Source organism: Lactuca sativa, chromosome 8 (genome assembly GCF_002870075.4).
Source record: "Lactuca sativa cultivar Salinas chromosome 8, Lsat_Salinas_v11, whole genome shotgun sequence".
Taxonomy (NCBI): Eukaryota; Viridiplantae; Streptophyta; class Magnoliopsida; order Asterales; family Asteraceae; genus Lactuca; species Lactuca sativa.
Window position 1 is genome coordinate 274,252,184 of NC_056630.2, and position 72,089 is coordinate 274,324,272.

Consider the following 72,089-nt stretch of genomic DNA (forward strand, 5'->3'; position numbering starts at 1 on the left):
TAGAATCGTTAGTTGATTTGGGAGATTGAGCCTTCGGAACCCATTTGTAGTTGGGTTTAACCCATTTCTTTTTCGATCCGATGGGTGGCTCAGCACTTGATTTGAAACTTGAAGCCGTCTGCCTAGATGACTTTGAGCTAACCGGTCTTGGCTTCACAGGAGCATCTCTTGAACTGGGCTTCTTGGCCGGCATTCCCTTCTTGCCCTTGGGATTCAAATTCTTTGCCTTGTGGGCTGGATGCCTTGCCTTGGGAGTTGAATTCTTGGCATTCCAGTCGTCAATGTCTGATCGTGATCTCGAGGGGTATCTTTTGGAGTGTCTCCCTCTTGACGTGTTCTGCCAGCCTTGTGCGTAGTAGGGAACATACGCGCGATTAGGACAATTTCTGGCAATGTGTCCAGGTGTTCCACAGTGAAAGCATGTCCTTTTCTTCACTGTGGAGTTGTCTCTTCCTGCCCCTGGTGGCATATCCTTGCCTTGTCTCTTGCTTTTCCCATATGTACACTTACAACAGGCACTTTGTTGCGCTGGAATTGGAGGCCTATATTTCTCAACGGCAGGTTGAGCAGAAGCAGCAGATTTAGAGTTCAAGAGGTCGTTGGTTTGTTCAGAAGAACTCCCCTTGTTCTCATCCTCTGCTACTTTACCTACACATGTAACAGAAACATCAATATTTTCAACATTAATAACTCCTGCTGACACAAATCCAGCTGGTTTTCCGTATTTAAGATGTGCCTCCCTGTCAATTTCTTCTTGTTTCATAGGGATGAATGTGTAGTTATGATTGTAAGGAGGAGGTACACTATCATACCCTAGACCCTTGTGTTGATTCCTTTTAAACTGCATGCTTTGGTCTATCATATTTGCAACCACCTCACTTGAGAAATCATATTTTCTAACATCAAGTTTGGCAGTTTCAAACTTTCCTTTCAAAGATTCAACTTCAGCCACTAGCTCAGCATTTTGTTTGACTACATAATCATAGTTTTCACATTTGTTACTGTAGTCTTCCTGAAGTTTCCTAAAGTCCTTGGTTTTTGCTTCTAACTCGGCCTTCAGGGGTTTCTGTCCTTTCCTGAGTTGATATCCTTTATATCTCAGGTCCTCAACTTCCCCTTTTAATAAATCAATTTGTTCCCAAAGAAGTTTAATCGTATCTTCACATGACTGAGAACATGAAACTTCACATGAATGAGAACACGACACTTCATTGACCGGAAGGTTTGCTAAACTCATTGTTTTTCGACAATTCAAAGCGTTAAGTTCTTCAATTATATCAGCCAGATCCGTTTGATGGTGCGGAATCCCGATCAAACGGATGATGCAAAATAAAATAGAAGAGAAGAAGAAGAAGAATATGATGAATCTTGATTGAATTAATGATATGAATAAAATTCCTTACACAAGATTCACACACAAATAAAACTCCCGTTTCTCTCTGGCCGTAAACTACTAGTGTTTATCAATCATCAATCTTTACTCCTCACCCTAACACCTCTATTTATACATGTTGGATATGGGCTGCAAACATATGGGCCGTAAATGAGTTTACGGCTGTAAGGTGTTTACGGCCGTAAACTCGGCCGTAAACTAGACCGAAAATTCCACAATTATTACACAAAAATACAATGCCCAGAAAAGTAAAGTATAAACCATATTTTGACCCAACAGAGACAGCGGCCACTGCAGCCGCAGTAGCTGTGGCAGCGGCAGGGGGAGGAGCTAGTCGAAGCTTTCAGTATCGGGATTTCGACAATACGAAGCCCCCTACTTTCGATGGAGTTCAAGATCCGATCGTTACTATGAGATGGTTGTCAGACGTGGAGGGTTGTATCTTCACATGTTCATGCCCTGCGGATCAGAGGGTGAGGTGTGGTCTGAACCTTTTGAGTCTCGGGGCGAAGGATTGGTGAAGGTTGACTACAGGATCTTATTCTGATGCGCAGCAGGCTACAATTTTGTGGGATCAGTTCCGGGAAATGTCCAGTACTCGTTATGTTCCTCAGGTTGAGAGAGAGAGGTCGGCTCAGGAGTTCCTGGAACTGATACAGGGTTTAGAGTCGGTGACGGAGATCACCAAGATGTTCACTGATAGGGCGATGTTTTGCCCGGAGTTTGCTTCGGAGCAGGCTCGGATGTCTCGATATTTAAGTATGCTCAAGAGGGACATCAGGCAGTTTATGTCCACGTAGAGGTGTAGTACCTTGTTGGAGTTGCAGGAGGCCGCTAGGCGACGAGAGTTAGAGATTGAGCTACAGTTGAGAGAGCAGAGGCAGGCCCCGGTTCAGTCGCAACCTACACCAAAGCGGATGAGGGCCGCTGATTATAGGCAGGGAGGTCCGAGAATTCACACTTGCGGGAGGTGCGGCAAGGTGCATGAGGGAAGTTGTCATTCTTCTTCGGGGTGCCACATAGCCAGGAATTGCAGGCAGTCGACTCCAACGGCAGGAATCCGACTTTGTTATCATTGTGATCAGGTGGGCCATATGAAGGCCCAGTGTCGTCTGCTGGTTGCCAGGTCAGTGCAGGCCCCAGCGCCAGCCACATTCACACTTACTGACGGGAGTCAGGGTTGAGCAGAGCCTCCGAAGGCTCCAGGGCGTGCTTATCAGCTTGTGACCGAGGAGATCAGGTTAGCGCCAGAGGTTTCAGCCGATATGTTTTCTGCCTTATCTTGTTTATGTGGTGTGTATGAGGTGTTGTTTCATTCATGAGATATAAAGTGTTGTATGTGTTAGAGATGAGTTAGTATTGAGGGTTTTTAGAGTATTCGTATCTGGTGAAGCATTCAAGAGAAAGAAAGGTCATGATTCGGGAAATTGGAACTTTCAGCAGGAACTCGGGTTCCTTAAAGTGTGGTGTAATTGTTTGGTTCGATCAGCGTGCCAGTTTCGCAGCCAATGGATAGTAGTTGGCGCTCTAAGTGGGGGATAATTGGAAATTCTCAAATAAGCCGTTGTTTGAAGGATGATTGCCTGATGCGGGTTGGATGAGGTCTTTAGAGTGGTGCAATGAGGCGGTTCAGTTATAGTAAGGACTTTGCATGTGTCGTGGATCTTTGAACCAGTAGTGAGGATGCTGCTATGTGATAGCGGCTAGTGGGGTTGTCCCCGAATGGTGAAGATGTCGAGGAAATGCGGCAGGCTAGGTATGGATTGTTGGTTATGCGATCAGTCTCGGAGTACGTATGCATGTTTTGAGTTTGCGGTGTGCACCGCTAAGGAGTGATGTATAGTGAGGTACTGTCTCTGTGGAAATGTTGAATGATTCGTAGGCATGTTTTCGATCTCCTTGGAAGAGGAGGGGGATAGTGGTTCCAGATTGGAGATTTGGACAGAGGGAAGTGAGATAGTAGGTTAACAGACTCGGGAGTAGTCTAGACCATTGATCAGGACTTTATAAGGATATTACAGTCGAAGGTCGAGGACCTAGAGATCGTGATGAGGAGGTGTGAGTGGGTTACACTCTGTTGTGTTGAACCGAAGGGTTCGAAGGGGACGCAAGGACAAGGTCCCTGGTTCCGAGTATGTTTGTAGGCTTGAGTTATGTATGTGGAGGTATTCCAATCTGGGGTATTCCATCATGAGGATGACCGGACCCTATGATTAATTGGACCTGGTATGTTTGGTATTCCAACCCGAGGGTTGATTGGGCCAAACATACATGAGGATGAAAGGGTATACCATCCTAGGGATGGCTGGACCCATTATAGTCATGCCTGGTATTCCAGCATGTGGCTGATTGGGCCAGGTACGAGTGGTTACGCGATATGGTTGGTTGATGGGTTATGGGAGCTGAAGGATGCAATATCCTGTCAGCGCAAGCATAGAATAGAATCAGAGGGGGAAATCAGGATTCATTCCAGGTTGCAAGTTATCAGGGTTATCGCCAATTTTTAGGTGTAGGAAGATGGATTAGTGTCTTGGCAGAGCTCAGTGGGTGTTTGGGGAATCTAGCGTTCGCAAGGCAAGGAAGTGTGTCCCTGATATGAAGGGTTAGTATTATCGGGTGATTCATGGTTGATAGGTTGTGCTATTGAGTTGAAAGGCCAATGGTCGGATTGGGGTAGTGGCAAGGATGCCAAGTGAGAATAAGCCATTTTAAGAGAGATGTAGAAGTAGGGTTTGTAAGAGCATGAGTTGATCAAGAGGCTTCTTGCAAAGGAGTGGTGTAGATCCGGGATCTACTTCAGTTGGAGCATATATTGGAGGTAATAATCTGTTGCTTGGGGTCTTTGGGGCATTTTTGGTATGATTGAGAGCTATTTCGAGTTAGAGGCTTAGATCTGAGATTGCAACTTCAGATCTAGGCTTGTGACGGTCCAAAATTTCATAAAGCTTCTGTCTAAGAGTTGTTGGTGAAACCCCTTTGTCATAATCCCTAGCCCTAGAGTGTTTTGGGCCTATATCTTCTTGGTTTCACGTAAATTTTCCCACTTTATGTGAGGGTTAGACTGTAGAAGAGTGGATCTATGGATTGGATCCCCTGCATAACTCGAAAAGCCACTGTATGGATTGAGAACTGCAGAGACTCGGCGAGTCACATGGGTGTACTCGAAGAGTTGTATGAACATGAGCATGGACTCGATGAGTTGGAAGAACAACTCGGCGAGTTTGTTCTTGGACTCGGCGAGTCTGGTCGCGGAACCCTAACCTCTTCTGGTTAAAGCCACGAATCAGTGAGTCGAGGGGTGACTCTGTGAGTTGAGCAAGATGGGACTCGGAGATCATTGAACTCGATGAGTCTTGGATTGACTCAGCGAGTTGAGTCGTGTTCTAATAGTTTTCAGAGTATAAGGACTCGACGAGTCAACGGGTTGACTCGGCGAGTAGAGTCAGTCAGGAAGTTTGACTTTGGCCTGGGCTTTCACCTTGACCTTCAAGGGTGTTATGGTATTTGGTTATTTATGTCAATGGTCCATTGATGGCAATAGGTGTTGGAGTTTGGAGTAGTGCATCAGGTGTGTGCTTCCGTGGTTCGGTTCTTCATTTCAGGTGAGTTATCCTCACTTTACTCAAGGGTCTAAGGCGCCAAGGCCGGCCCTTTGAATTGTTGTTTAGAGCTTGTTATGTTATGTGATGATATGCTTGCTAGTGTGACAACCAAAAATTTCCATTCTAAACAAACCATATCAAGTCAATAGAAGTTAGAACAGTTACAGTGAAATTCCAGACTTTTGGGTATAAGTTTGAGTATTTCAGGATTTACACTTAAGGAGATATCAGGAGAGTGGATGCACTAGGGTTTTGTGCAACTCTTTTATTCCAAAACTCTATGATATTAGTGTTCATTTCGTGAATAAAATATTTTAGGCCAAAAATCTTAGGACTATATATAGAATTCTGAACTATAGCTATTCATTAGTTACATTTCCAACTAGAGAAAAGCCGAATTCTCTCTCACGGATCTTCGGACTTTCTTCCCAGAACGTGAGTACTTCTATCTAGTTGTATTATATAGCTTAGATTGTGTTTAACAACATCAAAATTATATCAAAACAACATGATTTGGGAGTTTACCGCCCAAGAACACCTTGGGGAGTAAACTCTTTTATAAGGGTCAAATGGTGCCTAGTCCCTTCCTTAAGCAATTAAACTAGTTTGGACTTGTAACCTAATGTGTTTAAGGCTAGAAAACAACCTTAGAACACCAAGAGTAAGGTGTTCATGGCCCAAGAAGTTCCAGGGCCGTGAACTCCATTTTAGGTTGCCAAAATGCCCTAAATGCCTTCATTAAGCCAAGAGACTAGCATAGCACTTTACCTTGATATGTCTAGGACCCAAAACAATCAAAATACCAACACCTATAAGTGTTCACGGCCGCAAACACATGACCAAATGGTCCATGGGCCGTAAACTCAAGTTAGGGGTGTTTTGATGCCACAAACACTTCCTAAGGCTTAGGCTTGAATTTAGAATGCTTCCTTATGACCTTTAGGACCCTCATAAACATAAACGGCCATGAGTTTATGGCAGTAAACTCATAAGGGCCGGAACTCCTCAAAAACTCCAAAGATGGTGTGCTTTTTCATCCTAGGTTAGAGCTAATGTCCCTAAATCATTCCTTAGCCTTCAAACTTGCATTCTTACATGAGTAGCCATGAGTTTACGGCCGTAAACTCTCTAGGGCCGTGAACTCATGGTAGTAAACTCATGTGAGTGCCTTTATACCTTCCTATGTTGAATCACATGTGATTCCAACACTTGGTCAAGGTGTTTCCTAGTCCCGGAAAGTGTTTCCTTTCATATAGATGTTATAAACACTATATTCATGTCAATATGTATCCTTATATGTCATTTAGGACTTATTGTGTCTCGGGACTTCATTCGTGGAACTTCTCATCCCTACACGCTTACCCGTTAGAACCACTCATAACAGGTGAGTTCATACCCCTTAATCAATGTTTTAAATGATTTTAAATGCTTTAATGGGGGGAATACAAGTAGGAAACTTCATGTTATTAAATCACTCATATGTTTTTATAACTGTGTTTTCATCCAGTAAATTTCACATACTTCAAAATGTGATGCATGAAATGGTTTTCTGTCTTAAAAATACCTTGTTATCAAAAGTATTACGTTTGAAATGTTTATTAAGATGACATCAAGTCATTGTTATTTATTGTTTAAAACTCATAGATGTCATACAAAACCATTTCTTTTACCTTCTTGAACAAAACTATATCTGTACACTTATGTTCTTATATATGTGTTGATATTATAGTTTTCATTCCTTCATTCAGTTTTTCCCACACTCTTGTGTAGCAAGGGTGTATAAGCCTGCTTGAACAATCAATTACCTTCCAGTTAACTATTATAGGGATAGTTAGGAGATACAAAACATTATTCCTATTACAAGGAATCACACAAGAGTCATTTCATTCATGAGTCTATACCAGTACAGTACATTACATGATACACGAGTAAGTTTACATAGAAACGCGTACATGAGTACGTTTACATAGACACGCGTACATGAGTACGTTTACATAGATACGCTTACATGAGTACATTTACATATGCTTACATGATACATGAATACGTTTACATAGAGACGCTTACATGAGTACCTTTACATAGATACATTTACCTGTATACGCTTACATGGATACTTGTTCCTAGATTAACGAGGATGATTTATTAGTACCTTATGTGTAAATTGTCCTGCCTATCCCAGTTCGACGGCGTATCTAAACGGGACTAACCCTTCCGGAACCCACCTGTTAGCAACAGTGGTAGATGAACATCTACGGAGGCCTATGGTTATTACTTATATTAGGGGTACCTTTACGGGACTAACCATTCCTTTGGCCTACTGTTCGCTACAGAGGTAAATAACCATCTACGGATGCCTACGGTTAATACTTATACTAGGAGTACCTTTACGGGACTAACCCTTCCTTAAACCTGCTGTAGCTACAGAGGAAAATTGAACAATCTACGGGTGTTCAAAGGTTATACATGTCACTATTCGCGATGTCGTGTTAATCCTAATACAAAAGGATAACACTTACATGGTTATATTTTTCCTATTACCTTATTTTGTGATACATTCACATAAACGATGAATTAGACTAAGTACTGTTAGTAATAGTCAAAAAGAAGGAAAACCATCTTTGTACTTACAAAACACATGAGTCTTGGTAGAAGACTACTTATAAAACACACGAGTCTTGGTGGAAGAATACTTACAAAACACACGAATCTTGGTAGAAGAATACTTACAAAACACACGAGTCTTGGTAGAAGAATACTTACAAAACACACGAGTCTTGGTAGAAGACTACCTTCAAAACATTTAGGTCTTGGTAGAAGGCTACTCGTTATACTAATAGAAATCATAGGGATTTGCTAGAGTATTCAAACGCTTTCAACTGCTTTTCAAACAATCCACACTTATACAGTCTTTTTCCAAAGGTTTACAAGTCATTACTTTACAGTTTTACAAATCAAAGACACATTAATACTTATGAATTCACCAGCTTTACACTGATACTCGCTTTCAAAATAACTTGTATTCTCAGGTCACCAGTTAGACAGGTACGATGGCCAGGTTTCGAGAAGACGGAGCATAGACAACACTCGTCTTTTATTTTGATTACGTATTTTGATGTCTTATTACAATGAAAGAACACACGTGTATTAAAACTTAACTTTTAATGCAATGGATGATGTTTTTGCTTGTTTACTACTTTACACTGTTGTGATACTGTACATGACGTCCTCCGCCCCTGAACATTTCCGCCGTTCTCGGTTTTGGGGTGTGACAGATTCGTATCAGAGCACTGTTTATAGTGAATTAAGTATATAAACCCATAAAAGATATACTAAGTATAAATACATTAAGATTAAACCCCTCTGTCTAAGAGTTAATACTTTTAAATAATAAAATATTTAACAAAGTATACGTGCATGCATTCATACTAAAATCCGTGTCACAATGACAAGAACAAAAGTATTACGATTATAGAATATCACAGGTAAGCTCGGGGATGAATGGTCAGTCTTGGGAGTAGCATAGCCTGATCAACTATGCTGTTGCGAGGAGTGATTAGTACATGCCAAAGAATGGTTGTGATAAGGCAACAAGTCTAAAAACTTACCAACATTACCACAATGAGAACATTATAACACAACCTAAGTCTAAAATACCATGGGGGTGTTTTGTGTTACTATAAGTACTTTGTACTTGAGAACTAAAACGGGATCTTCATTACTAAGTTGATAGTTGCTAAGTGGATACACGAAATTTATATGTAACTAGGTTGTTGTAGACTTAGAATCGGTGAAATTTTGCTTTACCCCTATTCCTTGTGAATTTGGAGTTGAGGTCACTTATTCGAAGGCCTATCCTGTGTTGATTACATATAACTGGTATGCACTTTACAAATAGCGATATAACTAATGAAGATTTTCTAATAATTATCTAGATAGTTCGTCTAATAATTATTTCCTTACCCAAATTCTCTCGTAGATAACATGGCTGGACTCCATCCCCACGGCAACCCGTACCTTCCGAACGAGGTCATTGCTGGATGGTTTGGAGAAGAACCGGAGAATGATCATCCTATCCTTTTGAATGATCACCATGACGAAGACCTTTCAGACGGTGCTAACTCTGAACCCGAGGTTGAGAACCTACCCCATGCAACTCCCTTTTCCAATTCCTAACCCTCGTCCGGCTTTTCATGGCCCAACGCCTGAGTGGGTGGAATGCTTGGAAACATGGAGCCAAGGACAAGATCAACCCATGCCATTTAATGGTGACTGAAGCTTCTATGACCTGAGCAATGGGGGCTCAGCAGACAGAATCTTGCCAATCTTGGTCCACAGAGTGGCCCGAAATGAGATTCAAGGTAGGACAACCCTACATCAGATGACTGAAGTAGTCACCGATGCGAGAATGCATACCCTCCACACCATTCGTCTAGAAGATGCTCGTGAGAGATCTGAGAGAAAACATGAAACCCTGCTGCAAGCACTGGCTGAATCACGAGCCAAAGTCATAGAACTCCGTGTATGCCAGAGGGTGTACGAAAGACACCTGCTTGATGTGGAACACCAACTGGCTGATCTGAGAGTTCACCAGAGAGATGATCATCACCAGTAGGAGATACTTTAATTTCCTTCTTGTTTTAAAAGAACTGTGTTCATGTCTATGTCCTATGTGGCATTTTCTATGGAACTGCCTTGTACTGTAGGTACTTGTAGTTAGGCCTTTATACGGCCAAAACTTTGGATACTCCAGATATGATGTAAGACCTGCTTCAAGGTTAAATTTTCCCTGAACTTATTTCATCTTAAAATATCGTTGATGTTGACAGTTGGCTAAAATCCATGTCATGTTTCTGTTCAAATACTCTCATCATACTTTCATTGGAGTCTATCTGAATCATGCTTTAGTCAAGTCATTGGACTATAGTAATTTAAATCCAGAGACATTTCCAAGTCTCTCTCAGTGGTTAGATCATATTATCCACCAACCCATAGTACCACGGCACGAACGACAAATGTCTTGAGACCATTGTATGAGCTTACTTCCACTTTTTCTAGGACTGCATCATAGGGATGTAGGTCAAACCTTTGTGAACATACTTCCCTTTCCGTACTAGGACTGCATCATAGGGATGTGGGTCAAACCTTAGAGAACACACTTCTATTCTTTACATGAGAGGTCTAACTACGTCTAAGTTCAACCATTCTCGCTCACAAATTCATTTTTCCTTCCGTGTGACAGAATCATGTCGCCAAAGAAAAACGATCAGCCCATCAACCAAACACCAACTCTTTAGATTGATCCAGCTACCTTTCAAGCTGCAGTCTCGGCTGCCATGTCAGCTATTCTGACCCACCTAAACGCTAACAACGCAAATGTTGGCGGGATTGTTAACCCATATTCCAATCCGAGTAACAATCAAACACCTCCACGAGCAGCAAACTACCACGACACCCCGAGTCCCAAGACCAAGAGTAACAAACGGAAGTCTTGGGCTAAATCTAAGGACAAATCGCTTCGAAGGGCGAACAGGAAACAACCACTAGTAACAACCTTCACAGCCACGACATCAGTACCTCCTACTACCACCCTTTGTGCATCCCAATTGTCCCTAACCCAGCCAGACAATATGCTGGAAATCTCCCAAAATGTATCAAATGCAGTTATCACCACCATGGACCTTGTCGGGAGATGCAGTGCTCAAACTGCAACAGAAAGGGGCACACCATACGTTACTGCAAGAGCCTAACAAGGCCGATCAACCAAGTGCCCAACACCGGTGTGACCAGGCTTGCTACGGTTGTGGCAAGGTAGGTCACTACAAAAGGAACTGCCCAGAGGCAGCAAATGCTGGCACATGCAGAAGTATGCTACCGACCACCACCGTGGGAGAGACTACTCCGGACCCATGTTAATGTAATTTAGGCGTTTCGTTGTAACAAAATTATAAACTATCCAAAACTAGTGCAACCAGAGTCGTACCTTTTGTGAGATCCTGTCCGTTAAGGGATGCTCGTGCTGCGTATACTTGTCTTTTGTAGTATACCTTGTTCGCAGCAATAGTCTTGTAGTAAATCTTAAGTACAGTAACTCTGTTAAAGGTTGCACTATTGTGTTTTGTCTGTAACGCCTTATATTCAAATCTAATGTCTTTAGTTTCCATATGATTCCGACTTTATCATACGGCTCGAGTAAATTCGATCCTCGCAATACCAGCTTCATACGTACATCTCTTTCTCAGTAATCGTCATTTAGTGAAGCCGTCATATCAGAACACCGAAGTACTCACGCATGGAATACCTTATAGTTCTTTTCCTTTCCGAAGCCCATAGTATCACTCGTACAGTACGTCAAGTTCAATCCAAAGATTCATACGGTCGATCTATCACTGAAGAATGTATACATGAGAGTATTATATAATCAAGGTTCTACAAGTTTAGAATTGATGATTCCACTTTAACTTCTTTTCCCTCAATGGGATGTGAGCTTAAAGAGGAATAAGTTATTCGACTACCTTTTCAATCTTAATTATATACGACTCGTATACACGAGATTGTGATCGTTGAACCATGTATGAATTCTAATATGAACTTCAGGACAGAGACTGCCCAAGACTACGAGTAATTGCATTGGCATGTGAACAAACTTAGAACCCAGTAGGACTCCTATAACCAGATCGCCTTACAGTCTAAACACCTACGGAGATACAAGAACAACCCGGACAACTCAGCGAACTACTCAGCAATAGAATTGGAAGACTAGGCTTCTCACCCTTGAGAACTCCGGTCTTATTCTTCCAGAAGTCGACAGAGTGCATCATATGTACCTCGACGATCGGGGACTCCATTAAGATTTCCTTTAGGAATCGTTATCTCTGCCTCGCATAGATGAGTTGATTGAGCAAATGCAGGGAAAGAGTTACTTTCAGAAATAGACCTGAGATCCGAATATCACTAGTTCGAGTGTTAGTGAAGGATGTCCTGAAGACTACCCTCTGAACTCGATGTGCACACTTCGATTCCGTAGTGATACCCCTCGGATAGGACCAATACGCCCATAGTATTCATGAGCTAACTGAGTAGGGTACGTCTTTCTTACTTGGATCAGTTCGTCATTTCTCCATGTAAGGACTTACTTATCTACCCTCGTAGTAAGAAAGAACCCATGAAAACTTTACCTTCAGAGGAACTTTCGTGAAGTTCTCTAAACACGAGTTTTGAAATTGAAGAGTCAGATTCCTAAGATACACTGTTAGTGATGTGGGAATTTTTTAGTACTCTTTCAATTTGTCAAAACCGTTGAGAATTAGTCGATACCTGAGACGCCGACAGAAATTCGCCAAATTCTAGGTCTTACAAACCTACTATTGTAGTCCATTCAGAACTCCTCACAAATTATAGAAACCCTTTCGACTTTGACCTAGCAAGGGGTGGCCCTTGACTGGGAAGTTAAGCAAGAGAAAGAACCTTTGGAATTCCAAGTGAGAGACCAAATTCTTTAGGAAACCTCACTCTGGGAATGGCTTAATACGCTTCGTAAAGCGTGGAAAGCTAAATCCAATATAGTTAGGACCTTCGAGATTCTTACCAGAATCGGTCCTGTATCTCACAAACTAGACCTACTCCGCAAACTCAGTAACGTACATGTTACCCTTCGCGTCTCGATTTTTTTTAAACCGTACCTTTCCGTTAGGAATCTCGTAAGCCACTCGACGAGATCGAGATTAACGAGATCCTCGCCTTCGTATTAGAACCGTAGTGACCCTCGACCGAGAGGTCAAGCGGACGAAGCAACGCTGTCGCCCGTTAGTGAAGGTTCGTTGGAATGCCAACTGAGGACCCGGTTTCACTTATGAGCGTGAGGACCAATCGATTAGGAAGTTTCCACCTCACGACTCGATCACTTCTACCTACTTCTTTACATAGATTATAATTTCGGGACGAAATTCCCTCTAACAGGGGGATGATGTCACAACCCGAAATTTCCATTATGAACAAACCATATCAATTCAATAGAAGTTAGAACAGTTACAGTGAAATTCCAGACTTTTGGGTATAAGTTTGAGTATTTCAGGATTTACACTTAAGGAGATATCAGGAGAGTGGATGCACTAGGGTTTTGTGCATCTCTGTTATTCCAAAACTCTATGATATTAGAGTTCATTTCGTGAATAAAATATTTTCTGCCAAAAATCCCAGGACTATATATAGAATTCTTAACCATATTTATTCATTAGTGACATTTCCAACTAGAGAAAAGCCGAATTCTCTCTCACGGATCTATGGACTTTCGTCCCAGAACGTGAGTACTTCTATCTAGTTGTATTATATAGCTTAGATTGTGCTTAATAACATCAAAATCATATCAAAACAGCATGATTTGGGAGTTTACCGCCCAAGAACACCTTGGGGAGTAAACTCTTTTATAAGGGTCAAATGGTGCCTAGTCCCATCCTTAAGAAATGAAACTAGTTTGTACTTGTGCCCTAATGTGTTTAAGGCTAGAAAACAACCTTAGAACACCAAGAGTAAGGTGTTCACGGCCCAAGAAGTTCCAGGGTCGTTAACTCCATTTTAGGTTGCCAAAATGCCCTAAATGCCTTCATTAAGCCAAGAGACTAGCATAGCACTTTACCTTGATGTGTCTAGGACACAAAACAATCAAAATACCAACACCCATAAGTGTTCACAGCCGCAAACACATGACCAAATGGTCCATGGGCCATAAACTCAAGTTAGGGGTATTTTGATGCCACAAACACTTCCTAAGGCTTAGGCTTGAATTTAGAATGCTTCCTTATGACCTTTAGGACCCTCATAAACATAAATGGCCATGATTTTATGGTAGTAAAGTTATAAGGGCTATGAACTCCTCAAAAACTCAAAAGATGGTGGTCTTTTTCATCCTAGGTTAGAGCTAATGTCCCTAAATCATTCCCTAGCCTTCAAACTTGCATTACCACATGAGTAGCCATGAGTTTACGACCGTAAACTCCCTTGGGCCATGAACTCATGGTAGTAAACTCATGTGAGTGACTTTATACCTTCCTATGTTGAATCACATGTGATTCCAACACTTGGTCAATGTGTTTCCTAGTCCCGGAAAGTGTTTCCTTTCATATAGATGTTATAAACACTATATTCATGTCATAATGTATCCTTATATGTCATTTAGGACTTATTGTGTCTCGGGACTTCATTCGTGGAACTTCTCATCCCTACACACATACCCGTTAGAACCACTCACAACAGGTGAGTTCATACCCCTTAATCAATGTTTTAAATGATTTTAAGTGATTTAAGGAAGGGGGAATACAAGTAGGAAACAACATGTTATTAAATCACTCATGTTTTTATAACTGTGTTTTCATCCAGTAGATTTCACATACTTCAAAATGTGATGCATGAAATGGTTTTCTGTCTTAAAAATACCTTGTTATCAAAAGTATTACGTTTGAAATGTTTATTAAGATGACATCAAGTCATTGTTATTTATTGTTCAAAACTCATAGATGTCATACAAAACCATTTCTTTTACCTTCTTGAACAAAACTATATCTATACACTTATGTTCTTATATATGTATTGATATTATAGTTTTCATTCCTTCGTTCAGTTTTTCCCACACTCTTGTGTAGCAAGGGTGTATAAGCCTGCTTGAACAATCAATTACCTTCCAGTTAACTATTATAAGGATAGTTAGGAGATACAAAACATTATTCCTATTACAAGGAATCACACAAGAGTCAGTTCATTCATGAGTCTATACCAGTACATTACATCATACATGAGTAAGTTTACATAGACACGCGTACATGAATACGTTTACATAGACACGCGTACATGAGTACGTTTACATAGATAAGCTTACATGAGTACGTTTACATATGCTTACATGATACATGAATACGTTTACATAGAGACGCTTACATGAGTACCTTTACATAGATACATTTACCTGTATATGCTTACATGGATACTTGTACCTAGATTCACGAGGATGATTTATTAGTACCTTATGTGTAAATTGTCCTGCCTATCCCAGTTCAAAGGGATATCTAGACGGGACTAACCCTTCCGGAACCCACCTGTTAGCAACAGTGGTAGATGAACATCTACGGATGCCTACAGTTATTACTTATATTAGGAGTACCTTTACGGGACTAACCATTCCTTTGGCCTACTATTCGCTACAGAGGTAAATAACCATCTACGGATGCCTACGGTTAATACTTATACTAGGAGTACCTTTACGGGACTAACCCTTCCTTAAACCTGCTGTAGCCACAGAGGAAAATTGAACAATCTACGGGTGTTCAAATGTTATACATGTCGCTATTCGCGATGTCGTGTTAATCCTAATACAAAAGGATAACACTTACATGGTTATATTTTTCCTATTACCTTATTTTGTGATACATTCACATAAACGATGAAATAGACTAAGTACTGTTAGTAATAGTCAAAAAGAAGGAAACCCATCTTTGTACTTACAAAACACATGAGTCTTGGTAGAAGACTACTTACAAAACACACGAGTCTTGGTGGAAGAATACTTACAAAACACACGAATCTTGGTAGAAGAATACTTACAAAACACACGAGTCTTGGTAGAAGAATACTTACAAAACACACGAGTCTTGGTAGAAGACTACCTTCAAAACATTTAGGTCTTGGTAGAAGGCTACTCGTTATACTAATAGAAATCATAGGGATTTGCTAGAGTATTCAAACGCTTTCAACTGCTTTTCAAACAATCCACACTTATATAGTCTTTTTCCAAAGGTTTACAAGTCATTACTTTACAGTTTTACAAATCAAAGACACATTAATACTTATGAATTCACCAGCTTTACACTGATACTCGCTTTCAAAATAACTTGTATTCTCAGGTCACCAGTTAGACAGGTACGATGGCCAGGTTTCGAGAAGACGGAGCACAGACAACACTCGTCTTTTATTTTGATTACATATTTTTATTTCTTATTACAATGAAAGAACACACGTGTATTAAAACTTTACTTTTAATGCAATGGATGATGTTTTTGCTTGTTTACTACTTTACACTGTTGTGATACTGTACATGACGTCCTCCGCCCCTGAACGTTTCCGCCGTTCTCGGTTTTGGGGTGTCACAGATAGTATCCTGGTAGATAGGATAATGATATGAGGATATGCCTTGTTAGCTTAGTATCCTATAGGAATGGATAGTTATGTGATGGCTAGTTTTGTTGGATCAGCGCCCGGGTAGTTAGGTAGTGGCTATTTATAGACCTGTAGTTGGTCATGCCTTATGTACGCTGGTAGGAGGTTACCTACGGGTTATGTATGTTGAGCCGTAGCAGAGGGTATTCCTTCCCGGTAGGATGATAAGGACCTAGTATGTTGGTTTTGTAGAGTGTTATGTGGTTGGCTGTTATGTGTGCATGTTTTCTAGTATAGATTGGCATTCCAACCCGATGGTCGTGGGCCAGGAGTATTCCATCTAGATAGGAAGATTGGACTCATAGTAGTTTGGCATTCCAACCCGATGGTTGAGGGGCCTAGGGTATTCCATCGTAAGGGATGATTGGACCCATAGTAGTAGTAGTAGTTACTGTATGTATAGGAAGTGGGGCATTCCAACCCGATGGTTGTGGGCCAGGAGTATTCCATCCCGGTAGGATGATTGGACTCATAGTATGTTGGCATTCCAACCCGATGGTTGAGGGCCTGGGGTATTCCATCCTGAGGGATGGTTGGACCCATAGTAGTTATTTTTGTACGTATAGGTGTATGGGCATTCCAACCCGATGGTTGTGGGCCGAAAGTATCCTATCCCGGTAGGATGATTGGTCTCGTAGTACATAGGCATTCCAACCCGATGGTTGAGGGCCAGGGGTATTCCAACCGGAAGGTTGATTGGACTCGTAGTATGTTGTTCTTTGATGTATGCGTATGTTTATGTGTGTATGGGTACTTTTGGGGGAACTCACTAAGCTTTCAGGCTTACAGTTGTGGTTTATTGTTTTAGGTGCTTCAAGAGATCGTGGCAAGGAGAAGGCGTGATCGTACCACTCCTCATGTTTTATGATTTATGTGATAAGGTTCTGGGGGATACTCTGATGTTTAAACTATTTTGAAAACTAGATGTATGAACTTAAAGGTTTTTTAATGAAATAAAATGTTTTAAATTGGTTGAAAATTTTGGTCGTTACAAGTTGGTATCAGAGCCTTGGTTTGAGTGAATTGGAGGAACATTCGTGTGAATCCAGTCTCAAATCAAGGAGAGATTTTCAAAAAATAAGTTTTCAAATTGTTTTCAAAATAAGTAAAGGGGGACATAGAGGGTACGCTCAGCCGGAGCCAGTAAGTTACCCCAAAATACCATAAAAGTTATTTGTTTTTGTGATATGTTAGAACAGCATGTTAGTACAAGGCTAGGGATCTTCAGGGATTGCATGATAGAATTGCTTGATTTGTGATGCCTGCTAGCTTAGGGTTTTCTTTATATGAGATATTCAGTATTCCTCTAGGGTTGAGGATGGAGTGCTTGTTATGTATGTTTATGCTTAGGGCGTTCTGGTGATACTGGAGACAAATATGGGTAGGTGTGGAAGGTAGTATGGGCCCGTACTACTGAAAGCACATAACCCATACGCGTGTCAAGGAAGTCACAACCCCTAGCTTTGTGGTTATGCGAGGTATCTGAGGTTCTTATGTTTCATTTCAGTATGGTGGATGCGAGACGTTTCGAGACAGGATCCGGTTCGGGATTGGGATCAGGAGAGGGTGGTCAGGATGGATCAGCACCACCCGAAGTCATTGGTCAGATGAGTACGGATGACTTGGATGCTAGGATTCGTGAGATCCTTCATTATGAGGTTACTGCTATGTTCCAGGCTGAGTTGCCCGATATGTTTGGGTCGATCAAGACAACCATGGTTGAGTACTTTGATGAGTGCTATGCAGCTCTTGCAGAGACAACGGCCACGGCAGCCACAGTAGCTGTGGCAGCGGTAGGGGGAGGAGCCAGTCGGGGCTTTCAGTACGGGGATTTCGATAATACGAAGCCCCCTACTTTCGATAGAGTTCAGGATCCGATCATTGCTATGAGATGGTTGTCAGATGTGGAGGGTTGTTTCTTCATGTGTTCACGCCCTGTGGATCAGAGGGTGAGGTGTGGTCTGAACCTTTTGAGGCTCGGGGCGAAGGATTAGTGGAGGTTGACTACGGGATCTTATTCTGATGCGCAGCGGGCTATGGTTTCGTGGGATCAGTTCCGGGAAATGTTCAGTACTCGTTATGTTCCTCGGGTTGAGAGAGAGAGAGAGAGGTTGGCTCAGGAGTTCCTGGAACTGATGCAGGTTTCAGATTCGGTGACGGAGATCACCAGGATGTTCACTGAGAGGGAGATGTTTTGCCTAAAGTTTGCTTCGGAGCAGGCTCATATGTCTCGATATCTACGTATGCTCAAGAGGGACATCAGCCAGTTTGTGTCCATGTAGAGGTGTAGTACCTTGTTGGAGTTGCAGGAGGCCGCTAGGCGCCGCGTGTTGGAGACTGAGCTCCAGTTGAGAGAGCAGAGGCAGGCCCCGGTGCAGTCGCGGCCTGCACCAAAGCGGATGAGGGTCGCTGATTATAGGCAGGGAGGTCCGATAATTCACACTTGTGGGAGGTGCGGCAAGGTGAACGAGGGAAGTTGTCATTCTTCTTCGGGGTGCCACATAGCCAGGGATTGCAGGCAGTCAACTCCAGCGGCAGGAGTCCGACTTTGTTATCATTGTGATCAGGTGGGCCATATGAAGGCCCGGTGTCCTCTGTTGGCTGCCAGGTCAGTGCAGGCCCCAGCGCCAGCCACTTTCAGACTTACTGACGGGAGTCAGGGTCGAGTAGAGCCTCCGAAGGCTCCAGGGCGTGCTTATCAGCTTGTGACCGAGGAGATCAGGTCAGCGCCAGAGGTTTCAGCCGATATGTTTTCTGCCTTATCTTGTTTATGTGGTGTGTATGAGGTGTTGTTTCTTTCATGAAATATAAAGTGTTGTATGTGTTAGAGAAGAGTTAGTATGTAGGGTTTTTAGAGTATTAGTATCTGGTGAAGCATTCAAGAGAAAGAAAGGTCATGCTTCGGGAAATTGGAACTTTCAGCAGGAACTCAGGTTCCTTAAAGTGCGGTGTAATTGTTTGGTTCGATCAGCGTGCCAGTTTCGCAGCCAATGGGTAGTAGTTGGCGCTCTAAGCGGGGATGATTGGAAATTCTCGAATGAGCCGTTGTTTGAAGGATGATTGCCTAATGCGGGTTGGATGAGGTCTTTGGAGTGGTGCAATGAGGAGGTTCAGTTATAGTAAGGACATTGCATGTGTCGTGGATCTTTGAACCAGTAGTGAGGATGTTGTTATGTGATAGCGGCTAGTGGGGTTGTCCCCGAATGGTGGAGATGTCGAGGAAATGCGGCAGGCTAGGTATAGATTAATGGTTATGCGATCAGTCTCGGAGTACGTATGCGATCAGTCTCGGAGTACGTATGCATGTTTTGAGTTAGCGGTGTGCGCCACTAAGGTGTGATGTATAGTGAGGTCCTGTCTCTGTGGCAATGTTGGATGATTCGTAGGCATGTTTTCGGTCTCCTTTGAAGAGGAGGGGGATAGTGGTTCCAGATTGGAGATTTGGAGAGAGGAAAGTAAGATAGTAGGTTAACAGACTCAGGAGCAGTCTAAACCGGTGATGAGGACTGTATAAGGATATTACAGTCGGACGTCGAAGACCTAGAGATCATGATGAGGAGGTGTGAGTGGGTTACACTCCATTGTGTCAAACCGAAGGGTTCGAGGGTGACGCAAGGACAAGGTCCCTGGTTCCGAGTATGGTTGTAGGCTTGAGTTATGTATGTGGAGGTATTCCAATCTAGGGTATTCCACCATGAGGATGACCGGACCCTATGATTGATTGGACCTGGTGTGTTTGGTATTCCAACCCGAGGGTTGATTGGGCTAAACATACATGAGGATGCGAGGGTATACCATCCTAGGGATGACAGGACCTGTTACAGGCGTGCCTGGTATTCCAGCCCGAGGCTGATTAGGCCAGGTATGAGTGGTTACGCGATATGGTTGGTTGATGGGTTATGGGAGCTGAAGGATGCGGTATCCTGTCAGCGCAAGCATAGTATAGAATCAGAGGGGGAAATCAGGATTCGTTCCAGGTTGCAAGTTATAAGTGTTATCGCCAATTTTTGGGCATAGGAAGATGGATTAGTGTCTTGGAAGAGCTTAGTGGGTGTTTGGGGAATCTAGCGTTCGCGGGGCACAGAAGTGTGTCCCTGATATGAAGGGTTAGTATTATCGGGTGATTCGTGGTTGATAGGTGGTGTTATTGAGTTGAAAGGCCGATGGTCGGCTTGGGGTAGTGGCAAGGATGACATGTGAGAATAAGCCATTTTAAGAGAGATGCAAAAGTAGGGTTAGTAAGAGCATGAGTTGATTGAGAAATCGGAATCTATAGTGTAAGGGGTTTGTTCTGAAGCGTATACTGCAGTAGGCTTCGAGGACGAAGCCTAATTTAATTGGGGGAGAGTTGTAACACCCCAAATTCCAGAGGTACCATTGAAGGACTTAAAGTATAAATTAAGGAAAGGGACTCGACGAGTAAGCATGCTTACTCGCTGAGTCGGAGCGAGATTAGGTCGCAGACGAAGTGGCCAACTCGCCGAGTCGGCGACTTGGACTCGACGAGTTGGTGTTGAAGAGAGAAAACCCTAATCCCGAGGGTTGTTCCCTATTAAAGCACATTATAACCCACCCTCATCCTCTTTACTACCCTTTTGAGATCCAAAAACCCTAGAATCGAGTGAGCCTCCATTAATAGAGAGAATAGAGCTTTGGAGGAGAAAATCTTGGAAAGGGGCTTTAAGATCAAGAGGCTTGCTACAAAGTAGTGGTGTAGATCCGGAATCTACTAAAGTTGGAGCATATATTGGATGTAATAATCTGTTGCTTGGGCTATTTTGCATCTAGATATATTATCATTTGAGATTTGGGGAATTTTTGGTATGATTGAGAGCTATTTCGAGTTAGAGGCTTAGATCTGAGGTTGCTACTTTAGATCTAGGCTTGTGATGGTCCAAAATGTCATAAAGCTTTTGTCTAAGAGTTGTTGGTGAAACCCCTTTATCATAATCCCTAGCCCTAGAGTGTTTTGGACCTATATCTCCTTGGTTTCACGTAAAGTTTGCCACTTTATGTGAGGGTTAGACTGTAGAAGAGTGGATCTATGGATTAGAGCCCTTACATGGCTCGAAAAGCCACTATATGGATTGAGAACTGGAGAGACTCGGTGAGTCACATGGGTGTACTCGAAGAGTTGTATGAACATGAGCATGGACTCGGCGAGTTGAAAGAACAACTCGACGAGTCTGTTGAAGATTGCCTTACACTCGGCGAGTCTGTTCTTGGACTCGGTGAGTCTGGTCGCGAAACCCTAACCTATTTTGTTTAAAGCCTCGAATCAGTGAGTCGAGGGGTGACTCTGTGAGTTGATCAGGATGGGACTCGGAGATCGTTGGACTCAACGAGTCTTGGGGTGACTCGGCGAGTTGAGTCATGTTCTAATATTTTTCAGAGTATAAGGACTAAACGAGTCAATGGGTTGACTTGGCTAGTAGAGTCAGTCAGGAAGTTTGACTTTGGCCTGGACTTTGACCTTGACCTTCAAGGGTGTTATGGTATTTGGTTATTTATGTCAATGGTCCATTGATGGCAATAGGTGTTGGAGTTTGGATTAGTGTTTCGGGTGTGTGCTTCCGTGGTTCGGTTCTTCATTTCAGGTGAGTTATCCTCATTGTACTCAAGGGTCTAAGGCACCAAGGTCGGCCCTTTGAATTGTTGTTTAGAGCTTGTTATGTTATGTGATGATATGCTTGCTAGTATCCTGGTAGATAGGATAATGATATGAGGATATGCCTTGTTAGCTTAGTATCCTAGAGGAATGGATAGTTAAGTGATCGCTAGTTTTGTTGGATCAGCGCCCTGGTAGTTGGGTAGTGGTTATTTATAGACCTGTAGTTGGTCATGCCTTATGTACGCTGGTAGGAGGTTACCTGCGGGTTATGTATGTTGAGCAGTAGCAGAGGGTATTCCATCCCGGTAGGATGATAGGGACCTAGTATGTTGGTTTTGTAGAGTGTTATGTGGTTGCCTGTTATGTGTGCATGTTTTCTAGTATAGATTGGCATTCCAACCCGATGGTTGTGGGCCAGGGGTATTCCATCTAGATAGGATGATTGGACTCATAGTAGTTTGGCATTCCAACCCGATGGTTGAGGGGCCTGGGGTATTCCATCGTGAGGGATGATTGGACCCATAGTAGTAGTAGTTACTATATGTATAGGAAGTGGAGCATTCCAACCCGATGGTTGTGGGCCAGGAGTATTCCATCCCGGTAGGGTGATTGGACTCATAGTATGTTGGCATTCCAACCCGATGGTTAAGGGGCCTGGGGTATTCCATCATGAGGGATGGTTGGACCCATAGTAGTTATTGTTGTACGTATAAGTGTATGGGCATTCCAACCCGATGGTTGTGGGCCGAGAGTATCCCATCCCGGTAGGATGATTTGGCTCGTAGTACATAGGCATTCCAACCCGATGGTTGAGGGCCAAGGGTATTCCAACCGGAAGGTTGATTGGACCCGTGGTATGTTGTTCTTTGCTGTATGCGTATGTTTATGTGTGTATGGGTACTTTTGGGGGAACTCACAAAGCTTTCGGGCTTACAGTTGTGGTTTATTGTTTCAGGTGCTTCAGGAGATCATGGCAAGGCGAAGGCGTGATCATACCGCTCCTCATGTTTTATGATTTATGTGATATGGTTATGGGGGATACTTTGATGTTTAAACTATTTTGAAATTAAGATGTATGAACTTAATGGTTTTTGAATCAAATAAAATGTTTTAAATTGGTTGAAATTTTTGGTTGTTACAACAACATTAAGTCTAATGTTGCTGGCTACTAACATATTATGTTCACTAATAGAATTTTAACATTTATCGGTCAAAATTATATATTCATCCCTATATATTAAAAGTTATCTTTCTATTGAATAAATTTTCGCTTTGGTCTTTGTGTCGTAATCTAATTATGTTCAACTCATTGTGAATCTCCTCTCCATCATATAGGGCAGACTCATAAACCTTTAGGTTGCTGCTAAATCCAGTTCAATTTTAGTTACGTATGGTTCGTAAAGAGACATATCAACAATTTCTTTAGAGATCATGAAACGTACCTACTGAATATTATTGCGACCAGGAAAATCGTTGGATGCCATGTAGTAGTACTTGTACTCCACAAGGTTGTCAGCATCATCATCATCATCATCATCTGAACCCGAGGACCAATATCTGGAATCATATTCAACACTAGCTCTTTCTATAAGGCACATATTTCTTTCACCACCACTCCTCATCACCAAAAGATCAATACCCATCAACATTCTTGATATTGTTGCAATAATTTTTTTTTCACTCTCAGCTAACCCATTTGGCCTTTGTGCATAGTAAGATAAGTCTTGTATATTTGGTTTTACTTGCATCTCGGATAGATAGTCACTAGCAAATTGGTTTCTTATGCCATATTTCTGATAGATAAGCTCAAGTTGAGTTGTTGGTGGTGTCAACTAGTTTTAGGGAACGAAAGACAGATTTTTCAGAAGGTTGGGTCGGTAAGGTGCATGGTTTTGATGAGTCCTAGATGGTTTAGGATAAAGTTGAAGGTTTGACTGATGAGGTAATGGGTGACTTCGGTTGTTGGCTATTCATCTGATATCGGTTTTAGTAAGGTTTCAGATTCTAGGAATTCAACAAAGGATAAGGACATCAGTTTTATTTCATGGTGAGCATGGTAAAATCATGATGGAAGGCTTGTTCATCTAGTCATCTTCTAGGTAAAGAGGTTCTACGAGATTCGAAACAAATGACTTCGAACAGGTGGTTCCATCGGAACATTACCCGGTGGAATATAACTTGTTAAAGTGACATGAGCCAAGGGTCCACCATAGTTTTCTCCAAAATTTTGTGTAACATTTGATTCATATCCATGAAGTTTAAAAAGTTAAAAAAAATGGTCAACTCCTTTAATGAACCATTGCTTTGCAAGAAATATTTGGCATTACCCCAACCTTTACCAGACTGTTAATGAACCTAAGGTTATGTTGAATAGGACTCTCGAAACACCATGAGCTATGATAGTATTAACCAAAATAAGAAATTTCTTAGAAGTAGGCAAAACAAATACTCTAGATGGGCTTAAAAATGTCCTGATTGTTAACGATATAGTTTAATATCTTGTATTTGACATTTTTGGATCCTTCCAACAAATCTTTAAGATTATCCCAGATTTCAATGAATCTTCTCGATGTCAAGATTTTTAAGAGGACCTTCCCAAATTTCTCACTGACCAAGAAGTTGAGCAACCGCATATCTAACCATGGTTCTATGGGAGCATGGGAACCTTCAGTTACATATGTTCAGATTTATTTTCCATTTTCTTTTGAGATAAAAAAAATGTTCCATTTTGATCTTCCAGTGATGATATTCCTTAACCACAATATTACGACCCAAGTAGGGAAACTCACATTTTTTTATATATGCATTGAATATGATTGTTGACAAGGATTAGTCGTTATTATGTTAGAAAATAAGAGTGATGGCAGTATATATGAAGAACTTTTATCCTATAGATCCATAAATACAAGAGAAAAAAGAAGTGTATTCTCAGGCAATGATAATTTAGTCAAATGTATTCAAAGAACAATCACTTAGGCTTTGATACCAAATGAAAGAGTAAGATAATTAACTCAACAATGATCATGTTCTAATTAAAAGACTAAAGAGATCCTATCTACATACTTGAAGCAATTCAAGAAGTATTTAATGCAATAACTAAGAGAAATTAAAATATAATGTATGATGGAGAAATCTGAAGGATGTTCTATTTAATAGTTCATTAGAAGGTGTATTACAAACCATAGTTGACCTACCCTTTAAGCAATACAAAAGTATGATAATGACAGAGGGAACACAAGGTACAACTAAAAAAGGTTGGTCAACAGGTATAGTACATCTAACAAAAATATCATGTTGATCTTATTTCCTATCTTTACTACATACTTAAGAAAAACTACATTATCATCGGATGACCAACTACTTCGAATAATAACTTCACCAGATGGGGGGGGGGGGGGGCAAGATTGGATATTTCACCTCATCAGATAGCTTGGTCACCTTCTTTGTACTATCAGTATACTTGTATTAGATATACAATGTTACCCAATATTTGTGGTAACTTCGATAAGGATTCCAAATAACCACATACAAGCTTTTATACACAACAACATCCAGTTCTTTGTATAACCAACCCTCAATGATATCTCAATGTTACACCCAATCCTTTCAATAAATTTTCTATGGAATAAAAACCCAAATTAAAAAGACTTAACACCCAAGGTTAAGATTGACAAAAGCTATATACTTCAACATCCCTGATGTCACTACGATTCGGGATCTTCTTTTTTGGATGGATTCAGGACAATTGTCTTTTACAAAGAAGAATGTGATGGATGCTATTTTTTGTGCTATATGGTGGTCTATTTAGAGGTTTAGAAATGAGGTTCGTTTAAATGCATGAAAGCGTTGAAATGATATGATGTGAGATGGTATTATTGGGTGTATTTATAATTGAGTGGGGAAAAGAAAACTTAATCCTTTTATTTGCTGGTTTCTTTGTCTTCAATACTCAATTATAAACACATTTTGTAATTATTATTTATATTACAAGTTACTTGTTAGTATTTTTTATGAGAATTCAACACTTAATTTTTTTTTTAAACCAACTAAAACTAACGGAACATGTTTTAAAATTCATTAATAATTTCTTTTATAAAAATTATTATTATCTTATCATAATAGATTTGTAATCGTATTTGATACGTTAATTAATTTATTAAATCATGAACCAAATTCAAAAGCAAGATTTACATAGACGTTGCGGGTAACCGAGCTACAAGTTGTGTCGCAACCCCTTGTTGGATGGAAAAACTAATTCTTTTAAAAACAACATCTATAGATCTTGGAGTCATAACATTACTACACATGACCCGTTGGACTCTATTGAGTAGCTTCACAGCTTATGGCACAAGGAAACCGAAAGTATCAAATACAAAGGGTATAAACGTGTGTTGATTTTCTGTGCACGCTTTCTCATGTTTTTCCACTTTACTTGATGTAGCTTTTAAAGCAACTTTCCCCATAGTGAAAACTCCACTCCCCAAACCCAAAAGAGGGGAATACCCTGTTAGATCCACACATGCATGTTTTCCTCCATCCCATCCAAATACTAAGACATCAGTTGGTCTAAGTGTTGATCTTCCTTCCAATGAGTCAGTCAAAAAGTCCATAGGGGCCTCTTTCTTGGCAGAAATCTCAGCGCCCCTAAATATGTCGAAAAGAACATCCCTAACCAGATTGTGTCGTTACTTGAAACTTGGGAGCTTTTTATAATGAACTGCATGCTCCCCAAAGGAGTTCAAGCATGCCTTGCGACAAACATGGCAAGTCCCGTCAGCTGGAAATAAAGGGATCATAAGGCAATACTTGAGGATGACATGATACTCCACTGGCGACATATGCTTGCCTAGACTGTCAATAGGAATAGTTATAAGAAAATCCTAAGCATGTGGGGCCCTTAGACACTCAAAAATTGCTTTCTGCCTAATCATCATGTCGAAGTGAACTTCCATGTCTTGGACAATTTTACTAAAAAGAGCACTTGCCAATTTTACGTTAATTATTTATAAAATAAAATAAAAGAACCAAAAAAATCATATTTGATACGTTAATTACCACCACTTAGTTCCATGATCCACACTCTACACATTACACACATTTTTTTCTTCATCTTTTAGCCTTTTCGAACTTGGTCATAAAGCCCAAGAATGAAGGGTTTGACCACAAAAACACAATATATTGTCAATTGCTAAACTAAAATTTTAAATTTTATAACATTAGTAGATAACATCTATTGATATTTGTTTTAGTTATAACATTAGTAGATAACATCTATTGATATTTGTTTTAGGGAACCAGAACATTATATGAAAAAGCTAACAAAAACTAAAAGAAGAAATATACTAAAAATTGGTAATCAAGTGTTAGTTTGAGAAAATCTATTCTAATAAATGAAGATTTTTTTTGTCACTTGTCATACTCTCATTCAATTTGTCAAATGTCATTTTATGGTTATTTTGAATTATTTTTTTCCACATTTCATTTTATGAGTTTTTCTATTTTATTAAATCCACATAATATTTTAATCTAATAATTACAATAAATATAGTAATAACTAATATGAATTTCATTAATCAATTTACCTTTTAATTTCAAAATTCCCAAAATTGAAGTTCATTATTTTCTTTTGTTTATTTATTTAAATTATTTGTTTAAATTTAAAAGATAAAAAAACATTTTCATTATAATAATTCATTATTTTTTTTTTTAAATTCAAAGTTCTCAAATATTTTGACATTTATATTATTTTTTTAAAATTAACCCATATAATACATGGGTTTCACAACTAGTCTGTTTTAATAAATGAAAAATCTTTCTGTGTCATATGTTACACTTTCATTGATTTTCCCACATGTCATTTTATGGTTATTTTTAATTAATTTTTTTCACATGACATTTTGTGGTTGTTTTATTTTTATTAAATTTCATATAATATTTAATTACATGTATTAATTGCAATAAATATAATAATAAATTCATTTAATTTTCATTAATTGACTTTGCTTTTAATTTCAAATTTTATAAATTCAAACTTCTCAAATGTTTAGAATTTCATATTTATTTTTTTTAAATGAACTCATATAATATATGGGTCTTACACCTAATATTAAATGAATCATGAACTACAAATATCGGTTTTGAAAAGATTACGATGAAATAATGTATAACTAATATGCTTTTTGAAATATATATAAAATAAAAAAAAGAATCGTTGAAATATATATATATATATATATATATATATATATATATATATATATATATATATATATATATATATATATATATATATATATATATATATATATATATATTAGTTTATAATCCGTGAAAACCACGGTTACAAAATTAATTAAATTTTAATAGTAAAAACTAAATATTATTAATCATTTATTTTAAATAAATTATTAAATAACAATTTTTTTTAGTTATATAAAATTGTAATTATTGATTTAAATAAATATATAAAATTATATCACTTTATAATTTGTATTAATTTTATTAAAATTTGTATTCTAATATTATTAATTTAATATAATTAGAGTGAGAAATTTCAAATTTAAAATTTGAAATGGAAAATCAATAGGTTGACAAGTGACAAACATTAATTAGGAGACATAATAGAATGACATATGGCAAAAGAAAAATAAAATAAACATTAATTATAAGGCTTAATATGGTGACACATATTAAAAAGGAAAATTAAGAATAGAGATATATAATAAAGTAGTAAACTGAAAAAGAAAACAAGGTATGGTGGGAAATTGATAGGCAATTGCTTCTTGATTTACTTTACTACAAATAATTTAAAGCCGACAAAAATTGGTTAGTGGAGAATTTTGTTGATGTTATAGTTGTATGTGCTTTATGCTCCAAGGGAACCGATTACGGAATTCTTTTTTGAATAAACGATTATGAGATAATCCCACAGCTAAAAGGCATATATTCTTGGTTGAGAATACTTTTTTACCATTATTTATATCCAAAACTCGATAGCTAAAAATATTCAGGCCTGCCCAAAAGAAGTCTAAAGTGTGCCTTTGTGTAGGGCCCATAAAAATTAAGGGCCAATTTTTAGCTACATAAATAGTTATAGTGTATATTTTTATAAATATTAGTTACCAAAAGTCGAAAACAAATCAAACTTGAAAGTTGAAATATAGCTTAGCGGCAACGATGTGATTTTATAATATAGAGATGGGGTCTATTGGTTTCTAAGGCTTAACGGTGTGGTTGTAAAAATACGCCGGTAAGCTTAGGCGGCAACATTTACAGGCGGTAATCCCTCCATCAACCAAATTTATTGCCGGCAGTACTTTCCATTGGTGAACCGTGTCACAATGTGTTTTACTGCTTTAAGAAAATACATAATAGTGGTAGTTCTTAATAGCCGATAAAAAATTGAGAATTAAACGTAATAGTTTCATTTAACATTTTTTTTATTTGTATACACAAAAGTTTTACGATTGGCAAATAAACCACAAACCACCATACCTCCGTCATAGACAAATTGTAGTAAAAATTGTAAAAGCTTATGAACGTCTACATGACATATTTTTTACCGGAAGAAAAAAAAATTAAAAAAAAAAAGTTTGCATCATTAAAATTGATTCATGATTCAATTTTAATTTTTTATTTTGCATCATTATTATCCAGGATTCAATTTTAATGATTAAATTTTTTTTCCAATTTTTTTTCTCCCGGACATAGATCTATGCTCAATTTTATGATTTTTATATTTTTTTAGATTTTTTTTCAATTTTTTAAGGTGTCTTCACGATTCCTCACTTTAAAATGAATAATCGCCCGATCATGTATATATATATATATATATATATATATATATATATATATATATATATATATATATATATATATATATATATATATATATATATATATATATATATATATTGGTTAGTTTGGTTGGGAACTCATAGATTCCTGACAACTAAAAGTGAGCGTTAGATCAAAACTAATTCATTAATGAAATTGTCGTAATCTTATCAATCTCATTTAATGGTTTAATTTTTTGTGTTATCGAAAATATTAATAGCAATGTCTAAAAATGTACATAATAAATCAAATTTTTGGATTTTTTTTAAAATAGTATTTATCAATTATTTTTTAAAAAGTGAAGATTTTTTAATTTTTTTATAGAAAAAATATGAATGTTTGAAAAAAAATTGAAAATTTTATATATTTTTTAAACTGCAATTTTTTTAAAAACACAATATATATATATATATATATATATATATATATATATATATATATATATATATATATATATATATATATATATATATATATATATATATATATATATATATATATATATATATATATATAAACTACTATAATTTTTTAACCAAAAAATCAACATTTTAGATACATATATGCATACTTTTACAAATACATATATACATATTCCATATACTATAATATTTGTAAGGAAATCATAAGAAAACTTATTTTATTTTCTAATCTATAAACACAATAGAATAAGTATTTTATTCGATATAAAATAAAATATAAAAACAATAAAAGTGCAACAAAATTTAAAAGCGTTTTCATGTTTTCGTGTCAACATTTCTATATTTTCTTCAATTTATCAGTTTTCACCTCATCAATATTCACCACAATTTCTTCCAAATCTACAAGAAAAACAAAAAAAAATTGATTGACGCAAAAACACTCACAAAAATACATATGTGATTAACATATGAACCACAGTCGATTCACATATAAATTAAATGTGATTCATATGTAAATTACAGGTGATTTACATGTGAATCACATGTAATTCATATGTGATTTACATGTGAATCACATGTAATTCATATGTAAATTACATGTGATTTACATGTGAATTACATGTAATTTATATGTGAATTACATGTATTTATTTTTTGTGTGATAATAAGGATAAAATAGCCTTGGAAATTCTAAGAATTGTGATTTCACTATCAAATCAAAGTATTGGATGGTACTCCCTAATCTTTGATTGGATAAGACTCAGAAGAGAAAAGAACAGAGAATGAGTATATGAATTTTCGTAAGTACCAGAAAAAACTGACCAAAATCGGTTAAATACTTTCTTTGTCTGAAAACTGTCATAAAACAGTTTGGCAACAGTCAACAAACTGTCATAAATCCGGGTTTTCTATAAGAATTAATACCAAGTCAAAAACTGCCCCTTGGACCCCGCCAGGGGCTACCGCCCCTTGAACCCCGCTTCCAGGGGCGCTGTCCCCGGACCCCCGTTCGTTCAGGGGCTTCGACCCTAAATGACAGTCTACTTTTAATCTTGAGTAAACTTAAACAAGTGTGCACTCCACACCTTCCTTACTTGTTTAATATTTATCAAGATCACTTTTGGTCAACAAAAGTAATCCCATTACACTTAAATCACAATAGTGAAACAAATCACCAACAAACCTCCCCCATTTAAGTGTAATCTTGATTAATTTAAAACAATAAACATAACAACAAACTAATTCATAAATGAAATATCGTGACGATTGAATTTCACATTAGTATATTATACATTCCAAATATTCGAATATCAGGGTGTCACTAAGGATTGAACCCTTTCTATTCTAAGTGAATACATGAAGATAATATACACAACAATTTACATTCTCTAAGTTCTAGCTTGACACTATATTTTACTAGCTTGTGTCCCATCCTTCAATAAGCATATCAAAGTCAAGTCCCAACTTCTTGAAGCAGCTAAACTTCTTGCTTATATAGGTAGTTCTTTTGTATGCAATTTTTCAAAGAACTATTAAGAAATAAAATTTCAACCTCCTTAACTTGCAGTACTGAACACATACCTTGGGACGATAATAAAATGTGTTCCAATCTTCAAATATCAAGCTTTCCACATTGAATTCAACATCTAATATTGCATTAGATGGGAATTGGTTATCTCAATATAAAAGATTTAAGTGGACTTCAAACCCATCCCTACAGCCGCCTTGTGCACAAGATCTCTTGCTAACCCTTTGGTTAGATGATCGGCTAAATTCAACTGAGTTCTTACAAACTCTACAGATATCTCACCAGTCATGATGAGCTCACGAATCATGCTATGTCTAACACCTAAATGTCTAGAGTTTCCATTATACACTTGAATATAAGCCTTAGCCAAGGTTGAAGCACTATCACATCTGATAGAAATGGTAGATATCGGTTTGGGCCATAATGGAATTTCATAAATCAAATTCCTTAGCCACTCAGCTTCTTTACCAGCAGCGGACAATGCAACAAACTTAGACTCCATGGTTGAGTTAGTAATACAAGTCTGTTTCTTAGATGCCCAAGAAATGGCACCTCCTCCAAGAAGAAACACCCAACCACTTGTAGAGGAGTGATCCTCTAAGTTGTTAATCCAGCTGGCATCTGAATAACCTTCCAAAACAGAAGGATATCCACTATAAGTTAAACCATAATTCATGGTCCCTTTCAAGTACTTGAACACTCTACTCACAGCTTGCCAATGATGTGAACTGGGATTACTAGTATATCTACTAAGCCTTCCTACAGCATATGCTATATCAGGCCTAGTACTAATCATGGCATACATTAGACAACCAATGGCCCTTGAGTATTCAAGTTGAGACACTGGAGATCCTTTATTAGGTAGAAGCTTAAGACTAGGATCTATAGGAGTGCTAACAGGAGAACAATTCTCAAAGTTAAACTTTTTCAATATCTTCTCAATATAATGTGATTGAGAAATTGAAATCCCATTGTTTCCTTTTCTAATTCTTATACCAAGAATTACCTCAGCCTCCCCCATGTCTTTCATATCAAAACTAGATAAGAATTTCTTGGTTTTATCAACTTCTTCTAAATCAGTACCAAAAATCAACATATCATCTACATATAAACAAATCATGACTCCTTTACCAGAAGTATCAAATTTGCTATATACACACTTGTCAGCTTGGTTTAATGCAAAACCATTAGACAAGACAACATCATCAAACTTTTGATGCCATTGTTTTGATGCTTGTTTCAAACCATATAATGATTTCTTCAACTTGCACACTTTGTGTTCATTTCCAGGCATCACAAACCCTTCAGGTTGTTTCATGTATATTTCCTCATCCAAGTCACCATTCAAGAATGCAGTTTTCACATCAATTTGGCGAATCACAAGATTATGTATAGCTGCAAGAGCTAATAATAATCTAATAGTAGAAATTCTGGCAACCGGAGCATAAGTATTAAAGAAATCAATGCCTTCCTTTTGTCTAAAGCCTTGGATAACTAATCTGGCTTTATACTTATCAATTGTGTCGTCCACCTTCATTTTTCTTTTGAGGATCCATTTAAATCCTAATGCCTTGCAACCAGGAGGTAAATCAGCCAAAACCCAAGTATTGTTATGCATGATAGAATCAATCTCATCATGAATTGCCTCTTTCCAGAAATGAACATCCCTATAAGCCATAGCTTCACTGAAAGTATTTGGATCCTCTTCAATATTAAAACAATATTGATGTTGAGAAATAGTCTCATTCCTTGTTCCTTCAACTAAATATAGTTGAAAATCATATCCAAAAGACGTAGCTTTTCTAGCTCTGGTGCTTTTCCTAGGTTCAGGTACATAACTTGCACCACCAGAAACATCTTCAGCTTGAGTAGTACTCTTGCTGGAAGATTGATGAATCATATCCCTTGGTCTAGGTATAGATGTAAATCTTTCTTCATCAAATATAGCATCTCTTGACTCTATCACTGTGTTTACAGACACAGAGTCATTAGATTCTAAAACATAGAATCTATATGCCTTGGAATGCTCCGCATATCCAATAAAGATACAATCTATACCTCTCTCACCCAAAGTTTTCCTTTTGGGTTCAGTGAGCCTTACAACTGCTCTACAACCCCAAACTTTGAGATAACTCAAAGTTGGTACCTTTTTACACCAAAGTTCATAAGGAGTATTCTTACTCCTTTTATTTGGATTTCTATTCAAGATGTAACATGCAGTTAACATTGCCTCACCCCAAAACCCTTCACTTAAACCATAATATGACAACTTGGAATTAACCATTTCTTTCAAAGTCATATTCTTCCTTTCAGCTACACCATTTTGTTGTGATGTATATGGAGCTGTGGTTTGATGTATTATTCAAGTTGATTCAAAATAATTTGGATCATAATACTCACCACCTCTATCAGTACGCAATACTTTTATTAATTCATTTTTATGAAGCTCAACTTGTTGTTTATAAATTTTAAATTTATCAAGTGCTTCATCCTTGGAATGTAGCAAATAGATATAACAATATCTAGATGCATCATCAATAAAAGTAACAACATACTTCTTGTTTCCAAGGGAAGGTGTTGCATGGAAATCACATAAATCACTATGTATAAGATCCAACACCTTGCTCTCCCTAACAACATCTTTGAAAGGTTGTCTAGTGACTTTAGTTAGCATGCATATTTTACATTTTTCATTATTTTGTATATCAAAAGAAGGAATTAAACTCATTTTAGACATGTCTTTTAATCTCTTGTAATGAATGTGTCCTAATCTAGCATGTCATAATTCAGATTTATGAAAATTATTGTTACTACTACTAGAAGCCATGCAAAAAGAATTATCACTAGAAGGATAATTAATATTAAGCCTAATCATTCCATTACATATATATATCCAAATCCCATAAAAGAACCATGTCTTGACAAGATATACTTGTCACTTTCTAACACTTGTTTGTAACCACAATTATTTAATACAATTTCAGACACGAGATTCTTACGAATCCCTGGAACATATAAAACATTGTTCAAACACAAACATATCCCAAAAGTAAAAGTAAGTAAAACATATCCTATGCCCTTGATTGGTTCAGTTGCAACATTTCCCATCTTCACAACAGATCCATCTTCAATTGGTTGAAAGTTCTTGAACCAATATAGATCTTTGCAAACATGACTTGTTGCTCCCGAATCAACCCATCATGTAACTTTATCATCCTGCACATAAAATGCTTCAGAAATCACATAAATATAATTCTGAATATATTTAGGATTTTGCATGAAAACAGAAATCTGACCTTGTTGCTTTTCTGGATCCTTGGATCCACTTGGTCCAGCACCATCCTTGGTCACTTTGCAAAGACGACAATCTTTCTTGAAGTGACCCGGTTTGTTACAATTCCAACAAACCAACTTAGCCTTCTTGTTGGAAGACTTGTCATCCTTTCCTTTAATCTTCCTTTTTCCATTAGACTTCTTGGGATTCTTTGAACTTTCTCCTTCCACCATGTTCACAGAAGAGGAACCAACTTGGTTTTTTCCTTTAGGATTGTTATCAAGTTCTTGAGTCCTTATGGACTCTTCAATCCTTAAATGGCTTCCAAGCTGAGTCAAAGTCAATTCCTCTTTGTTATGTTTCATATTGTGTTTAAAATCCTTCCAGGAAGGGGGCAGTATGTCAATTATCACAGCCACAGCGATGGCTTCATCCATTTTTAAATTGTGTTGAGCAAACTGTCCCAGAATCCTCAGCATTTCATGGAATTGTTCCATAACAGGCCTGGATTCAATCATCTTGTAACCCATAAAGTTACTAACAAGAAACTTCTTACTAGAAGCATCTTTAGCCATGTACTTGGATACAAGAGAATCCCACAGTTCTTTTGCAGATTCGAAATTTTGATAAATATCAAAAAGAGAGTCACACATACCATTGAGAATATGACCACGACATATATAGTCATCATTTTCCCACTTTGATCTTCTTCTTGTTGCCTCCAAAGGTTTATCTTCAACAGATTCTGGTAAGACTGGCATGGGTGTACTCAGAACATACACCACTTTCAGAGTGGTAAGGAGAAACTTCATCTTCTTCTGCCATCTATGAAAATCTTGCCCATCAAACTTGTTTAGTTTTTCAAACTTACTTGTCATTTCCTTCATAGAATCACCACTTGCCATGATCACAGAATACTTTGATTTTTGTAAGATAATAAGGATAAAATAGCCTTGGAAATTCTAAGAATTGTGATTTCACTATCAAATCAAAGTATTGGATGGTACTCCCTAATCTTCGATTGGATAAGACTAAGAAGAGAAAAGAACAGAGAATGAGTATATGAATTTTCGTAAGTACCAGAAAAAACTGACCAAAATCGGTTAAATACCTTCTTTGTCTGAAAACTGTCATAAAACAGTTTGGCAACAGTCAACAAACTGTCATAAATCCGGGTTTTCTATAAGAATTAATACCAAGTCAAAAACTGCCCCTTGGACCCCGCCAGGGGCTACCGCCCCTTGGACCCCGCTTCCAGGGGCGCTGCCCCCGGACCCCCGTTCGTTCAGGGGCTTCGACCCTAAATGACAGTCTACTTTTAATCTTGAGTAAACTTAAACAAGTGTGCACTCCACACCTTCCTTACTTGTTTAATATTTATCAAGATCACTTTTGGTCAACAAAAGTAATCCCATTACACTTAAATCACAATAGTGAAACAAATCACCAACAAACCTCCCCCATTTAAGTGTAATCTTGATTCATTTAAAACAATAAACATAACAACAAACTAATTCATAAATGAAATATCGTGACGATTGAATTTCACATTAGTATATTATACATTCCAAATATTCGAATATCAGGGTGTCACTAAGGATTGAACCCTTTCTATTCTAAGTGAATACATGAAGATAATATACACAACAATTTACATTCTCTAAGTTCTAGCTTGACACTATATTTTACTAGCTTGTGTCCCATCCTTCAATAAGCATATCAAAGTCAAGTCCCAACTTCTTGAAGCAGCTAAACTTCTTGCTTATATAGGTAGTTCTTTTGTATGCAATTTTTCAAAGAACTATTAAGAAATAAAATTTCAACCTCCTTAACTTGCAATACTGAACACATACCTTGGGACGATAATAAAATGTGTTCCAATCTTCAAATATCAAGCTTTCCACATTGAATTCAACATCTAATATTGCATTAGATGGGAATTGGTTATCTCAATATAAAAGATTTAAGTGGACTTCAAACCCATCCCTACAGCCGCCTTGTGCACAAGATCTCTTGCTAACCCTTTGGTTAGATGATCGGCTAAATTCAACTGAGTTCTTACAAACTCTACAGATATCTCACCAGTCATGATGAGCTCACGAATCATGCTATGTCTAACACCTAAATGTCTAGAGTTTCCATTATACACTTGAATATAAGCCTTAGCCAAGGTTGAAGCACTATCACATCTGATAGAAATGGTAGATATCGGTTTGGGCCATAATGGAATTTCATAAATCAAATTCCTTAGCCACTCAGCTTCTTTACCAGCAGCGGACAATGCAACAAACTTAGACTCCATGGTTGAGTTAGTAATACAAGTCTGTTTCTTAGATGCCCAAGAAATGGCACCTCCTCCAAGAAGAAACACCCAACCACTTGTAGAGGAGTGATCCTCTAAGTTGTTAATCCAGCTGGCATCTGAATAACCTTCCAAAACAGAAGGATATCCACTATAAGTTAAACCATAATTCATGGTCCCTTTCAAGTACTTGAACACTCTACTCACAGCTTGCCAATGATGTGAACTGGGATTACTAGTATATCTACTAAGCCTTCCTACAGCATATGCTATATCAGGCCTAGTACTAATCATGGCATACATTAGACAACCAATGGCCCTTGAGTATTCAAGTTGAGACACTGGAGATCCTTTATTAGGTAGAAGCTTAAGACTAGGATCTATAGGAGTGCTAACAGGAGAACAATTCTCAAAGTTAAACTTTTTCAATATCTTCTCAATATAATGTGATTGAGAAATTGAAATCCCATTGTTTCCTTTTCTAATTCTTATACCAAGAATTACCTCAGCCTCCCCCATGTCTTTCATATCAAAACTAGATAAGAATTTCTTGGTTTTATCAACTTCTTCTAAATCAGTACCAAAAATCAACATATCATCTACATATAAACAAATCATGACTCCTTTACCAGAAGTATCAAATTTGCTATATACACACTTGTCAGCTTGGTTTAATGCAAAACCATTAGACAAGACAACATCATCAAACTTTTGATGCCATTGTTTTGATGCTTGTTTCAAACCATATAATGATTTCTTCAACTTGCACACTTTGTGTTCATTTCCAGGCATCACAAACCCTTCAGGTTGTTTCATGTATATTTCCTCATCCAAGTCACCATTCAAGAATGCAGTTTTCACATCAATTTGGCGAATCACAAGATTATGTATAGCTGCAAGAGCTAATAATAATCTAATAGTAGAAATTCTGGCAACCGGAGCATAAGTATTAAAGAAATCAATGCCTTCCTTTTGTCTAAAGCCTTGGATAACTAATCTGGCTTTATACTTATCAATTGTGTCGTCCACCTTCATTTTTCTTTTGAGGATCCATTTAAATCCTAATGCCTTGCAACCAGGAGGTAAATCAGCCAAAACCCAAGTATTGTTATGCATGATAGAATCAATCTCATCATGAATTGCCTCTTTCCAGAAATGAACATCCCTATAAGCCATAGCTTCACTGAAAGTATTTGGATCCTCTTCAATATTAAAACAATATTGATGTTGAGAAATAGTCTCATTCCTTGTTCCTTCAACTAAATATAGTTGAAAATCATATCCAAAAGACGTAGCTTTTCTAGCTCTGGTGCTTTTCCTAGGTTCAGGTACATAACTTGCACCACCAGAAACATCTTCAGCTTGAGTAGTACTCTTGCTGGAAGATTGATGAATCATATCCCTTGGTCTAGGTATAGATGTAAATCTTTCTTCATCAAATATAGCATCTCTTGACTCTATCACTGTGTTTACAGACACAGAGTCATTAGATTCTAAAACATAGAATCTATATGCCTTGGAATGCTCCGCATATCCAATAAAGATACAATCTATACCTCTCTCACCCAAAGTTTTCCTTTTGGGTTCAGTGAGCCTTACAACTGCTCTACAACCCCAAACTTTGAGATAACTCAAAGTTGGTACCTTTTTACACCAAAGTTCATAAGGAGTATTCTTACTCCTTTTATTTGGATTTCTATTCAAGATGTAACATGCAGTTAACATTGCCTCACCCCAAAACCCTTCACTTAAACCATAATATGACAACTTGGAATTAACCATTTCTTTCAAAGTCATATTCTTCCTTTCAGCTACACCATTTTGTTGTGATGTATATGGAGCTGTGGTTTGATGTATTATTCAAGTTGATTCAAAATAATTTGGATCATAATACTCACCACCTCTATCAGTACGCAATACTTTTATTAATTCATTTTTATGAAGCTCAACTTGTTGTTTATAAATTTTAAATTTATCAAGTGCTTCATCCTTGGAATGTAGCAAATAGATATAACAATATCTAGATGCATCATCAATAAAAGTAACAACATACTTCTTGTTTCCAAGGGAAGGTGTTGCATGGAAATCACATAAATCACTATGTATAAGATCCAACACCTTGCTCTCCCTAACAACATCTTTGAAAGGTTGTCTAGTGACTTTAGTTAGCATGCATATTTTACATTTTTCATTATTTTGTATATCAAAAGAAGGAATTAAACTCATTTTAGACATGTCTTTTAATCTCTTGTAATGAATGTGTCCTAATCTAGCATGTCATAATTCAGATTTATGAAAATTATTGTTACTACTACTAGAAGCCATGCAAAAAGAATTATCACTAGAAGGATAATTAATATTAAGCCTAATCATTCCATTACATATATATATCCAAATCCCATAAAAGAACCATGTCTTGACAAGATATACTTGTCACTTTCTAACACTTGTTTGTAACCACAATTATTTAATACAATTTCAGACACGAGATTCTTACGAATCCCTGGAACATATAAAACATTGTTCAAACACAAACATATCCCAAAAGTAAAAGTAAGTAAAACATATCCTATGCCCTTGATTGGTTCAGTTGCAACATTTCCCATCTTCACAACAGATCCATCTTCAATTGGTTGAAAGTTCTTGAACCAATATAGATCTTTGCAAACATGACTTGTTGCTCCCGAATCAACCCATCATGTAACTTTATCATCCTGCACATAAAATGCTTCAGAAATCACATAAATATAATTCTGAATATATTTAGGATTTTGCATGAAAACAGAAATCTGACCTTGTTGCTTTTCTGGATCCTTGGATCCACTTGGTCCAGCACCATCCTTGGTCACTTTGCAAAGACGACAATCTTTCTTGAAGTGACCCGATTTGTTACAATTCCAACAAACCAACTTAGCCTTCTTGTTGGAAGACTTGTCATCCTTTTCCTTTAAACTTCCTTTTTCCATTAGACTTCTTGGGATTCTTTGAACTTTCTCCTTCCACCATGTTCACAGAAGAGGAACCAACTTGGTTTTTTCCTTTAGGATTGTTATCAAGTTCTTGAGTCCTTATGGACTCTTCAATCCTTAAATGGCTTCCAAGCTGAGTCAAAGTCAATTCCTCTTTGTTATGTTTCATATTGTGTTTAAATTCCTTCCAGGAAGGGGGCAGTATGTCAATTATCACAGCCACAGCGATGGCTTCATCCATTTTTAAATTGTGTTGAGCAAACTGTCCCAGAATCCTCAGCATTTCATGGAATTGTTCCATAACAGGCCTGGATTCAATCATCTTGTAACCCATAAAGTTACTAACAAGAAACTTCTTACTAGAAGCATCTTTAGCCATGTACTTGGATACAAGAGAATCCCACAGTTCTTTTGCAGATTCGAAATTTTGATAAATATCAAAAAGAGAGTCACACATACCATTGAGAATATGACCACGACATATATAGTCATCATTTTCCCACTTTGATCTTCTTCTTGTTGCCTCCAAAGGTTCATCTTCAACAGATTCTGGTAAGACTGGCATGGGTGTACTCAGAACATACACCACTTTCAGAGTGGTAAGGAGAAACTTCATCTTCTTCTGCCATCTATGAAAATCTTGCCCATCAAACTTGTTCAGTTTTTCAAACTTACTTGTCATTTCCTTCATAGAATCACCACTTGCCATGATCACAGAATACTTTGATTTTTGTAAGATAATAAGGATAAAATAGCCTTGGAAATTCTAAGAATTGTGATTTCACTATCAAATCAAAGTATTCGATGGTACTCCCTAATCTTTGATTGGATAAGACTAAGAAGAGAAAAGAACAGAGAATGAGTATATGAATTTTCGTAAGTACCAGAAAAAACTGACCAAAATCGGTTAAATACCTTCTTTGTCTGAAAACTGTCATAAAACCGTTTGGCAACAGTCAACAAACTGTCATAAATCCGGGTTTTCTATAAGAATTAATACCAAGTCAAAAACTGCCCCTTGGACCCCGCCAGGGGCTACCGCCCCTTGGACCCCGCTTCCAGGGGCGCTGCCCCCGGACCCCCGTTCGTTCAGGGGCTTCGACCCTAAATGACAGTCTGCTTTTAATCTTGAGTAAACTTAAACAAGTGTGCACTCCACACCTTCCTTACTTGTTTAATATTTATCAAGATCACTTTTGGTCAACAAAAGTAATCCCATTACACTTAAATCACAATAGTGAAACAAATCACCAACAAACCTCCCCCATTTAAGTGTAATCTTGATTAATTTAAAACAATACACATAACAACAAACTAATTCATAAATGAAATATCGTGACGATTGAATTTCACATTAGTATATTATACATTCCAAATATTCGAATATCAGGGTGTCACTAAGGATTGAACCCTTTCTATTCTAAGTGAATACATGAAGATAATATACACAACAATTTACATTCTCTAAGTTCTAGCTTGACACTATATTTTACAAGCTTGTGTCCCATCCTTCAATAAGCATATCAAAGTCAAGTCCCAACTTCTTAAAGCAGCTAAACTTCATGCTTATATAAGTAGTTCTTTTGTTCTTGCACCTGCAAATGCAATTTTTCAAAGAACTATTAAGAAATAAAATTTCAACCTCCTTAACTTGCAGTACTGAACACATACCTTGGGACGATAATAAAATGTGTTCCAATCTTCAAATATCAAGCTTTCCACATTGAATTCAACATCTAATATTGCATTAGATGGGAATTGGTTATCTCAATATAATAGATTTAAGTGGACTTCAAACCCATCCCTACAGCCGCCTTGTGCACAAGATCTCTTGCTAACCCTTTGGTTAGATGATCGGCTAAATTCAACTGAGTTCTTACAAACTCCACAGATATCACACCAGTCATGATGAGCTCACGAATCATGCTATGTCTAACACCTAAATGTCTAGACTTTCCATTATACACTTGACTATAAGCCTTAGCCAAGGTTGCAACACTATCACATCTGATAGAAATGGTAGATATCGGTTTGGGCCATAATGGAATTTCATAAATCAAATTCCTTAGCCACTCAGCTTCTTTACCAGCAACAGACAATTTAACAAACTCAGACTCCATGGTTGAGTTAATAATACAAGTCTGTTTCTTAGATGCCCGAGAAATGGCACCTCCTCCAAGAAGAAACACCCAACCACTTGTAGAGGAGTGATCCTCTAAGTTGTTAATCCAGCTGGCATCTGAATAACCTTCCAAAACAGAAGGATATCCACTATAAGTTAAACCATAATTCATGGTCCCTTTCAAGTACTTGAACACTCTACTCACAGCTTGCCAATAATGTGAACTAGGATATCCAGTATAAGTTAAACCATAATTCATGCTCCCTTATCCCTAGGTTAAGCATAAGAGTACTAAATTAATTACTATGATTAAGTTATTAGTTAAACCAATTTAAAGAAGTTGACACTAACCATTGAAAATGTCATACCAACTAGTTCTGTCATAATATGAAATTAATAGGATATATATAATAAGGCTATCCATGTTAGTAGATACTTAGGAACATATGATTAATGAATTTAGATTGGAGTTTATTAATTTAGTAATCGGTGGATCTCTATCAGTATTCATTGTACTTCTTATAAATCAAGCATAATCATCAGTGAATCGAAATCCAAGCAAAACTATGTGTGTGTGTGTGTATAATTTATCATAAGTAGTATTTTTATTATTATCAATTGGTTTAACTTAATACCAATTCCCTTATTTTATTTTACTATTAAGTTAAATTCTTATTAGTTAGTTCACTTTTATTTCCTTCGTGCTCGACACGCTTACTAACTCTGGCTATACTATATTTGATCAACTGCCTGGTGCTAATAATTAGTTTTGATTAGTTTGGTTTATAAATTTAAAAATAGATTTATAGCTTATTATATTATATTATCTTAAGTTGTTATGGTGCAAAGTCACTCTTGGATGTAGTGTTTTAGGCTTATCCTCTTGTATGTGTAAATGGGTTGAGTCTTTCCTATAAATAGAAAGTGAATGACTCCATTTATGAGAGAATGATCATTTTGGAGTGTTAGTCTAGATAGAGAAATTTGTACAAACTCATTTGTATATTCTTTCTAGATCTAATATGAGCTTAAAATATTTATTTACTCATTGTGTTCTTGAGTTTACATGATAATTCACTAGATCTTTTTTAATTCCGCACATGCCATCATAATCAACACCACTACAATTGGTATCAGAGCGGGTGTGTAACATCCAAAAATACGACCCAAAAATTTTTGTTTTTATAATAATAAAAACCATATACTGATCATCACATCATAAAACCATGTGTCAGATATCTCAACCCATAATAAATGTCATGAACATTCGTGCCAAATCAAACTATGAATCAAAACAAACTCCCAGGAAAAAGATTGAAGTTGTGGTGTGTGCGATGCCATCATCCCGAGCTCTTCCCTTTACTTGCGGAAGTACCTGAAACCAAAACTGAAACTATAAGCACAAAGCTTAGTGAGCTCCCCCAAACTACCACATACCATACATAACATATAAAGCATCTACTGGGCCTTGCCCACTGCATCGAACCGAAGTCTGGAAACTAACCAGGGACTTGCCCTCTGCATCGGACCGAAGTCCAGAACTAATTGCATCGGACCGAAGTCCGGAACTGATTGGGACCTTGTCCCCTGCATCGGACCGAAGTCCGGAACTGACTGAACATAACACAACATAAACATATCAGCTAACATGGATACATATACTGTATACTGCATCGGAACATAGTCTGGAACACATAACACCAAACTTGTTTGAATCACAAAGACATCAAGCACCCTAACTACTGCATCGGACCGAGGTCCAAAACTACTACTAACTAAACGAGCTGGCATGGTGGCCGCAAACCCATTCCTACTGGAAGGAAACTCACCTCGTAGCCTAGCTGCTGAAAGGACTGCTCCAAAATCTGTCTGCTGCGGTTCCGGTTTCACCCGGGCTACAATTTCCATAAGCACCATCAATCAAATACTGATAATAATACTGAGGGTAAAATGACTCTCTTACCCCTGGTCCAAGTCAACCTAACGGTCAAAGTCAACATTCAGTTGACCTGACTCGTCGAGTTAGGTCACCAACTCATCGAGTCCTTACTCTTACTTTCTTGTTTCTACTTGCTACTACTCGTCAAGTTTTGGCACAAACTCGGCAAGTTCGTCTTTGTTACTAACACTCCGACAATCTGCATCCGACTCGCCGAGTTGTATGAACAACTCGGCGAGTTCTCCTTCATCAGATGAACACTCTAGCTATGACTCGCCGAGTTGTATGAACAACTCGTCGAGTCTGTTCTTGAGGCATGAAGATTGCCTTGGACTCGCCGAGTCAGGGCATTGACTCGCCGAGTTCTTCCAGGAATGAGTCTAACCCTCTAGCTCACCGAGTCCATCTATCACTCACTGGTTCCACTCGGCATAACTTGAAAAAGGGAAAACAGGGGACTCACGACTCGACCCGCCAAGTCTGAAGAACGACTCGCCGAGTCGTATACATGAAAACACTATATACTCGATTCTGCTTGAAACCAGTCCATTCCATTCATAGATCTAGGTTCCTGGGACTTGATTAACACGTAAAGTTTCCAACTTTACGTGTAAATAACATCAAATGAAGATTTTAGGGTTCAAAGCACACTATAAGAGTAGATCTAGAGCTTTCATACAAAATGGCTCCATAAAGGTGCTAGATCTAAGCTTCTGGACTTCAAACCTAGCTAGATCCGAAGGCTAATCAACTCCATGAGTCCTCTATGCTACTACTAAGCCAAGAAATGGTTCAAGAATAGCTTTAATGGCTTCAAAAAGGGGATTTAAGCATAGAAACAGAAAAGGGCCAAGATATACCTTACTATCTTCTGAAATTCCTCAAGGATCTAGGATCTCCTTCTTCTCCTCTGATCTACCTTCCTTTTTCTCTCAAGATCTTCAAAGAACACACCAAAATCACACAAAAATGCAAAGAGGGCTCTAGGGTTTCGAGAATGATGCTCTAAGGGGTGATAGGGGCTGACTTGAGGCCCCAAAAGTTGTTTAAATAGGGTGCAAACCCTTGAAATTAGGGTTTCATCCAGACTGGCGGACTCGTCGAGTCGCCAACTTAAACATGCTCGAAATCCCGACTCTACTCGACGAGTCCAGCTACTGACTCGTCGAGTTCCCCTTAAAACTTGAAAAAAAATATAAATATATAAATATCATACCAGAATTGGGGTGTTACAGGGTGTTCTTGATTTGATCAAGAATTGATCCATGATGGCTTTCTAGATTTGGTGATTCTTCATTTTGTGTTTTGATCTTTGTGTTTTAGAGAGTTTTTGGATTCTAGAAATCGAATTCATCTTTGATTCTATTCAAAATTTGATTTGCTTCACTAGAATTCAAGTGATTTTTACTCTCTCTCTCTCTCTAGAAAACCCATTCGAAATCACTTTCTCTCTCTAGAAATCTTCAAGTTTTTGTAATCATGGTGGATTTGCCATATGATTCTTGGATTGTGATCGTTGATGATATAAAATACAAAGTCAATGAATATCAATTTTATGGGTTGGTGTTAAGCAAATTGATTTCATGGGTTAATATGGTTTCTTATGGAGATTTGAAGGATGATAATGGAAGCTTGCTTTTACAACCACTTTGTAAGATTGTATGGTTGAATAAAATTGCATTGTCCATATTAGTTCATAGTAGAAATCAAAATGAAGGAGAAGAAAGAGATTTGTTCAATAAGAAATACATTTTTCTAATTGAAAACCCAAATGATATTCGTGCTCTTAAGTTTGTTGAAGTTCAAGACAATAGAGTTTAATGTGATGTTCTTGATGTTCTTAAAGTTCTTGATAAGAAGATTCAAGTTGATTCTCATGATGAAAAAGTTTTTTGCTCGATTGGAGTTCAAACCGATGATATTTTGTGTTCTTGTGATTCGTTTGAAGGAATGATTCCTTATCGGAAGCCGGTGATCCAAGAAAATCTCAAGTATCAAACTCTAAAAGATTTTATTCAAATTCACAAAGTTGAAGTTGTGGAAAGTGGGTTTGTTAATGAAATCAAGTCTTCAAGATGCAAAAAGATGAGAAAGAAAAAGAAGAAGAAGATTAAACACAAAAACAAGCGGGTTATTCACAAAAATCGTCAAATGTTGTGAAGTCGAAATCCGTGAAGCAAATTTGGGTTCCAAGGCAACAATCTCCAAAGGTTGCATTGAACTTGAAGTCAAAACCCAAAAGTGTTGGTGGTTCTTTTGAAGATGTTCTTGGTTTGTTGAAGAACACGAAGAACACAAAGAACGAGTTCTACATCACGCATAGTGGGTGGTACATTGTTCAAATTGGAGATTTTCTCATTCCAACAAAATAACAAAGATCTTCTAAATTTGATTCGTTCGTTGAAAATGGAAATCAATTCATCAAAAAGGTATCTCAAATTCTCAAATGGATTCCAAAACGTTCTTGATTTCAATTGGTGCTTTGCGTTTTTCATTTTGATCGTCTCGTTTCGTTGGGTCTATTCCGTTTCAACTCCATTGTTGATCCAACAATTTTTTTTAGATCAAGCCCAAAACAAAAATTAATTTTGTTTTGATTAAATCTTGAGTCCAAAATCATTTTTCTTCAATGTTCATATGATTCGATTCGTAAGCCCAATTTCCATTCTTGTTACTGTTCATGGATGAGGCCAAACAAACAAACAAAATCTCGATCTTCTACTATTCTTCTGAAGAGGCCTTTAGATCAATCGAAATATCAAACAATGACTACAAATAAGAACAAGAGAGATTCACGAAGAAAAACTTTCACTAAGAAAGATAATCTCACAAAGAGATTATCGTGTGCACAAAGCGACGATTAGGGTTTGTGAAAAGCGTGGCCATTCATAAACCTATACAAAACAATATATACTGCTATTCTAGATAATCCCTACAATTTAGGGATACGCTAGCTAATAAATCAAGATAACTAAGGAAACAGGATAAATACAAGATTTGTTACAACGTACTGAATAGACTAAACTATTACAAACTGAACTGCTGACATGCTGGTGCTGACGCTGAGACATATGCTGACGCTGAGTCTGTTTCAAACATTATCATATTTCAAGGCTTGACCTTACAATCTCCCCAATATGATGATGTTCAAAACAAACTAAATTAAGACACCCCTGGAAAGGAATTCTTCATACTCAGCTTCAGCTTCAATTTTAACTGGCCAGTAAGGACTGTCTAGCAACTCATATCTTCTGTTCAGTAGCTCCATGGCGATAAGAATGTGAAATTCTCCGGATAGATCTTGATGACTCATGCACATTTGCCTTAAGCCAACAAGGTGAGTGGTTGGAGCTTTTGGGATCTCAGTAGTGCGCTGAAAGCACATCCTCCTGTTTTTATCAAGGTAGTACATCCCGTGTTCAGGAGCTGAGATGAATTGATGCTGAACCGGATCAACACCGAGAGGAAGAGAATTATTAATCACACCAGCACCGAAGTCTAGAACCAATACATCTTCACCATCAACATGAAAATTGGTCCTTCGAGATCTAGGAACTGACGACCTTTGGCCTAGATGTTGAGGTCGTTCTTTAGGAACAAGATCCAGACGTTGAACCTTTTTGATCAGCAGATGAAGAGCACAAGTCAGTTCGGAAGAGTGAGCTGAGGTTTGCTTGGATGCTAGATCGAGCAGTTCCATCCATTCCTAATATCCATATCTGATCAGCTCATCCCTTTTGACAACTTCAGTATAAGAATGCTGACAACCTTGACGAGTGATCAGCAACGTAAGGATTTTCTCGCTTCGAGGTTTAGAAGCTTTGACTTTGATGATCTTGTCTCCACACATTCGTCGATTAAAAACATCTTCAAATCTCTTTCGATCAATCCGGTCAAGAACACTGTTAGCCTTAGGCTTACTAGAGCCAGTAGGAGGTTGAGAAGACTGAGCCTTGGACTGAAATTCTATGAACTTCTGCATCTGAGCTTCAAACGATCCCTTGGCCTGAAGTTTGTGCTGAATAAGAGATTCATCAGCTTAAGCAATGTTCTTTAGAAGCTGAGCTCGATTGGCTTCATCAAGAATTTGCTTGACTTGGTCAGGGGACATGTTCCATTCAGTGGCAAGGTTTGAAATACTGACAATGGACTTGGGTTTCTTCACAGACGAAGAATTATCAGTTTGAGAATGATCCAAGTCAGTATCTGCTGCCTTCCTCTTTCGAGACAGTGGATGAGATTCTTCACTTGCAACGTCCGAATCCTCTCCTTGGACTGGAATGATTGGATCAGCAACAGGATCGGCTAAAATCGGATGTGATTCTTCAAGGTCATCTGAGCTTTCTTGCTGAACTGGAATGAGAGGATCAATGAAGTTCATGTCAAGAATTTGACATTCGTCATCAGGTTCATCATGCTCTTCATCATGCTCACAATCTTCAAACAACTTTTCAGTAGCTGCTGGACTATTATGCCCCGCAGAATCAGATTCACGAACGGGAAACGGATTGGGAGATTCATGCTGAAAGATAGTGTTGCCAGCAGCAGGTTCAGTGTCATTCTCATTTGGTTCACCATCAGCATTTGGTTCACCATCAGCATGATCATCAGTATCAGCATCTTCATCAGTATCTCCCCCTTTTTGAGCATCATCAAGGTTGGGACTGGCGGGAGGAGTAAGTAGGAGAACCTCCTTGATTTGTTGAACATCAGCCTCAATGCGAAGCAGACGCTGACTCATGTCCCGAGTTAGTGACAGCAGTTTAGAAAATGCTGAAGAGGGAATTTGAACCATTGAGGTACCTGGGGCAACTGGAGAGCTAGGAGGCATCCTTGGAGAGAAGTGGTGAGCTGTTGGTGACGGCTGCTCCCCCTGAGACTGATGCTCCCCTTGTGAGGGATGCTCCCCCTGAGATGGATGCTCCCCCTGAGGCATGGAATCCTGTGGTGCTGAGGAGACTTTGCCAGTGTCTGAGATGATGTGATGAGAAAGTTGAGGGGAAAAATGTCCACCGTCATGATGGTCCACCTCTTGATCAGCATGATCCATATGATTACCATCAGCACCTCCTTCATCAGTGTCAACGGTGAGAGAGGGCACAGTGTATGGATTGGCAATCCATTCTCTCATCCTATCCGAGATTCCAATGTCAGTATCCAAAGGATCATCCTGATACATACGAACCGACATTCGAGGGCATTGAATTGGATTCCCAGAGTGAGAAAAGTATTCAGGAGCGAAGAATTTGTCGAACACTAGGGCAATCCAGCGTGGAAAGGGAACATGATCAGCACGCACATTTGCACGTAGAAGCTGAACAAGCTGCTCAAAGAATAGTGCCCCATAATCCAGTCTTTTGTTGAGAAGAAGGGAGCAGACAACTTGTTGCTCATAATTGCTCAGTTGGTCACCACTGCGAGACTTGTGACCCACACACTTGCATAAAGCACCAGTGAAAAACTTCCAGCCTGGGGTCATGCACTGTCGCAGAATAAGAGCTGATCGAGTGCCAGCTTTTGAATGATCATAGCCCAGTTGATCAAACATGCGTTTACATCTTTCAATAGTAGGAGGTTCAGAGAAGGGTTCGAAAATTGGTAACCTTAAAGCAGCACTGAGAAGTTCCGCGGTGATGAAGACGGAGTGTCTGCCATGGCTAATGGTTCCGGTGATGGCATTGTTTTCTTCATTAACTGTTGCAGTATAGTAGAACTCACATACTTGTTCAAGGAAGAACTCGGACGGTACATCACTGATTGCATATCGAAGGCGGCAAGAAGCCAAGAAATTTACGAAATCATCGAGTCCAAGACCTCGATGCACTTCTGGAATGTCAGGGTTAAAGACGACATCGGTGGCCTTGATGTGAATGGGAAGAAGAGGAGAGTTTGGGGCAGGAATGACCCTTCGAGAGGTTGAGGAGTATGTGAACAGAGATGCCGCCATTTGAGAGTATTTTAGAATTCTAGGGTTTTGAGAGAGGTTCAAGGATTTTGGGAAGAAAGGATAAACCAAAGGAGAGAAAGGTTTAAATATGGAATGAAAAGGGTTTTAAAAGGTAATGATTATCTTGATTAAAAAGATGATGATTATCTTCATTAATAAGAACGGCGCATCGTAACAACCTGTCAGAGTGTAAAGTAGCTGTTGGATAAAAGAGCCGTTGACTGAAGGTGAAGCGTCAATCAGTGTTTGCGGAAGCGCTGAGCTCAGTGTCACAAATGTTACATGCTGAAAATATTTCTCCGTCAATTCAAAGTACAGCTTGCTTATTCAGGGCTAGCAAGGTGATTGGTGCGTGTGATAGATACTAGTTACATTATCTAACCATCGGCACAGAGTGTTGTGACTTCATCAGTGAGTGGTTTATCTTACTGAATCATTAGACACTGAATAATAGGAGGGTAAAGAATGGATTGTTGCGTGTGATAAACCTTGGTGTTTTGGTCTAACCGTCGGCAAAGATTTTTAGACTCTCATTAGCGTGTGTTTTGGCACACTGAATCACAGAATCAGTGTAAGATTGGTAAGAAGGGGTAGTTGCTTGTGATAGATCTTGGTGTTTTGATCTAACCATCGGTAAAGATTTTAGATTCTAATCACTGTGTGTTTTGGCACACTGAATCACAGAGTCAGTGTTAGATTGGTGAGAGGGGGTAGTTGCGTGTGATAGATCTTGGTGTTTTGATCTAACCATCGGCAAAGAGTTTCAAGTCGTTATCAGTGTATGGTTTAATACAGTGAATCATTCAACTTTTATTTAGAAGACTAGAAGAAGAGATAAGGATAAGAAATCAAACCAAAGTGCTCAGTAGCAAATATCATCAGTATGTTATCATCAGCACAATGTACATCAGCTTATAAGACAAAATCAAACAATAGCACAATTAAACATCAAAATTAATTACAAGGAAATCATTCCCAGCTCTCCAATAATGTAAGCAGTTGATTGAGAATCCAGTGCCTTTGTGAAGATATCAGCAAGTTGCTCCGAAGTCTTGACATGTTCAAGAACAACTTTTCCTTTCTCAACATTATCTCTGATGAAGTGATGTCTGATCTCGATAGGCTTTGTCTTTGAGTGCTGAACAGGATTTTGTGTGATCTGAATGGCACTTGTGTTGTCACAATAGATGGGAGTCTTTGAGAACTTGAACCCATAGTCGAGAAGCTGATTTTGAATCCATAAGAGCTGAGCACAACATCTCCCAGCGGCAACATACTCAGCCTCTGCAGTTGAGATGGCAACTGATGTTTGCTTCTTCCTAGACCAGCTGATGAGACGGTTGCCAAGGAAGTGACATCCACCAGATGTACTCTTTTTGTCTAAATTGCATCCTGCATAATCTGAGTCAGTGTATCCATAAAGTTCAAATGCTGAGTCGCGAGGATACCACAGTGCAAGGTTTTGAGTTCCCTTTAAGTATCGAAAAATACGTTTGACAGCCATGAGGTGAGATTCTTTGGGATTAGCTTGGAATCGAGCACAGAGAATGGTTCCAAATATGATATCAGGACGACTTGCTGTGAGATACAAGAGGGATCCAATCATTCCTCGATACAGAGAATGATTGACATCAGTTCCAGTTGGATCAGCGTGTATTTTATCAGTCTTAGATACTGGGGTAGATGCTGGTTTGCAGTCACTAAGAGAATACTTAACAAGCAGGTCAGAGATATATTTACTTTGGCAAATGGAAATACCTGTCTTTTGTTGCTGAACCTCAAGACCTAAGAAAAAGGTCATCTTTCCCATCATGCTCATTTCGAACCTTTGAGACATGATCTCAGCAAATTCCTTGCTCAGTGTCTCATTTGGAGAGCCAAAAATAATGTCATCGACATAAATTTGAACAAGAACCATATCTGAGCCTTTGCTTTTGATGAAGAGAGTGTTGTCGATTGCTCCTCGTCTGTATCCATTTTCAAGCAGATACGATGTCAGCGTCTCATACCAAGCCCTAGGGGCTTGTTTCAGTCCACAAACAGCTTTGTCTAACCGGTACATGTAATCAGGATGATCTTTGTCTACAAAGCCTGGGGGCTGATTTAGGAAAACTTCTTCTTCTAACACACCATGAAGGAATGCTGTTTTCACATCCATCTGATAGACAATGAAGTTCATGTAGGATGCGTATGCGAGAAACAGTCTGATAGCTTCAATGCGAGCAACTGGGGCAAAAGTTTCCCCATAGTCGATGGATTCAATTTGAGTAAACCCTTGAGCCACAAGCCTTGCCTTGTTTCGAGTAATGATTCCATCTTTATCAACCTTGTTACGATAGACCCAGCGAGTTCCAGTGATAGTCTTTCCAGATGGTCTTGGGACAAGAGTCCAAACTTTGTGCCTTTCAAACTCATTCAGTTCTTCTTGCATGGCCTTGATCCAATCAGCATCTTGAAGAGCTGTGTGTACCTTATCAGGTAAGATCATTGAAACAAAGTTAACATACATGCAAAAGTTATTAAGTACACTAGATCTGGTTCGGACACCATCATGAATATTCCCTATAATTCGATCAACAGGATGATCCCGATGTACAATGACTGATGCTGATTCCGGAGGGATAGACACTGACACATTATCAGTTTTAGGAGAATCTTCAGCTTCAAGGGTTTCATCAGCACCTAATGAATCATCTGCTGATGTGGCTGCAATATCTTGATTCAAGGAACATGGAACTGGAATGATAGGATCAGAGGAATCAATCTTATCTTCAGCAGAAGGAGCTTCATCGAATAGACAAGAGAGAAGCTCTTGAAAGATAGAAGGAGAATGAGTGACTTTTTCATCAGTGTATGATTCCTCATCAAACTTCACATGAATGGATTCTTCAACACATTGTCTGTTCACATGAAAAACACGAAAAGCCTTTGAAATAGATGAGTACCCAACAAAAATTCCTTTGTCAGCTTTAGGTTCAAACTTGGATCTTGGGTCACGCTGATTTAGAATATAACAAATGCATCCGAACACATGAAAAAAGGATACATCTGGTTTTCGATCTTTCAGTATTTCATATGGAGTCTTCTTGTGAATCCTGTGAATTAGAGATCGATTCTGAGTAAAACATGCTGTATTGACAGCTTCAGCCCAAAACAACATGGGAAGACCAGCATGAATCATCAAGGTTCTTCCTGCCTCAATCAGTGTTCTATTTCTTCGTTCAGCAACACCATTTTGCTGAGGAGTATGAGGAGCTAAGAAGTTTTGTCCAATTCCTTTATGATCACAAAATTCTTCAAGAGTTGAGTTTCGGAACTCAGTACCATGATCACTTCTTAGTTGCTTGACTTTAAGACCTGTCAGTGTCTCATTTTTACGAATCAGTGAGATAATTTCCTGTGCAGCATGACTTTTCTTCTTCAAGAAAACTACCCAAGTAAATCGAGTGAACTCATCAACGACCACTAGAGTATACTTATTTCCACCTAGTGAACGAACAGGAATAGGTCCAAACAAATCCATGTGGAGTAGATGAAGAGGGACTGATATACTGGTACATGACTTGGGTTTGAAAGAGGACTTGGTTTGTTTTCCTTGTTCACAAGCTGAACACATCTTGTCTTTCACAACGCTGAATTTTGGGAGCCCTCTAACAAGGTCTTGATTGGATATCTTAGATAGATTTTTGAAGTTCAGATGAGAAAACCTTTTGTGCCAAATCCAGCTAAGATTCGTCTGAGACTTTGTAAAGAAACATTGCATCAGTGCCTTGTCACTTGAGAACATGTCTAGAACATATATATCATCTTTTCTACTTGCTGAGAGTACGATGTTCTTGTCAGTGTTTACAACTCTTCCTTCCTTCTTTGTAAAGTGAACTTCATAGTCAGCATCACACAATTGACTGATAGAAATAAGATTGTGTTTGAGACCCTTAACATATGAAACGTTTTGAAAAACCACGTTGTTGCATTTGATGTTTCCATATCCCTTAGTGAGCCCCTTTCCATTGTCTCCATAGGTAACTGCAGGACCAGTTTTCTTAACATAATCTTCCAGGAGAGACTTTGATCCTGTCATATGCCTTGAGTAACCACTGTCTAAGTACCAAAGATGCTCCTGACCCTACAGTGCTGAGAAACTAGTTAGAACACACTGACCCATTCGAAGATGGGTCATTCACAAAGTTATTTGATAATAAATTATAACACTCCTTAGGAAGACAGTTTAAAGAGTTTGACTTAAGAGTCCATTTTTCATTCCTAAATTTAATATTTTCAGTTCTTGAGGATGATTTATCAAAAGAACTTTCACTGATCTTGTGAGAGGAATCACCACATCTGTAACAAATTCTAGTTCCAAAGTTCTTCTTGGTGAGCAAATTTTTTGATTTAACACATTTTGATATGAAAGATTCACCAATAGAGCTTTGAGTCCTTTTGTTTATCACTGAGTCACGACTGAGATCAGTGTCAGAAAGAATTTGATCAGTGTTAGGAGATGAACTATCAGTATCTAATTTTGACTTATTCACAGATGGATTGCAATCAGGGAAGTGCTTGAGTTGTTCATGAACAGCATGAAACACTCCATTAGAGATAGGAAAAGCAATAATATTCTCAGTTAGAGGGGTTGGTCTAACAAGATGTGCAGGATAAGATGTAGGATCAATTCCGGTAATTTCAACATTACACTCAGTAATACCATCAGAATTAATAGTACAATATTCATCAATTAAACTTTGATTAATAAAAGAGTTACTGACAAACTTATTTTTGAAATTGTTTTTCATCTCATTCATGGAATAGACCTCAGATTCCTTTTCTTGTGATTTAAAAACTTTTTCAGCTTCGGCAAAATTGCCCCCAAGAATTTTCTCACAAGAATGTGGAATTTGAGCTGAAATAATATAATTGACATTCTTATGAGATTTTGCCCAAGTGTGAAGCACAGTTTGTTCTTTGATCAAAAGATTTTTGACATCATCAATTTCAGCAGACAAGGATGAGTTTGACAAATGCTGATGGTGAACCAAATGAGAATGACACTGAACCTGCTGCTGACAAAACTATCTTTCAGCATGAATCTCCCAATCCGTTTCCCGTTCGTGAATCTGATTCTGCGGGGCATAATAGTCCAGCAACTACTGAAAATTTGTTTGAAGATTGTGAGCATGATGAAGAGCACGATGAACCTGATGACGAATGTCAAATTCTTGACATGAACTTCATTGATCCTCTCATTCCAGTTCAGCAAGAAAGCTCAGATGACCTTGAAGAATCGCATCCGATTTTAGCCGATCCTGTTGCTTATCCAATCATTCCGGTCCAAGGAGAGGATTCGGACGTTGCAAGTGAAGAATCTCATCCGCTGTCTCGAAAGCGGAAGGCAGCAGATACTGACTTGGATCATTCTCAAACTGATAATTCTTCGTCTGTGAAGAAACCCAAGTCCATTGTCAGTATTTCAAACCTTGCCACTGAATGGAACATGTCCCCTGACCAAGTCAAGCAAATTCTAGATGAAGCCAATCGAGCTCAGCTTCTAAAGAACATTGCTCAAGCTGATGAATCTCTTATTCAGCACAAACTTCAGGCCAAGGGATCGTTTGAAGCTCAGATGCAGAAGTTCCTAGAATTTCAGTCCAAGGCTCAGTCTTCTCAACCTCCTACTGGCTCTAGTAAGCCTAAGGCTGACAGTGTTCTTGACCGAATTGATCGAAAGAGATTTGAAGATGTTTTTAATCGACGAATGTGTGGAGACAAGATCATCAAAGCCAAAGCTTCTAAACCTCGAAGCAAGAAAATCCTTACGTTGCTGATCACTCGTCAAGGTTCTCAGCATTCTTATACTGAAGTTGTCAAAAGGGATGAGCTGATCAGATATGGATATTCGGAATGGATGGAACTGCTCGATCTAGCATCCAAGCAAACCTCAGCTCACTCTTCTGAACTGACTTGTGCTCTTCATCTGCTGATCAAAAAGGTTCAGCGTCTGGATCTTGTTCCTAAAGAACGACCTCAGCATCCAGGCCAAAGGTCGTCAGTTCCTAGATCTCGAAGGACCAAGTTTCATGTTGATGGTGAAGATGTATTGGTTCTAGACTTCGGTGCTGGTGTGATTAATAATTCTCTTCCTCTCGGTGTTGATCCGGTTCAGCATCAATTCATCTCAGCTCCTGAACACGGGATGTACTACCTTGATAAAAACAGGAGGATGTGCTTTCAGCGCACTACTGAGATCCCAAAAGCTCCAACCACTCACCTTGTTGGCTTAAGGCAAATGTGCATGAGTCATCAAGATCTATCCGGAGAATTTCACATTCTTATCGCCATGGAGCTACTGAACAGAAGACATGAGTTGCTAGACAGTCCTTACTGGCCAGTTAAAGTTGAAGCTGAAGCTGAGTATGAAGAATTCCTTTCCAGGGGTGTCTTAATTTAGTTTGTTTTGAACATCATCATATTGGGGGAGATTGTAAGGTTAAGCCTTGAAATATGATTATGTTTGAAACAGACTCAGCGTCAGCACCAGCATGTCAGCAGTTCAGTTTGTAATAGTTTAGTCTATTCAGTACGTTGTAACAAATCTTGTATTTATCCTAAGTGGACTCAATAATGCTATTTTTTATGGATATATCAGTTTCAAGAAGATCAATTTGATTTTGCAAATTTCTTATGGTTTGATTCTTCTTAGAATTAATTGCACCCAAATACTCAAACATTTTGATTTTTTCGTTCATTGAATAGGAAACAAAGTTTTTAACCTGGTACATTGAAGAAGAGTCAATGTTGTGCTTCCTGGAATTTTCAGCATCAAACATATCAGTGTCAAAATTACTTTTGTCTTTATCAGGAATATCTGAGTCCTCTATTTTGACCATGAGACACTTGACTTCATCATCTGATGACTCTTCATCAGTTTTCCATTTTTCTTCTTCAGCTACAAGCACTTTATGTTCCAAGTTTTCAGCTTTCAGCTTCTCAATCAGCTTGTTGTACTTCTGCTTCCAGTATTCATCTGAGCCTTGTTTCTTTTGTTTACAGTCCTTTGCAAAATGATCAGTGCTCCCACAGTTAAAGCACTGAGCCTTCTCTTTCTTATCAGCACTATGTCTTTTATCAGCTCCTGACCCTTTTGAGAACTTTCCACCAATCTTCTTTTGGAACTTTGAGAAATTTTGACCTGATTTTTCAAAGGTCTTCACAATCAAGGCTGCACTGGCTACAACCTTTTCAAGATCATCAGTGTTAGTTTTAGATGAGTCAGTGTCTGAGTCGCCTTTAGTGTCTGAGTCTCCCACCAGCTTTTTGTTGGAGAACAAGGCAACAGAAGATTCACGTTGAGAATCCTTCATCAGTTCCTTTCTTTGAAGCTTGGATTCTTCATGGTATCGAAGATTTCCATAGAGACTTTGTAAGTCCATAGAGTTGATCTTTTCACTGTTTTTCAGCACATCAACATGATTCTCCCAACCTGCACCTAGAGAATCCAAAAACTTTTGCACTAGAACAGTTCTATGCTTCAACTGATCAAGTCTCCGAAGATCATTAACAAGAGTATTGAATCTGTTAAAAGTTTGAGTCAAGGTTTCACCTTTCTTAGCAAAAAAATGTTCATACCTTCGGTTAAGATCATTTATTTGAGTAGCCTTGACTTCTTCAGTACCTTCAAAGGATACAGTCAGCGTATTCATCATCTCTTTTGCTGAGATGCACTTTTGAACTAGCCCAAAGATGTTGTATGGCAAAGAGTAACTGATTGCGGCACGAGCACGAACATCTAGACCATGTTTTCTCTTGTCATCTGCTGTCCAGTTTTCTTTTGGAGTTTTCTTCATAGTACCATCAGGAACATTATTTTTAGGAGGCTGATACATCGGAACATAAGGACCTTTTTCAACAATGTCCAACATGTCTTCATCAACAGACTCTAAGGCATATAGAGCCTTTATTTTCCACATAGCAAAGTTTGTTTCATCGAAAGGAGGGATTTTAGCAGAAGGATGATTTGATGAGTTTGATGAAGAAGAAGATGAAGCCATTTGTTTGATAAAAGAAACCTGCTCTGATACCAATTGAAGAGGCCTTTAGATCAATCGAAATATCAAACAATGACTACAAATAAGAACAAGAGAGATTCACGAAGAAAAACTTTCACTAAGAAAGATAATCTCACAAAGAGATTATCGTGTGCACAAAGCGACGATTAGGGTTTGTGAAAAGCGTGGCCATTCACAAACCTATACAAAACAATATATACTACTATTCTAGATAATCCCTACAATTCAGGGATACGCTAGCTAATAAATCAAGATAACTAAGGAAACAGGATAAATACAAGATTTGTTACAACGTACTGAATAGACTAAACTATTACAAACTGAACTGCTGACATGCTGGTGCTGACGCTGAGACATATGCTGACGTTGAGTCTGTTTCAAACATTATCATATTTCAAGGCTTGACCTTACATCTTCTGTCCAAAAATTCGAGCCCAAACTGGTTTTAGTCATTGTTCATTGATCGATGATTTGAGCCCATTTATTGTCGATAGTTTATGATCCGTCCATAAAGAACTTTCAAGATTCAAATCAGATGTATCGATCTTATTTTCTTCATCTATTCGTTATTCATGATTTGATCGATCTATGATTAATCAATTTCATTCGGATATCTACTTGCGTCAAGCTTGATGCATCGATTTTGTTTCTTCTTGATTTTGTTTCTATTGATCTGTGATGCTATTGTGTTGAATATCGAACTCAAAACAGTTCGTGAATCTTGTTTCATTCATATTTGATTTGTGAATCAATTTCCTTCAAATCTAATCTGATGATGATGTCTAGATGATTGATTTGAGGAAATTGGAGATAATTTCCGGATTATTGTTGTTTATTGATAAACAAAAAAAGGTTTCCATTGATAAACATGTTGAAGGACTGATGAAACGTAGTCAAAATTGATTTTTTTCATTTTTGATCAGTTAATTTGGACTTGAAATTGGTTGATAAAACGTCTAGTCGAAATGAAATTTGTGATTGGAATTGAGTTTGGAGTCGAATTGATTGGGAATACTTGGAAACGAAATTGAATATCCAATTTGATAAGTTGAAAGTTCTACTGATGTTTGGTGTCGAGTTCCAATCAAAATTGAAATCAATCTCACCTAAGGTAGTTGTTGAGTTGGGATAGAAGAATCGAAATTGAGATTTGACTCAGATGGAGTTTGATGTCGAACATTCTGTTCACTTTGAATTCACCGATTGATGGGAAGAGCGTGTTAACAAATTTTTTAGTGTTAATTGGGAAGAAGATGTTTAGATTTTCGATTTAAGTCCTTGCTGTTTTAACGACTTTACAATATCTACACAGTTTCGACATTAAGGGTTGATCTTGTTACTTATGTGAAGTGTAAAGAAGTGCGCATTTAGTCCTTGATGTTTACGAAATGTTGGAGAAAATACCAACTTCGAAATAGGACTTAAGTTTCTGAGAGATTGAAGAATTTAAAGTTCAGTCCTTGCAGTTAATGCAAAGTAACACTTTATGCCCAGTTTCGCAAATGGGGTAGAGTTTCGCATTTTAGGCTGTTTTTGGCGTAATGGGTCCCTGCAGAATTCAGAAAGTGACAATTTTTACCCGGATTTTGGATAATCTTGCTACTTTCACCCAAAAAGTCAAAAAATTTCACGAATTTGGAAATTTTTTTAGGCTTTTTCGTGATTGTTTTTCCGTTCGAGATTTTTTGTGATTCATTTTTGGTACACATCAAGGGGGAGTATTGTGAAGTTTATTCCTCGGGCCCTTCTCACCCTTAATGGGTTTTATAATCATTTTTTTTATTATAAAAAGGGGAGAATGATAGGTATTCGAAGCGGGTTTTTCGGATATTCATTTGCGGATTTTGAAGACCAGTGTTACTTCGAGGGGGAGCTTGGTCTTAATCGTGCTAGCTCGTTGGAGACTGAAGCCGGAACATCCAATCCTAACTTTGAGGGGGAGAATGTTAGGGTACAAAGTCACTCTTGGATGTAGTGTTTTAGGCTTACCCTCTTGTATGTGTAAATGGGTAGAGTCTTTCCTATAAATAGGAGGTGAGTGACTCCCATTATGAGAGAATGATCATTTTGGAGTGTTAGTCTAGAGAGAGAAATTTGTACAAACCCATTTGTATATTCTTTCTAGATCTAATATGAGCTTACAAAGATTTATTTACTCCTTGTGTTCTTGAGTTTACATGATAATTCACTAGATCTTTTCTAATTCCGCACATGCCATCATAATCAACACCACTTCTTGGATGTAGTGTTTTAGGCTTACCCTCTTGTATGTGTAAATGGGTTGAGTCTTTCATATAGATAGGAAGTGAGTGACTCCCATTATCATAAAATGATCCTTTTGGAGTGTTTGTCTAGAGAGAGAAATTTGTACAAACTCATTTGTATATTCTTTCTAGATCTAATATGAGCTTACAAAGATTTATTTACTCCTTGTGTTCTTGAGTGTACATGATAATTCACTAGATCTTTTCTAATTCCGCACATGCCATCATAATCAACACCACTACATAAGCATATCAACACAAATGGTTTATAAGGAATACAAGAATATTGTAGAATGAAATAAAAAAAACATCAAAAATACTACTACTTTAGTTGGACCAAAACTGAGAATCAACGAGGACAAAAAAATCAAGCCAAGACGAAAGTCTAGAGAGGCACCTGTTGGGTTTTATTTAAAATTAAGTTTCAAAAGCTCAAGATTTGAAACGGAATCATTTTAACTTTGAATAAAATAAACTAATTTTATTCCTACCAAAGGATCATATTACAAAGATTGGAAAGAAAAACACAATCACAAAGGGAAAAAAGATTAACAACCCTTGTAGTCTTTTGAGTTCTCAAGGGGAGGCTTAAAGTTGATGTATAATGTAGAGTAGAACTCCACTTTAGATGAAACACCAACTGTGACAACCCGATATTTCGACTCTATGTAATGACCTAAAAAGTCAAGTATTGTAACTACTTTTGAAATAATGAAATTAACTTCGAAAATAAAATGTGAAAAAGTCTCTATGGGGATATCTATTATGCTAGATAATGTGTCAAGGTTTATAGAAATACTAAGAACACTAAAATCTGAGTTATAACGAAGAAGTTATGACCATTCTAAGATTTCCGACAAAACCGACAACACCAATTAAACGAAAAATGCGAAGTTTCAATACAATAGTTTTTAGCCTTAAGAATCTAAATGAAAGTTGTAGATAACATTAAACCGTGAGCGTACATAAAAAGAACATCCAAATCTTACTTTGTATGAGGAAATTATGATTTTTCCAAGATCCGGATATAGCAGTAGACAGCTAAAAACTCGAAATAGAGCTCGAGAGACTTTTGACCGAAACAACCTAAATGATAATCTAAGGTCTCAACAATAGTAGCGCAACGGCGACAAGTCTGACGAAACGGACATTGGATGAAGAAGTTATGGATTCTTAACGGACTTTTCGTGTCCTGGCCCGTTAAAAATAAATAATTAAAAATAAAATCAAAATTAGCCGATGAAGTCTGAATGAGAGTTGTAGAGCATATTTTCAGCTACACGTTCATATAAAGAACGTCGAAAACGAAGCTTGTACGCGAAAGTTATGGATTTTACAAGTTCGGGGTCCAAAATCCGAGGCTGTCAGGTCTGCCATGACGTGGCACAGTTTGTCGCGACCCGGCAAGTGACTGAGGGCGTCCAATCAACGGAAGGAGATAAGACTTGACCACCACGACGTGGCCAACCCTTTGCCACGACATGGCACCCAAAAATGAGCCCAATAAATAGAACTCTTGGGGTGCCGGGTTTAAGTGCTCCATTCTTCTATCTCTCATGTCGAAACTCTGCGGTTAAGCCCCCGAAGCCCTCTCGAAGCCCCGGTTTTCACACTCAAGTTCCGAAGGAAGATTCTACACTCCCGAGATTCCCGAGAATCCCGAGAAAATCAACTATTCCAAGTCGAAGTTCTGCTCGATTATCATCTTGTTTTCTCCAATCAATCAAGTGAGTTCATGCCCCTATAAACTACACTTTCAAATGTTTATCAATGCTTTTTATACACTTTTAAGGGGGGGAAATACAAATAAACACACGGTTATTATCGTGTGTAACATAAAGTTTCACTATATACCCTTTTCTATCAAGTGAATCATATGTGATTCATAACTACTACATGGGAACTTTTGTATGCAATATATATTCACGATAACATCTTGTCTTTTGGAAATAAAACATGTTTATATATATATATATATATATATATATATATATATATATATATATATATATATATATATATATATATATATGCGAATCAAACCCTTTATTTATACTTTAAGTATATGTGATCATTTATGCCACTTTAAATGTTATACTTTACATAACAAGTGAGCATTACACTAGGATTTACTATACGAACGAAACACACACTTTGAAAAACTATAATAGGTATAGTTTATGAGGAAATCATGAACATTTACATACTAGAAACACTATATCAAAGAGATACTTTCATATACAAGAACAAATGGACATTTTCATACGTAAATCTGTTTTATACTAAGTTTTGTGAGACATTTCACGTACTTTCGAGTATGCATTTTAAGTCATGTATTATATACCATAATCCCTTGTAGGGGGAGCGTGATATTTGTGTATAGATCTATACGGGATGGACAATCCCGCACCTAAGCTGTTAGCTACAGCTAGGCCGGCAGGCCTGGGGTGACAAACATCATAACATTCCAACGCCTGAAGAACGTTGTTACAGGCAGTCTGGGTCATTAGTATGGTTATAAAACTCACATGGAGTATTAAGAACTCATTGATTTATAGGGTTATCAAATGCCTTAGTGATTTTATACTTTCACAAATCTACTACTCTAGGCATGAAAAACACGATTGCATTTCAAATTTGGAACTTTTAAACTACCACACACTTATGAACGGATATTGGATTTCTAGAACCTTCAAAACAGTCGAGTCTTTGTAGAAGACTACTTTTATACTAGTAGGAAATATTGGATTTTCTAGGAGTTGTTCGAACATCTACAAACAAATTTCATTTGATTTTATTCAAACAGTGACATTAAATACTTGTGAACTCACCAGCTTAAATGTTGATCTACTCTTTCAAATCTACTTGTATTTCTCAGGGATCCAGTAATACAGGTAAACTTCAGCTTTTGCAGAGGGGATGCTTAGGCGTCTAAACAAATCATTTTTACAACATATTGTAATTGATATTTTCGAACATGTAATACTTACAAATGATGTAACTTTTTCAATTATATATATGTTGGTTGTGTTTACTTTCTTTACTATGTATCCAACTGTTATGATACTACATGAAGTCATCCGCCCTCGAACGATTCCGCTGTTCTGGTTTAGGGGTGTGATAGATTGGTATCAGAGCATTGTTTATAGTGAACTAAGTATATCGAACCACATAAGATATACAAACTATAAATGCAAAGGGACTCAAAGTATCTGACAAAACGTTTTTACACCTAAAACCTTGTTTCATTTAATTTAGATTGTTTTGGGTCGTAAAAGTACAATTACATGCATAAAACGATATATTTTCATGGTTAGAACTATACAAGAAGTATTAAGACAAGTTGGACACTACGATTAGGCCTCGACATATGTAATCGGATTTGGGACGAATATAGCCTGATCAACTATATTTATCCGAGATTGGACTAATGTGTTTCGAGGAATGGTCGTAGTGAGAAACAAGTCAAAACTTACCAAAATAAACACTAGTATCAAACATACAAATTTAAATACTATAGGAGTATTTGGTACATGCAATAGTTTAATCGACATGCTTAGTTTTACATGTTTCAAGTTTTGTTCAATTCCTATAACCCTATTCTCATATAGTCAAATGGCTGGATTCATTCCACAAAGAGACCCCTACTATCTCAACCAAGGTAATGGGGGATGGGTCGAAGAAGATCCCGAAGAGGATGAAGAACCTATCGAGTTGGATGAAGGGGATGACTCTGGGACAGACTCATAACCAGAGGTAATTAACCCACCAGCAGCTCAACCTCCTGCTGTTAGGAGAAACTTTCAGGAACCAACTCCCTTTTGGGGAAGTCACCTCCACCATTGGAGCCAGCAACAATGGATACATCCTCCCTACGGCATGTATCGAGACTTCTACGATGTCCGCGGCGGAGGTTCAGCCGATCGAGCACTCCCAGTCATGGTAGGCAAGCTAGCCAACCAGTCCTATCAATCTGGGGCTCAAGCGAGCCGGATTCGTGAAGTCAACGTGGAAGTATAGGTGCACACTTCTAACATCCGCCGACTGGATAGGTTGCAGGATGACACCCAACTCCGCGCCAACGTATTCCAAGCACAAATGATTGCATCCCTCTCTGAGATGAGGGAACAGCAAGCCGCCTTCGCTAGGCGTCTTATGGAAGCAAAGCAATCGGATGTGGAGTCAAGCTCCAAGCGCAACCTACATCGCAAGTCATGCTTGCCAAATCCCAAAATTTTGATATAGAATAGGACCATCGGCTAAAAGTCGTACCTTCTTTAACTTCCTATAATCGGAGACCTTTAGAAAGGTCAAAATTTTCAAACTTCGGATGTAACGCAACCATATGTTTAATATATATATATATATATATATATATATATATATATATATATATATATATATATGGCATACCTCTTTCGTGTGTTAAATCTGTGCATTTCATTCGATTTCATGAGTTTGTTTATTTATTTTTCAAACTCCATTGGTAAATCAAACTCAAAGCCTGCATTGGTCAAACCAAATTCTCAAACTATTAAAGATAGTTAACTCATTGTCATTCAACTCTCAACCACCAAAACTTATGATCTGTTATTTTTATTTCTTGGCAGCGTGATGCCTCCTCGTCCAAACCTAAGACCCAGGCCGGGAATGATGCCTCCACCACCACCCCCTCCATCAACGGAAAATGTCGCATTGATAGCTGCTGTAACAGCTGCAGTAACAGCGACAATGGCCCAAATGAGTAACAATGGATCTGGTGGAGGAGTGAATAGTTCTATGAATGACCAACGCCCAGGTCTTTCAAGGGATTGTACATACAAGGATTTCATGAATAGCAAACCCATTACTTTTAATGGGGCTGGAGGAATAATGGCTCTATCACAGTGGATAGAGAAAACTGAAGCAGTTTTTGATATTTGTTCTTGTCCGGAAGGGAACAAAGTGAAGTTCGTTGCCTGTACTTTCTCTGAGAGAGCTCTGACATGGTGGAATGGCCATGTCAAGTCACTAACGCTAGTAGTGGCTAACTCTATGGGCTGGGAGAATCTAAAACAAGTACTACTGCAAGAGTACTGTCCACGGGGCGAATTACAAAAGCTCGAATAGGAACTTTGGGGCCTTACCATGGTAGGCTCAGATATCACGACCTATACCAACAGGTTCAGTGATTTGGCAATCCTTTTCCCAGGAATAGTTGCTCTAGAGAGCAAGAAGATCAAAAGGTACATCTGGGGACTGTCACCCCAGATTCGAGGAAGTGTTCTAGCTTCCAAACCAATCACCTTCGATAGCGCCAAACAGTGGCACAAGCTCTCGTAGACCAAGGGGTCTGCCAAAACATCGCAACCACCGCACCGGAGCAACCCAGAGGAAGTAACAACAACGACGATAATACCAACAACAACAAGAAGAAGAGGTTCTGGAACAAAAGGAAGAGTCAACCTTCACAGGAACCTTCCAAGAAACAACAGATTGTGGCAGTCCATGCCGCTACTGCCCCCACTTTTGTTCCAATTACCACTACACCAGCCAAGCCATATGTTGGGAACCTAACAAAGTGCAGCAAATGCAATTTCCATCACAAAGGAAATTGTCGGGAGATGCACTGCAACAACTGCAACAAGAAGGGGCACATTGCCCGTTTCTGTAAGGCACCAACACGACCAATCACGCAAGTCCCTGGGGTTGGTGTGGGCCATACGTGTTATGGTTGTGGTGAGGCTGGACACTACAAGAGGGACTGTCCTAAGGCAAGGAATGTTGGCGGCACGGGACGAGTGTTGGCAATAGGGCAGAACGAAGCGATAGTTGATCCCACGGTGGTTACGGGTACGTTTCTCCTCAATAAAGTTTATGCATGCATACTCTTTGATTGTGGTGCGGATAGGAGTTTTGTGAGTCATAAATTCAAGCACGTACTAAAACAGAACCCTAAAACACTCAATAAAATATTTACAGTAGAAATGGCAAACGGTAGAACAGAAAGCACGAACAATATGTACATAGGCTGCACACTAACTCTAAACGAACACTCATTTCAAATCGATCTAATGCCAATCACTATAAAGAGCTTTGATGTCATCATCGGTATGGATTGGTTAAGCCTCCACCATGCCGATATACTTTGTCACGAAAGAGCCGTTCTCCTAAATCTGCCAAACGGCGAAACTCTTGTCATTTATGGTGACAAACCTGGTACCAATTTACAAATCATCTCTTGCGTCAAAGCCCAGAAATACCTACGTAAAGAGTACCATGCCTTCTTAGCCCACGTGGTAGATAAGGAAAAAGAAACGAAAGGCATCAGAGACTTTCCAGAAGTCTGGGATTTTCCCGATGTCTTCCCTGAAGATCTTCCCGGAGTTCCACTAGAACGTCAAGTCGAGTTCAGAATCGACTTAATTCCCAGAGCTACACCAGTAGCTAAGTCGCCATACTGTCTAGCACCGGCAGAGATGCAGGAGTTATCCAGCCAACTAAACGAACTACTCAACAAAGGGTTCATCAGGCCGAGCTTCTCACCTTGGGGAGCACCAGTATTGTTCGTAAAGAATAAGGATGGATCTTTCCGCATGTGCATCGATTACCGGGAACTCAACAAGCTCACTATCAAGAACAGATATCCCTTACCACGCATTGACGACTTGTTCGACCAACTCCAGGGAGCGAGTTATTTCTCAAAGATCGACTTAAGATCCAGGTACCACCAACTACGAGTCTTGGAAGGAGATGTTCCCAAAACAGCTTTTCGAACTCGTTATGGTTACTACGAGTTTGTAGTGATGCCCTTTGGATTGACAAATGCACCAGCGGTGTTCATGGACTTAATGAACCGGGTGTGTCGTTCATTTCTAGACAAGTTTGTGATCGTATTCATAGATGACATACTCATCTATTCGAAGACTAAAGAGGATCACGGTCAACACCTCCGAAAAGTCTTGGAAACGCTAAGAAAAGAGAAGCTATATGAAAAATTCTCCAAGTGCGAATTTTGGATATGGAAGGTAGATTTCCTAGGTCACGTGGTTAGCAAAGACGGAATACACGTGGACCCTTCCAAAATCAAAGCAATCAAGACTGGTCAGCTCCAAGAACCCCAACAGAAATTTGACAATTCTTGGGCCTTGTTGGCTACTACCGAAGGTTCATACAGAACTTCTCTAAGATTGCGAAACCACTTACCACCCTGACCCAAAAGGGTGTTACTTTCGATTGGAAAGAAAGACAAGACGCTGCATTCCAAACACTGAAGCAAGCTCTATGCAGCACACCTATATTGTCCTTGCCATAAGGAACAGAAGACTTCGTGGTCTACTGTGATGCATCTAATCAAGGTCTTGGATGCGTACTAATGCAACGAGGTAAGGTCATCGCTTACGCCTCAAGACAACTCAATACGCACGAAGTCAACTACACTACCCACGATCTTGAACTAGGAGTAGTCGTTTTCGTGCTAAAGATCTGGAGACACTATCTTTATGGCACGAAATGCACAATCTTCACCGATCATAAGAGCCTCCAACACATTCTCAACCAAAAAGAACTCAACATGAGGCAGAGACGATGGGTTGAACTACTTAATGACTACGAATGCGAGATTCGCTATCACCTGGGAAAACGAATGTAGTAGCTGATGCTCTTAGTCGAAAAGAATACTCAGGTCGCCAAGTGAAATCCTTAACCATGACGATCCATTCACATCTGTCCACACAAATCAAGGAAGCTCAGAGGGAAGCCTTGAAAACAGAGAATGTGGCAGGTGAAGCCCTAAGAGGAATGGACAAGAATCTTGAAGTCAAGGGTGACGGAGTTTGTTACTTCGTGGATCGAATCTGGACACCGAAGTTTGGTGGATTCAGAGACGTGGTCATGAACGAGGCGCATAAGACTCGATACTCCGTGCATCCAGGTTCGGACAATATATATCTGGACCTCAAGAAACTGTATTGGTGGCCGAACATGAAAGCAGAGATAGCTACCTATGTGGGCAAGTGTCTGACTTGCGCCAAAGTCAAGGTAGAGTACCAAAAGTCGTTAGGATTACTACAACAACCCGAAATACCCGAGTGGAAGTGGGAACGGATAACCATGGATTTCATAACCAAATTACCCAAAACAGCAGGTATAGACACCATCTGGGTAATTGTCGATAGGTTAACAAAATCCGCACACTTCCTACCCATAAAGGAAACCGATAGGATGGAGAAGCTAGCTCGAACCTACATCCGAGAGATTGTACGACTACACGGTGTACCAATATCCATTATCTCTGACAGAGATAGTAGATTCACCTCGCGATTCTGGAAATCGTTACGAAAATCTCTAGGAACGAGGCTCGACATGAGTACTGCTTACCATCCACAAACCGACGGTCAAAGTGAGAGGACCATACAAACCCTGGAGGATATGCTAAGAGCTTGTGTAATCGATTTTGGTAAAGCATGGGATACCCGTTTAGCACTAATTGAATTTTCGTACAACAATAGCTATCACTCCAGCATTAAAGTTGCTCCATTCAAAGCTCTCTACGGCCGGAAGTGCAGATCACCACTGTGCTGGACTGAAGTAGGTGACACACAACTAGCCAAGGGACAAGTACCCGACAACACTCTCACTGGCCCGGAAATCATAAGAGAGACAACCAAGAAGATTGTACAAATTTGGGAACGACTAAAGGCTTCAAGAGACAGACAAAAGAGTTGTGCGGACAAAAGATGGAAGCCCTTGGAATTTCAGGTCGGGGACCGAGTACTATTAAAGGTCTCGCCCTGGAAAGGGTTAATACGTTTCGGAAAACGTGGGAAACTAAGCCCAAGGTATATCAGACCATTCGAGATCCTCGCAAGGATCGGCCCAGTAGCCTACAAACTTCGTCTACGGCAGGAACTCAATAACATACACCCTACCTTTCATGTGTCAAACATGAAGAAATGTTTGTCCGATGAGACCCTCGTCGTCCCTTTAGACGAGATCGAAATCAACGAGAGTCTCCAGTTTATAGAAGAACCAATTGAAATCATGGATAGGGAAATTAAAAGAACAAAACAAAGTCGCATCCCCATCGTGAAGGTCCGCTGGAATGCAAAGCGAGGACCTGAATACACCTGGGAACGCGAAGATCAGATGAAACACAAATACCCACATCTTTTTCCCTAATCCACAAGTGTTTTTCTTACATTAAATTTCGGGACGAAATTCCCTCTAACGGGGGGATGATGTGACAACCCGATATTTCGACTCTATGTAATGACCTAAAAAGTCAAGTATTGTAACTACTTTTGAAATAATGAAATTAACTTTGAAAATAAAAAGTGAAAAAGTCTCTACAGGGATATCTATTATGCTAGATAATGTGTCAAGGTTTATAGAAGTACTAAGAACACTAAAATCCGAGTTATAACGAAGAAGTTATGACCATTCTAAGATTTCCGACAAAACCGGCAACACTAATTAAACGAAAAACACGAAGTTTCAATACAATAGTTTTTAGCCTTAAGTATCTAAATGAAAGTTGTAGATAACATTAAACCATGAGCGTACATAAAAAGAACATCCAAATCTTACTTTGTATGAGGAAATTATGATTTTTCCAAGATCCGGATATAGCAGTAGACAGCTAAAAACTCGAAATAGAGCTCGAGAGACTTTTGACCGAAACAACCTAAATGATAATCTAAGGTCTCAACAATAGTAGCGCAACGGCGAAAAGTCTGACGAAAACGGAAATCAAAATTATCCGACGAAGTCTGAATGAGAGTTGTAGAGCGTATTTTCAGCTACGTGTGCATATAAAGAACGTCGAAAACGAAGCTTGTACGCGAAAGTTATGGATTTTACAAGTTCGGGGTCCAAAATCCGAGGCTGTCAGGTCTGCCACGACGTGGCACAGTTTGCCGCGACCCGGCAAGTGACTGAGGGCGTCTAATCAATGGAAGGAGATAAGACTTGACCACCACGACGTGGCCAACCCTTTGCCATGACATGGCACCCAAAAATGAGCCCTATAAATAGAACTCTTGGGGTGTCGGGTTTAGGTGCTCCATTCTTCTATCTCTCGTGCCGAAACTATGTGGTTAAGCCCCTGAAGCCCCGGTTTTCACACTCAAGTTCCGAAGGAAGATTCTACACTCCCGAGATTCCCGAGAAAATCAACTATTCCAAGTCGAAGTTCTGCTCGATTATCATCTCGTTTTCTCTAATCAATCAAGTGAGTTCATGCCCCTATAAACTACACTTTCAAATGTTTATCAATGCTTTTTATACACTTTTAAGGGGGGGAAATACAAATAAACACACGGTTATTATCGTGTGTAACATAAAGTTTCACTATATACCCTTTTCTATCAAGTGAATCATATGTGATTCATAACTACTACATGGGAACTTTTGTATGCAATATATATTATGCAATATATATTCACGATAACATCTTGTCTTTTGGAAATAAAACATGTTTATATATATATATATATATATATATATATATATATATATATATATATATATATATATATATGCGAATCAAACCCTTTATTTATACAAGTATATGTGATCATTTATGCCACTTTAAATGTTATACTTTACATAACAAGTGAGCATTACACTAGGATTTACTATACGAACGAAACACACACTTTGAATAACTATAATAGGTATAGTTTACGAGGAAATCATGAACATTTACATAATAGAAACACTATACCAAAGAGATACTTTCATATACAAGAACAAATTGACATTTTCATACGTAAATCTGTTTTATACTAAGTTTTGTGAGACATTTCACGTATTTTCGAGTATGCATTTTAAGTCCTGTATTATATATCATAATCCCTTGTACGTGGAGCGTGATACTTGTGTATATATCTATACGGGATTGACTATCCCGCACCTAAGCTGTTAGCTACAACTAGGCCGGCAGGCCTGGGGTGACAAACGTCATAACATTCCAACGCCTGAAGAACATTGTTACAGGCAGTCTGGGTCATTAGTATGGTTATAGAACTCACATGGAGTATTAAGAACTCATTGATTTACAGGGTTATCAAATGCCTTAGTGATTTTATACTTACACAAATCTACTACTCTAGGCATGAAAAACACGATTGCATTTCAGGTTTGGAACTTTTAAACTACCACACACTTATGAACGGATATTGGATTTCTAAAAGCAAACCTTCTAAACAGTCGAGTCTTTGTAGAAGACTACTTTTATACTAGTAGGAAATATTGGATTTTCTAGGAGTTTTTCGAATATCTACAAACAAATTTCATTTGATTTTATTCAAACAGTGACATTAAATACTTATGAACTCACCAGCTTAAATGCTGATCTACTCTTTCAAATCTACTTGTATTTCTCAGGGATTCAATAATACAGGTAAACTTCGGCTTTTGCAGAAGGGATGCTTAGGCGTCTAAACAAATAATTTTGACAACATATTGTAATTGATATTTTGGAACATGTAATACCTACAAATGATGTAACTTTTTCAATTATATATATATATATATATATATATATATATATATATATATATATATATATATATATATATATATGTTGGTTGTGTTTACTTTCTTTACTATGTATCCAACTGTTATGATAC

The 72,089-nt window shown here is 38.3% G+C and overlaps 2 protein-coding genes across 2 annotated transcripts in view; one reads left to right on the forward strand and one right to left on the reverse strand.

Annotated features, from left to right (window-relative positions):
- Positions 1-39,781: 39,781 nt before the first annotated feature.
- LOC128127977 (uncharacterized) lies at positions 39,782-40,851 on the reverse strand. Its single transcript, XM_052766731.1, has 2 exons — positions 40,127-40,851; positions 39,782-39,887 (listed from the first exon to the last, which is right to left on the reverse strand). The coding sequence occupies exons 1-2, from the start codon at positions 40,849-40,851 to the stop codon at positions 39,782-39,784; spliced, it is 831 nt and encodes a 276-aa protein (XP_052622691.1).
- Positions 40,852-65,130: 24,279 nt separating this feature from the next.
- The window catches only part of LOC111918723 (alpha-L-arabinofuranosidase 1), a 14,491-nt gene continuing 7,532 nt past the window's right edge, over positions 65,131-72,089 (forward strand). The window contains exon 1 of the mRNA XM_023914351.2: positions 65,131-65,437. Within this exon, the coding sequence (XP_023770119.1) occupies positions 65,131-65,437 (307 nt within the window). The remainder of the gene's footprint in view (positions 65,438-72,089) is intronic.

What these genes read in the sequence shown, in the direction of transcription:
- LOC128127977 (XM_052766731.1), bottom strand. Translation starts at nt 40,851, where the DNA reads ATGGCAAGTGGTGATTCTATGAAGGAAATGACAAGTAAGTTTGAAAAA. An exon ending in AAGTCTAATGGAAAAAGGAA is followed by an intron (nt 39,888 to 40,126) that starts GTTTAAAGGAAA and finishes TTTTATGTGCAG; the next exon opens with GATGATAAAGTTACATGATG.